This window comes from Chelon labrosus (assembly GCF_963514085.1).
Source record: "Chelon labrosus genome assembly, chromosome: 22".
In the NCBI taxonomy this organism is placed as follows: domain Eukaryota; kingdom Metazoa; phylum Chordata; class Actinopteri; order Mugiliformes; family Mugilidae; genus Chelon; species Chelon labrosus.
The window spans coordinates 8,195,877-8,260,412 of NC_140355.1; the positions used below are offsets into that span (position 1 = coordinate 8,195,877).

The following is a 64,536-nucleotide window of genomic DNA, read 5'->3' on the forward strand; positions in this document are numbered from 1 at the left end:
TGGTTAGATTCTTCTTAATTCTTGTTAAACCTTGCTCTCAGCCTCACATGCAAGATTGGTCTGAGTTTCCCCTGAAGGTCAGGTCTTCTACCAGAGACCGGAGAGTTTGTGCAGTCTATGACAGAATCCTCAGGGTGGAATCTTCTGTTGCCTCTATCCCAGTTGGGGAATTACAGCCCTTATGTTCCTATTAGCTCTGGAACCACCAAGGAGTTCACCTTCTAAATCTGTCCCAGTTCTTCATTCAGCCACATTCTCTTCTCAGTTTCTCTCTCTCTCTCACGACTGACCCTTTCAGCTCCTCGTCAAGCACCGCTGTGTCTGGGTGGTCAGCCAGCAGCTGTTTGTCAGAACTTGAAGTTCCACAAGATCTCAACGACTTTCAGTTGTGGACATGTGGACACTTAACCCGCACCCAGCAGAGATCCTGTACGCTGGTCGTCTTAGTTTACGTTATACCAGTTTGCATCTCACAGTGGCATCTTTCCTCAGCCTGCATCTCAGGTCCTCTTGGCTGTGGTTGACCCCTGTATCTTTGAATTTGGTGTTTAGGACGCGTTCTTGTGCTGCCATGATAAGAGTCTGTCTGATCTGAGGCGGCTTTTTCTCACTACTGTTTGGATTCTTTTGCGCACGCTATGCTGTTAATTAGTCAAATGTTTAAAATGACCCTAACCTATGTTTACATCCTTAAATACACATAATTTGCCACTCTACTTATTAGTCAGCGCTGCTCTCTGTTGTTGTGTAGTGTCTTTTTTGTAAGTGCATCATCAAGTCTTTTGTACTGCGTGTATTGTACTGTTTGTCTTTGCACTGTCTCTCGTCTTTGCACTGTTGGCTCTGTCTGTCTGCACCGTTTGCACTGTTTTGTACTGTTTTGTGTTGTCTGCATAAGCTTGCACACACGCACTATATGCCACGGTCCCTTGTATGGACTTAGTCCTATGTCCTCATGTAGCTCCGTGGTCCTGAAGGAACATCCTCTCACCTCACTATGTACCTGCTATATATGGTTGAAATGGCAATGAAAACCTATTTGACCTTTGACCTTTCACTGATGGCAGTCACTTCCTCTACTGTATCTGTCAATGATACATCCCATAGAAGAGCTTTTCAGGATGTTTTTGCTTCCTCCTCATCATCCTTTGTTTCCTACTGCCTAAACCAGGGGTGTCAAACATACGGGCCAGGGGCCAAAACTGACCCGCCTGAGAGTCCAATCTGGCCCGAGTGATGAGTTTGCAAAGTTAAAAAATGACATCAAAGACATTAACTGACATTTAACGTAGACATTTTTTTTAACAAAGGTAACCCCCCTCAACCTCCTAATTACTCCACTAGGGGTCACACTGCTTGATTTGATTTTCATAGTGTACTTGTTGTCATTTTTTATATAGGTTATTATGCTATTATGCTACCCCTAGAGATCAGATGGGCTGTATGTGGCCCCTGAACTAAAACGAGTTTGACATCCCTGGACTAAACAGTTCTCTTAGGGCCCCTCCCGCTGACTGTGATACTCACAAATCTTTGGGGGAGGGCAAAGCATCTGGAGTCTATACCAATGTCTTGTTCACTCCTGGTCTATAAATGTCATCTATGTATAGGAGGGGGCTGCTGGTCTCTTAATATTTGCGACGATCAGACTCTTGGGCTTCTTTGAGTTTATGTGAAATATTCATTCATTCATTCATTCATCTTCTGTAACCGCTTGTCCTGTTAAGGGTCACAGGGGGGCTGGAGCCTATCCCAGCCGTAATCGGGCGAGAGGCCGGGTACACCCTGGACAGGTCGCCAGTCGATTGCAGGGCTTTATGTGAAATATTACCTTCTTTAAATCTCTTAACCCATCTCCGTGTTTGAGTAATAAATATCAGCCATCTGTGCTCCTCCTAGAACACAGAAGTACTGTAGCCAGAATCAGCTTCAACCTCCTGCGTTGTCACCTTCATAGATCCCCTCCCTTGGCAGTGCTACCGATGGGTTGACACCTGCGTATCTTCAGGCCACGATCCAGCCGTTAGCCCAAATACCTCCCTGCTATAATCTAGCAAACCCAACAGCTGTTTGTCCTTATCAGACAGGTTCGACCCTGCTCCATGCTGACGTGCCAGTGCCGTACTGTCCATCCCACTTTTGTCAAAACTTTTTTTCCAAAACACAGCTGATAATAAATGAGGTAATTTTAAAGATTACATTAAAACAAACCACACAAGTGGTTAATTATATTTTAAGATCTCGTTGCATTTAGCGTTCAGTATGCTTGGACAATTTATTGTGCTGGCTCACACCCTGTCTCTCTCTAGAGCGACCCTCTGACATGACAAGTAATCCATCATCTTCCACAGACAACATAATCTCTGGGGTTCACCATGCCTGATACGCCCTACTGTAATTCCCCTCTCCATACACGTATATTTTGCAAAGTAAATATTATTTGTAGGATATGTCTTTTTTATTTTTTCACTGCATCACAAATGATTTCCAGCACTGCCTCACCATATAGAATATATATTCAATACAGGAATTCTCCAAGTTTTTACACATCGGTAAATGTGCAACTTTTTCTTTTCTTGGCAGCTGTCCAACATAGCAAAGACAGAGTCTGGAAATGGAGGAGAATGCAGCGGCTTCTACAATAGCTGCTTTTGAAAAGATGGTGTCGCTCTTTGACACAACTTATGACACTGTTAAGATATTTGACACTGAATTATTGGTTGCGTAAACCTTCATTGTGAGTGTCATCAACACATTAATAGCGAGAGGAATATTTAGCCCCCACAATATAAGGCTACAGAAAAGGTCTACAGCAAGTCTGTATTGTGTATTGTAGAGTATTATTACGAGATGAAGGTTTTGCCGAAAAGTTGTCTCTGAGTAAAGTGGGTAAATGTGATTTTTTTTTTGCTTCTTTTGAGTCTTAAAATGCTTGGTTTTGTCACTGCTGCAACTCTTTTTGGAACATTTTTATACTTTCCACTAAGGGGGTCATCCTTAGTGTTGGCTCTCTCATAACAAACACAAAAAGTCACCACATGATTTCTTAAGAGTAGCCCAGCCCAAATATTCTCATTACCATGTTGGCCTTCAGATTTGCCTCCGCTAGCATTCCCAAATAAAGAGCTTTTCCTCTTTTATAATGCACCGTGGCACATTAGCACGAAGCTAACTTCGGAATGAGGTTAGTGTCGTCGCAGGGACGGCGGTTTCTGGTCCGTGTCAGTATTGGCATTCTCTGGTTTCTGCAGTGTCATCCGCAGGATAAATGAAAATGCGCGTGGAAGTGCTGCTGGAACGAGCGTCTCACCGAGATGAGTGAGAGGTATTGATCAAGTATCGCCGATGTTTGCAGAAGTAATTACCTAACACAGTATGGATCACAACGGGACGTTTGGGAAGAGTTGGCAGATATGAAACGCCGTATTCGGAGCGAGTAAAAAAGATTTTCAAGTTATTTGTTGAATGGCAGCTTTACTATGAGAGAGGGACACTTAGAGAGGACAGGAAACAACATTTGTCTTCTTCCTTCTTTTGGATCTGTGTACAAATAGCCGATACTTAAGCCATACATGTCCTAATATTAAACACACTGATACAAACCAAAAAGGAGACCTGTAAGAGGCTGTGCTAAAGGTGGAAGTTTAGTCTTCAGGGTTTATTCTCTTTATTGGTTTAGTTTTTGAAGCTTTCTTTTCTTCAATTTCTACACAATTACCAAAACTCAATATAAAATATTGAAATCACTCTTGTTTTATGTTTTGGTATTGAAGTGAATAATACAAATACTAATCGGATGTTTTTCGTTTCATGTGCATAATGTCTTTGCATGAACCACTAGAAGGGGCAACACTGAGGACGAGAAGAGATGGCCCACTGAAAAATGCCCTGTCTGGACTTGACTCCACGTTAAGAGATATTCTTTGTCTCCATTCAGACGCTCCCCTGCAGTGTAAATGGAAGCAAGGAAATGAATCACTGGGCTCATTTTCTCCTCATCCCCCCACCCCACCCACTGCTGCTCCTCCGCACCAGTCAGAGATATATAAAGTGCCGCTTATCATCTTCAAATCAAAGAGCCTGAAACCACTTCCTACAGCCTTTTAACTTCCCTCAAATCTCTGCCTCCTAAAAGAAAACGCTAATGGGTCTGATAATGCACTGAAAATGCCACAGTTTATGTCTGACATTATTATTTTAAACTTCTTATCATATCTTGGAAAATCTGTAATTTTCCGAGATATGATAAGAAGTTTGAAATCATGTATTTTCTGTAATTATGTACACACAAGTATAAGATAACGAAGTATATTAAGTAGAAATACAGACTTACAGTTCATACTATGTGTATTTAGACTTTTTGTAATGTATTCTTCTTTAGGTAAGATATGCTCAAGTCAGTTTTTATTCTCAGAACATCAAGCGCTCCTTTTGATTTTCATGTCAGAGCTGCTGGCGTCACAGAGATACACACAAAGCCTTCTATGCCAAAGAGCACATTTGCGAATTTGGGTTTGCAAATGACTCAGATGTAAACCTGACATGCTGTATTAGACGCCGTGACAACATGTGCCAAGTGTAATGTGCTACTCTCCTCACTGTTGGGTCTTTTTGTGACAGTTTTGGTGAATATATTGTCTGTATTAATGACAGGATGATCCTTTCCTAAACCTAACCAAAAATGTGCAAATTTCCTGTGACTTATTTGTCCTCTAAATCAACTTTTCTCCAATTACTTTTGTCGCTGCTTAAAAGTTAAAGCACTGGAGCATTTGATCTTGATGTCTGAAGTCGAAGGAGCCAGTGCCATATGACGCCTGGTACCTCTCTCTGCGACCCCTTCAATGAAATGGCAGTATCTGATGCCCTTGTAACATTACATATTCAGTCTGAGAACCACATTGACCTAAATATTTCCTGTTTCAGACAAAATTTTACATTGGTGCATTTACGTTCTTTACATGCTTTATAAGAATTTCAGAATGTGTTTCCGTCTGAGAGTATGTTCAGCTTCCAATACTGTATTCTTTATCTGCTTTGTGTATGTGTTTGCTCCCATAGTTCCTTGCTTTTGATTCATTTTACTAAGTGTCTTAGTTTCTGAAACACGCCTATGAAAACTGGAGGAGAGAAAAAGGTGGAAGCTCGACAAACTATAGGGGAAAGAGACGAAACTAAGGCAGAGCAGAGGAAACAGCGCGGCAGGACTCGGCCCTCCCCGCCCCCCTCGTCTGCGTGGCAGCGTGCTATCCTCGGGGTGGCCGACAGAAAACAACGGCATTGTTCTCCTCTGTTGAATCAGGGTTTTGAAATCTGGGGCGATGGTCCAAAGGGGGACCGACAGAGCGCGTCTGTCTGCGAGATAAAGGCAGTGGAGGATTGTTGCAGTTTAATGTTGAGTGGAAAGCAGCAAAAGAGGTGCGTCAGTGTATCTTTCATGTGTTTGCATTGTTTGTGTATTCTTCAACGGTTTTTGAATATTGGTGTGTTTTATTCTCTCTACAGTGTCAACACAAGCTGAGAGCATAAGGGCCAAACACTTCTCACTGAAAACTGGGTTTTAATCACCACAATCTGTGACTTTGTATGAAAGACTTTATATTTAGTCTTGTCCCTGATCTTCTTTTAATTCCACTTAAATCACCGCTTCTGAATAGAACTATTGATTCACTGCTGCGTTAAGCTGAATGTACATTCCAGGGTGCACAGTCAGAGAGGCAGAGCTCTGACCCACACTGGATCATTATGACCTTGCCATTTTCAGATAAAAGTCCTCTTTATATTGCAGCTTCTGTAAAGAGGCAACGTTGAGATCACTTTGAATGCAAAGGATGTAAATACTCTTATCATTTATTTTTTCTTTTGGTATGCATATGAAGCTGTGGGAAGTTCACCCACCTACATGGCAGCTTAAATTCAAGCTTTTATTTGTGAAAGGGGCTTTATGTGTGAAACACACCTGAGCACCTCTCCCTTTAGTGATGCTTGGAAAAGAACTTTAGTCTCTTTATCAATAAATGCTGCACGCTTACTGATAAGTCGGTGAGTTGGAGTTCTGGCGAGTAAGGAAAGCGGGGAGGAGGGGTGGTTCAGGGAAAATTTTGTGGTTTGAATACCTAATGTAAGCTGCTTTAAAATGCATGAAAATATTTGAATGACTGGACAGTAGAGCTCTAGTTAATGATGTGAATAGTTGCAAAGCAGTGCTGCGAATTGTTTTCAAAAGTGGTGTAGTGGATCGATTGGTTATTGGTTGGAGTTTTTCTTTCTTTTTTTTTTGATTATGAATTAAAACCTAAATCTGGCATTTATTATTTGCTTTGTAGGCTACTTAAGTAAATTCAAGTTCTACATCCGTATGCAATAGTTTAGCTTTAATTTGGGAACGGTTGTTTCAGTGTTGAAGCAACCGCAATTCTCTGAAACAGTCAGAGACTGCAATAAAACCATAAAAGATTCAAAGACTGAATGCATCCAGTCTCCGTGTTCCTCACCAGAATCTATCTCTGCACTGAAGGAAGCTGAAGACTTAAGTTTCCACAACACAGCACAGACAAGTATAGACAGAGCAACACATAGTTCCCAAGGTTCAAATGTGACTGGATACTCGGCTGCTGAAGATTTCTTTGGCCTCTTGGCAGCGTTTCTGTGTCAATTCAAGCAGAAGAAAATGTCGATCTGAGTTGCTTTCGAACTGAGTCTGTCATTGTTGAATACATTTATGTGTGAATACATTCCAGTTTTGATCCTTATTCTTGAAAAGACAGTACAGCTACAAAGCTGTTTACGTATCAAATGAATATTTCACTAATATTCGTGTTTAGCTGCTGAAAGATTTCTTCAAAGCTTTCAACAAGTGGCAAACTTGTTCTACTCCCTCTTTTGGAACGGGTTGCCGTTTTTTTTGCATGTATCCAAAAACCCGCTGATATCCAAATCCTTCTGAATGTTTAACATTAAATGTGTTTCTCGTCTGACCAAATATATGGCTTTCCTCTAGCGTGAATCACTAACCCAGCCTTGTATACCCCAGGCCACTATGTGCATGCCTTAATCGGAAAATGCAACATTGAGAAAAATGACCTCAAGTGAGAAAGTGGCCATGCAGGATATATGCATATGTGCTACGTTGTGAATAATCATTCAGATCAGAGATTTATTGACCTTAATCTCAAAGGATCTACCACAGGACATACTTTGCAAGAACATGGAGTTCAAGAACAAAGTTCTGTGAACTGATGAAACCAGAAAATGAAAAAAAAAAAAAAAAAAAACTCTATCAAAATGATGGAAAGTCTAAAGTGTTGAGAAAAAGAAGCAGCTCCTGAGCCAAAGCACCGCCTCATCTGTCAAACATGGTGGTGGTGCTGTTACGACATGGGCAACTTTGGTTGCCAGTGGGACTGGCACTCTGGTGTTTATTGATGATTTTGTTGCTTGCCAAAGCAACAGGATGAATCAGAGGTATACAGGAGTATTCAGCAAGGTGCATCAAAACTCACCGGACATCATTTCAGTGTTCAGCAGGACAATGGTCCGAAACATCAACCAAAGGACTTTCCCTCAAATGTTGGAATCTATCGCCTCGATCTGAGTCAGAGAGAGCTCACAACGAGGAAGAGCTAAAATAATCTGCAGTGAAGGCCCCAAAGAGCAACGCCAGGGAAGATACAAAGTCTAGTCACGTCTACGAGTTGAAGACTTCAGGCAGTTATTGATTTAAAAGGACTTTCAACAAACTATTAAATATAGAGATTTAGTTTTTGCCTTCTGTCCACTTACTTTTAAACTTCTAAACTTTGGGCTCTATGTAGCGGGATAAATTAAAGGATTATCTTATCTTATCTTGTCTTACCTCTCCCACAGTTATTTTTAAGTAATGAAAACATACTCCTCCAGTTAAGCACAGATGTAGGCCTTTGCCACACTTGAGTTCCTGCATGACCACGGCACATCCAGGGAAGAGGCTGCCTTGTGCCGCGCTGACTGAAACGGGCGTAGCATTGTTGCGTGTCGCTTATTTTGACTCAAAATTGGTAGAGAATTGGTTGAGAACTCTACAGGGGCTTGTTCAATTTTGCGTGAGATTTTTCAAATCTCCATCTGGCCCAGAGACGAGGACACTTATTGTATTTCAAAATGTCTCTCATCCATAGAGCTCAGTGTTGTTCATTTTGAAAGTTTGAGGTTTGCAGCTGTTCCTGACTTTGGGGAAGTTTATGCAGGTGAAAATTAAAAACATAACCCACGGCATAATTGGTTATGGCAATGCCACTTATTTTACTTGAGATTCAAAATGCACAGGGAAAGTGCAGAAATAATAAAAAAAATGAATAAAAATACAAGTGTAAGTGTGTTTTCTGCTGAATTACTCAATATGCATGACAATACACGGTTATGGATTTTTCCTTTTGTGCGTGTATACAACAAGACAGAAAAACTAAAAGTCCTGCAAACAAAGGCGGTGTTCAATAAAAATAAACTAACTTTAAGGGTTATAAGATCGGTATGAAGCTGTGACAGCAGACTCGGCAGTCTGATTAAATAATTAAAATGGAACATTTGCTCAAGCTGTCTCGACAGAAACAAGACTTCCACGCAAATACAGGCAGCACAAACGGTTATGTGACTCCAAGGGCAGATTGTTGCTCCACTGCACAAAAACACCTCAACTAGACATTGATAGGGACGTGTGCCTTGGTTTAGTTTTCTCAGAAAGCATAAAACGTGTTAGAGAGCATTTTAAAGTCATCCCATCCTTTAACACGCACAATTTTTCCCATGTTGTATTCCGCTGAATAACTTCAATAACATAAGAGTATCAGACACAACAGTAAGATTACGCAGACATTAAGACAGGAGAGTGAAAGAAGCCGAGTCACATGGTTAGAGGAGTGGGACACCATTCACGGACTGTGCGGTGGTGATGTTTGTGAGGAGCTGTCAGTTTGGGTATGAGATTGCAAAAATCCTCTTATAGCTCACTGACTATCTCATGGTAAACATCATACAAATTTAAAACAAGCTGGAACAAGCTAATACCATCAAACAGAAGCTTTTAATGGAGTGCCATCTTCGGGCTTATTCACGCTGTTCGCATTTTTGCACTTGTGCCCCAAAATCTGTGTCTTTTGTGAATTTGTCGTCAAATGGAAATAAGGAATTAAGTACACCAACATTCAGCGCGACATGTGTTTGGCCAATTTAGGATCCGCACGAGCATTTATTTATAATTACATATTTAGATTATGTGTGTCTGAACAAGAATGAGTTTGTAGTGACTGATCCGCTGATCATATGCTGCTTGTTGTGAAGTTAATGTAGGAAGCATGTTAATAAATAAGAAAAACATGCATCATTCAAAACAGTGTCTTTATTGCAAGGCGTTCTCTGTTCAAATATCATTTTTAAGTTTGCAAAAGTATCCATGTAGTAACACATATTTGTATTTATTCAATCAAATCAATGGACCTGTGTGCATGGAAGGATTTGTGTCTTTGATCTCCTAGCATGTTTGTGCATTGATCTTGTTTGTGTCTAAAAGGTGCTGTGTTCTCCGTGTGCGTGTGCTCAGGTTTCATCTGCAACTGCAGGGAGAACTGAAGCATGAAGGAGTTTGGCTGGCAGGTGTGAGGGGTGTAGAGCGAGAAGACTAACGGAGAGACAGGCAGGCAGGAAGACAGGCAGACGGGCAGGCAGGGAAGCCGAGCGACAGACAGCCAGACAGTTGTGCAATGATGCTGACAGAGGAAGAGGACACACAGGTGGGCAGATCAGCGGGAAAGCAGACAGGTGAAGGAAACGGTCAGCAAATCGGACAACCAAGGCAGACGCAGGAGCGCGGATGAATATTCGGTCGGACAGGGGGTCAAGCAGATTTTCAGACGGGGACAAAAGAGAGGGCAAACTTCTGGGCGTGCAGGCGGACGGGCATGTGGAAATCAAATGAGCTTGGAAGCGGAAAGGCAAGGAAGACCTCTGGCAGATAAACAAAAAGAGACAAAACGAGAGTTAGATAAAGAAATCGAAAGTGGACCAGCAGCCAGAGAGAACTGAAAAAGTTAGAGAGACAAAGGCAGTAGTGGGAAAACTCTGACAAGCATTTGGGCATTTCTTTTGTTACCATTATTTTTTTTATCTGAAATAATATTTAATAAGCACAGAGAGTTCCTGCGTGACATTGCTCAATCAGATCTGCGGGTGTTGTGTTTCAAACAAGTGGCCAATGCTGAACAATCAATATTGGAAGAACCAAAAATTGCAGTTCCACAAATGGCCACCAGAGGCTGACTGATTTCGAAAGGAGCTCATGAGATAATGGTTACGACATGGAAGGTTGTGTACACAAAATGTTTAGTGTTCAAGTGGTAAGATCAGCCGTGCGTCGCGGGTACAGTGCTGCTAGGCAACAGTTGGCGTCTAGAATCCAGTGAGGCTAAGAGATTAGCAAGCTAGCACATACATAGCATCAACATTTTGGGAAGAATTCCACTAATGAGGTTGTGAACATCTCAAGAGGCACGTTTACATGGTCTCATATGGTGAACATGGTAAACACAACTTTTTATGAAGAAACTTTGAGGTGGAGTAAAGGATGGTCAAGATGACGACACCCAGATGAGCCATGTTAAGCTTCAAAACCACCAGGAATCTTAGGCTTCATTTAACTTCAACAATCATTGGTTTCATATAGCTGATAATAAATTGTGATGAGGTGGGTGTAGCTCTGGATTGTCATCTGCATACGGTCAAACGCACTCTTACAACCTGTAGAGGACACAGAACAGCTGTAACGGATATATTGTAGTTATTTAATACAATGCCGGTACCCAAGCTAGTATCTAAACCGCAGCATACATTCTCATATGCTCTCTAAAGAGTGCAAAGCTCCAGTGGGCCAAGTGAGAAAGCCAGGCTATAATTTCAAAGTGCTCAAAATATCTTTTAAAAGTGGGAATTTCATCCTCTGAGATCAATCCAAATGGCAGAGGTAATCTTCGACGTTTGTGTGATTCAACTGTCTTTTCATCAGGCGCTGGAATTAGAATTAACACTCTGACTCTGAAGTCTTTGAAAGCCCCGCACGGCATATGGAGGCCTGATATCACAATCTAACACACAGTGCAAAATGCAACAGCAAAAAAAAAAAAAAGAAGGAAAAGTAAAGGAATTGCTTTTTTTGTGCAAGAGCAATGAGGACTCTTAAACACACTCTTCAGTTTCACCTTGAATCTGTCTGTCAATGTGGTTTTCTTTTCCTTTCACCTCCTATTTTTGTTTCATCTCCTTCAATAGAGCATTATGATTCTTTGAAGAGACATCTGAAGCAGTGTCTTGTCGCCGCTGTCATTTACTTGCTCTCCTCCTTCCTCTCCTCTGTCTTTAGTCCTCCACTCCTCTCCTCTTATCCACCTCTCCTCTTCCCACACCACAACCGCCCGCCCCCGCACACACATTGGAGCCCCTCATGGTCACCACCTCCTCCTCTCCTGTCAAAACCTCCCTTCCTTGACTCTCTTTTCTTTCCTGTCCCGTCCTTTGAGGTCAGCCTGTACCAGATCGATCCCGGGTCATCGATCTTCCAATATCCACACATGGGCGTGCCTCTCATTTCAAGCCCGACCATTAGCCAATCATTAATCTAGATCAGACCATTATCCAGTCATTAATCTGGGCCGCTATTTAAACTGAGGCTGCTGATTGGATGAGTGGTGACCTCTGACCTGCAGGTTACCACAGAGACACGAGCCACATCAGTTAAACTTTTAACTCCCTTCAAGGGCTGTTAATGATATTATTGGGTGTCCTTAGACGTGATTAAATAAAACAATCTGATTAAGAGCATGTAGCTGTTTTTTTTCCTACGGTTAGGTTTTGTCAAAAGAGCAGAACCTTTTGTTTATGGACGTAAAAATAGCAAGCATTTTTTTTTAATCATTTTTTATTTCGTTGTATCTTCGTTTTATTTATTTATTTATTTATTTATTGTGCTTTGCTCCGCGTCCTACCCCGTGGCTCTGACACTAGAAGAGGTGGTGGCTTGGGGGGGGGGGGTGAAGTACAGACGGGGTTAAACCTCCAGCGTGAGCAGGAAGACCGCGCTCAGGTCTCGCCATCACAAGTGTCAGTACTGAGGTTGACTCGAGCCAAGCAACGCGTGCGCCCTGGAAAGCTTCTACTGGGCTATTTTACGAGAGGAAAACATTTTCATTAAATCTCGAGTACCGTGAAGAAGTGTTGCGTTCTGTGGATGATAATGGGATGATTATTTTTTTCAAAGCCACTAAGACATCAGATTTTTTTATTTATTTATTTTTTTTCTCAGTGCTGGATTTCACTGTTTTGGAATGTGTTTGATGCGCATTAACCTTTTCTTTCCGACACATCTTCCTCTGGGCTTGCCTACACACTTGCTGCCACTGGATTATGTGGATTTTGTTTACCGCCTGATTCAACGACCTGTTTAGTAACCAAAAGGCTTGAATGATGAAAATCTTTTGAGATGAAAAGCAGCACTTTTGGGGATCCTTTTTTGCTTGTGCGCGGCTCGTGCCTAATCTCGCGCCTCGGCAGCCTGTTGTCCGTTCCCGAGCAGAAACGCACAACTTTACCGCGAGCTGGAGCGAGAGAGGGGGCTGCAGCTGGTCTGAGCGGCGCACGAGGGCCACAGGCGGGGGCCCAGGAGGGGAGAGAACGGAGCGGCCCCGGTGTTCGGTTGCTGCGCGGTTGGACGGGGCATTCGGCGCAGTTGTGGAGTGGAGATGATGAGGTCGGTGGTGAGGATGATGATGAATGGCCCGGCAGCTCGACCGGGCACCGGGGTCTCGCCACCAATGTGTTTACTGCTGTGCGCCCTCGTCGTTCTCCCGCCGTGCGCTCTCTCGCACCCGCAGCCGTGCCAGGTGCTCAAACGAATCGGCCACACGGTTCGCGTAGGGGCTCTGCACGTTCAGCCTCGCTTGCTTTCCGCCACTGCTGGCAGCGGTTCTGAGGACTGGGACACCGATGGAGCTCCTGCGGGAGAGCAGCAGCTGGAGTTGGATAAGCAGGTGAAAACAAGTGCCAGCGCGCCCGGATATGGAAGCCTCAGGACTAGAGTCGCAGTGAACAGCCAGCGGGGCGCGAACAGGAGTAAAAGCCAGGCGAGGCAAAGAGAGGAGAACACCTCGAAGGAGAATCGAGTGTTTGCGCCCCGAGACTCGGTCCTGCTCGCGGCCGAAGCTATTAACCGGGCCGGAGTGCTGCCCTACAATTTGTCCCTGGAGCTTGTCATGGCAGTTGGATCCGCACTGGGAGAGCTGCCCGCGTTCTCCTTCTCCTCTACGGGCGTCCCCGAGAACGAGGACCCGCTGTCCTTCGTGGAGAGCGTGTGTCACACGGTGGTCGTGCAGGGGGTCTCCGCCATGATCGCCTTTCCGCGTAACCGGGACGAGTTCGTCAAGTTGGAATTCGTCTCTATTGCGCTTAGGGTGCCGGTAGTCAGCGTTGTGCAGAGGGAGTTCTCCCGTCACAGTCAGGTAAAAAAAAAAAAATTAAATAAATAAAAAAGTTCTTTCCCAGCTACATCTGAACTGTTGTTAACTGTTGATTACTCCTGCATACAGATGCAGCGGACTGTGTCTGCACAGGTGTAACAGGTCTTATGGTAAAGGATAAACAGTACATCCACGCCATGAGTTTTCCATCATAACTCTGACAGCGACCACCATGAATACAAGCGCATCAATTTAAAAGAAACAGAGGGCCTAAGTGCCATGGGTGGCCAACATTATTGGCACTTTTACGCAGGCTGGAGGGGGTCATACTTCCTCCTGTCATAGTTGGGCTGTATCTCCTCTTTTTTCAAATAATCATCCCTTCAGACCTAGGACTTCCCTCATTCTCTTGTTCAGCATAAATTCCACCAGTCTGCGGCTTAGATTGAGCTTAAGTGGTGGCACAGTTTGCGGCACAGGCTGTCGTGTTGTCGATTTTGACATGAAACGTGAAGTGAAAAGCTGAGGAAAAGCCTCAGTTGCTTCAAACTGAGCCACAGACAACGGGGCATGGGGAGAAAACGAGCAGTCTCTGTCCATGGTGCTGAAATGAATTGAATTCACAGGGAGTCAGTGTAGGGGAAAAAAAAAAGAGAGATTTCATTTTTCTTTTCTGTCATAGACAAGATTAAAATGTTGATGTGCACCAAAACACCACACGGCCTATGTGGATGTCTGTACGCACAAACACATGCGTTATTGATATTCAGTAACCCACTGTGAGCTCAACAGTATGTTTGTACTGAAAACACATTAATTCATACACACAAAAACACAAGCTGACACCAAGTATTATAGACAAAGGGACATAAAGGACATTTTTGCCCTTTTTACAGCCACTAATATTTATCTGAAGCATATCTGATACTATATGAGGCTAGGGTGTGTGTCCGGATACTGTAAGTAACCCATGGGTGAGCACCACTGTCAATCTTACTTCTTTCTTGACTACAGTCTGGCATGTCTGAACCACAAAAAGCCCAATCACGCAGAACCACTGCAGTGTGAGCTGGATGACACTTCTGCCATTAGGCCAATTCCAGAGGCGACTGCACAGTAAACAATGCACAAAAAGAAAAAACAATAACGCCTTAACCATTTTCACTTTGCATTAATTCATTAAAGAATCGTCAATGCCATGGGCACAGTTCTCTTTCTGGATAGCACACAAGAAATATAACTATATCACTAACTATATTATAGTCTGCAGTGACATTATATATTTTCATTTATGAACACAATTCAATTAGAGCTAATCAACCTGTAAGCATCACTTTTGACCTTTTTTTAAAGGTGACTCTGTTGGATCCATTCAGTACTTCGCATGCTGCCTAGTTGCACACCCACTACTAATATAATGAGCGTCTGATTGACATTTGTTCCATCTTTAAGTTGACGCCCAAATGCGTTTCTACTGCAGTCATCAACTTATGTACGGAACCAAACTCGATATACTGTAAGTTGCCTTCAAAAGCATATACAGCAGCCATTCTGAAATGATGTAGCATCTTCGAGTCTACTATAGATTTACACCACAGGCAACTGCAGCTAATGTTATGGGATGAAAATCAACCATGACTTTCTGTAAGAGAGAAGATGAGCTTGGTCAATTTCATGAGCTGAAAAATCGACTCTTGTAGAAAATATAACAGTAAAATTAAGGGTAGAGTCTTCAGGAAGAGAACGAGAAAATGAGTTGTCTGTTGTCTTTGAGTGTAAATCACTGGCTAACCTGATGGTTGTGTGTGTGTCCAGGTCGCAGTCTCTCTCTCTCACACCCACACGTGAGCAGAAAATGATTCAGTGTAACTAACGGTACGGCGTGCATCCCTTTAATGGGGTGGCATGGGCAGGGCAGTTATTGCATATCAATGAGTGCAGATTAGCAGAATGTGTGTGTTTTCTGCACGCAACCGTCCTATGGGGGGGCAAAGAGCATCATTGTTTTTGTCCATCTCTGACGTATATAAGCACACACACACACACATCCATCCAAGCCCATTAGTTGGACTGAAGGGCTCTGGGACACTTGCCACCTACTGTGAGTGTGTGTGCTAATATCTAATTTCCTGCCCTGTGCACAAGGAAGCGTTTCTCTGTAAGGCGTCGGCAGGTGTTTAAAGTCAAAGCTGATTCTTAGAATTTAAACAACAGGTATAGATAAACAGACAAACCTACAGATAAAGAGTGATTGATTGACGGAAGGGTAGATAGATGGACAGGATGGAAGGATGAACCGGCAGCTGAGATAGACGGCATTATAGGGTGTGAGAGACTTTTAGAGGAGTGGCTTAAGTCCCCCCTGATTTAAATTAGTTTCACTAGAAATTCCCAACTGACGGCCAACATAAGTTTCCCCCCAAACCGGGTGTTTATTTTCTGACTTTATTTTGACCTTTGCCTGGTTTAATCCTTCAAGCTCACAGCCCAGGTTAGAAGTAGTTCACGGTGAAACTATCAGAAACCTTTGATAATGTGATCTGGTCACAGTTTGTTACGCAAGTTTTAAAATGATGAGAGTATAGAGCTTATGGAGCGAGGGATAGCGTGACCTCGGAGTAAAAGGAACCCGGTTGGGAGTTGGTGGTGAGGGGTTTTATTTGATAGCAGCACAGGGCTGAAAATTTAGCATATAAGAGATCAGGAACTGAGGAACTGTTGGAGAAAGGAAACTTTCTGGGAAAGACGAGGCATCTCTTATGTGAAGACTTATTTTTGAAGTGGAAATCTATCCCATGCCGGCCCACAAAACTCGAGCTTGTGGAAACTTAAAATACAGGATCGAATAGGTGCATCTGTACAATAATCAGTTTTTGCACCGTGGACTAGTTCAGTATTCATGTGAATGGGGCCTAACCCTATACATAATATACTGTACATATAAATACAGAGTTAGTTTATTAGCACTAACCATACACTGATCAGCCACAACATTAAAACCACTGTAAGGAGAAGTAAATAACATTGACCATCTTGTGACAATACAATGTTCTGCTGGGAAACTTTTGGACCTGGCATTCGTATGGGTGTTACTTAGACACGTAGCACCCACCTAGACCAGACCAGGCAATCCCTGGTCTGATGTCTGTGATCCATAGAGGCCCCTTCCCTCAACCCATAGGACCCAAAGGCCCCCACATTGTATTCTGTTGCCAGACACCACAGGACACCCTCAGAAGGTGCATGTCCATTCTCTGATGAGTCTGAACTCTTTTGGACACAATATTAGAAAGGTGGTCGTAATGTTATGCCTGATCGGTGTATTTTCCTATCATGAAAATATAAAATATAAAAACATGCAACTCAGCAGTATCACTGGACTTGTAAAAGTATAGTCAGCCTTGACTCTGATCCAAAATGTCTGCAGAGATATTATGTAAAACATACTTTTCAGCCAACTCTAATTTGCAAACTGAGTTGGTTTCTTTTGGCACTGTCATGGGCTGCTTGAGGGGTATATTCTCACTGGGTCAAGGATCCAGTCCTTAGGATTTTCTGGGTTATCTGCGTGCGGGGAGTTACAGTCAAAATCTGTCAACAGCAAAGACTGCGTGACTGCACACCAGCTGGTCAGAGTACAGTCCAGCCTCCGTCTCTCCGAAAATATCACCTAACGCTGGGAACACGTCAGACATGCACCTGTCCGCTTGCCATTCCACCGCTTCCAGTTTAAATGCCAAAACTGCAAACTTCGTGACGGCTGTCATTCAGTTCAATGAGCACACTGAAAATGTCACACAGGTAACAGAGTTTTTGTCATGCGCTCCTCTTAACTGAGGTGCCAGTGGTGGCTTTTTCCCCAAAAGAAATCTCTGTATCAGCTCATAAACCCTGGCTAGTGAGACCCTCCTTGTTTGGAAAGGTGTGACCCAGGCAGTATAATTACAGCACAACTAGATATGTTTATTATTTATTTATTTATTGTTGTTTATTTGTTTTTTGGCAAATCATCTTGTTTCTTCAGGGTCCGGTAGCAAATGCTTTGCAGCCAGGTGCCATTCCTTGGCCCAGTGGATTGGTACCCCTGATCTAATCAGACAAACCATGCAGTAAATCCTAGGAGTGCTTGTGCAATTCAGCTTTTATAGCCTGTATTGTGCAGGTATCGATTCAGTTTAATGCTACTTTCTAAGATAACTGGTGTAACTGTAGTGGAATGCATTGTTTGGTACGTGCGTAACTTACTACTTCATCAGAGTATCAGTGCAATGTGGCTGCTGGGACGTGTTTTTAGCAAGATACGAGGAAGCCATTTACTTGTAGAAATGAATCAAGGTATTGTAACTATATTATTGTAACTGTGAGCACGTTGTTAGAAAGTCAAACACTGCCTCACAGTGGGTCACTAAGAATAATCTTGTCAATGTTAGAATAAGTGCTTTATTGTGAGCTATAAATCACCAGCAACCCAGAGATCACAAAAGAAAAAAACAGACAATGTTAAAATGAGGTAAATGCTTGTCTAAATGGTCTTGTATTTATATTATTTTCTACCGATTAGTACTTAAAGCACTTTACAGTCTCAGTGACACATTTACCCATCAGCCACAACATTATGACCACTGACAGGAAAAGTAAATACCATTGACCATCTTGTGACAATTCAACGTTCTGCTGGGAAAACTTTGGACCTGGCATTCATGTGGATGTTACTTATACATGTACCACCCACCTAGACCAGACCAGGCACCCCCACCCCATAGCAATGACACTCCTTGATGGCAGCAGCCATCCCCAGCAGGATGCAGCCTGACACAGACACACACACACAAAAACAGTTTAGGAACAATTCAAAAAACATGAAATACAGCACAAGGTGTTGACCTGGCCTCCAAATTCACTAGATCCCAAACTGATCAAGTATCTGTGGGATGGTCCACAGAGGCCCCTCCCCACAACCCATAACACTCCCCACTAACAACTACCAGACACCACAGGACACCATCAGAAGGTCCATGTCCATTCTTTGATGAGTCACAACTGTTTTGGAGGCACAAGGGAGACCTACACAATATTAGGAGGGTGGTCTTAATGTTATGCCTGATCGGTATAACACCGTTTATACCGCGGCAACTTAATTTATTGTATTATTTTCTACGTACGGTGTTGGAGAGTATCAGCTGCTTCACATACTCTACCAGATCGAGGAGAGTGTGGTGTTTTCTTGAAAATACAAATAGCTTGCCCTGATTTTTGTTTGATTCCTCACACCTTTGGGCTAGAGACTTGAGTTATAATATAGCGCAAATGTTTTTTTGCAAATGGAATATATCCTGCACCGTGAAGAAAATGGAAAAAATAACCCACAATATGGTTGGACTGAGTTTATTGTTGTTTATGTATTTGGATACAGAAATAATTAGTTTGCAGATTACGTTGATTAAGATATTGGAGTAATTATGTCCTCAGGCTCCGGGAATCATAGATGAATGATGTGGCTTGGCTGACTCTGGATAACCTCAGTGGATTTCCCATTGTCCCTTTTATAAATAATGCTGGCACTGACACAAAGAGGTCAGTCGGATAAAAGGCTAAGAGCCAAAAGGTATGTTTCTATGGGCTTAGGGGCTCTGTAAGGATTTCCTGCTATAAAAGAAACAATTGTCTGCCCACACAGTGAAGACAATGTCTGCAACATGTGGTTCTGGGTAGTGCTCTGAAACTTCCATAATTCACTAAAATGAAAATACCATAAACTCCTAATCCGCTTTCACACCTTCGCCGTTATGAATCATCAAGGAAAATCAATAACCAAGTCATCACTCGTTTATTTGATTTGTCCACTGGCTCAGGATTCTGTCAAGCCCTGCAGTTTCACCATACAGCAAGGGTTGCAAGTTTCTTTGCACAACAAGTCACAGCAAATGCATTCTGGCTTTTGAAATCACAGGGGGAAATGATTTTTGAAGAGAGAGAGAGTGAGGAAAGGGAGCCTGGGGACGGCAGAGCTGGGATTTCCTGGTGCATCAAAAAGCGGCAGATCACTGTTTTATTTTTTTTGATGTAAGACAGCAGGCAGACGCACTTCAGAGAAAAACAATTTACCTGTTTATTTACATGAGGAACAAAGAGAGGGTTACAGATTTATGGAGATCACAGTGCAGGAAGTGCCGCGGTTGAGAATAAATCCTCCAATCCTCCCGGGGGATGAGAGGAGGTGAGATTCTGATGCCCTCTGGACGGCATTACCATTTTCTTCCCTGATACAGGACTCTAAACCTGAAACAAAACATCTGGTGTTGCTTTTGTTGGTGCTTTGGTTGCAGCACTAATCCATCCATGTGTAAGCAATAAGCAGCCGAATAATATCATATTTGCATGCCTTTTGGGGGGGAGTGATTAATGGGATAAATGAAATTAACCAACAGATTAATCTAATGGACTTTTCGCGCAAAGCCGGTGTAAAAGTTGTAAATTCAATTAAACTGAGTTGCTCAGGGCCTTTGAAGTGTGTGTGGTTCTGCGTGTGCGGCGGTGTGTCCATACAAATAAAATAAGTGATTGATTGCCTGGTACGGCTGGTGTGCTGTGTGCTGGGCACAGTGTGCCCGGGTACACCGAGGCAGATCTGGCAGCCCGATTTGGCTCATTTAATTTTATCAAAAGTATTACAGGGAGGACTGTGTCAACTTTGAAACGTATCTGCTCTGATCTTGTGGCTTACTATAATCCTGTAGGTGCAGTGCACCATATGTGCAGTTTGCACTTCTAAAGTGAGAGGAGTCAGTGGAGCAATTCAGAGGGTGCCCTGGTTTAGACAATTACCAACCAGACAATACTGGTTAACATCACTGCTAACTGGTTTTATAGCAACCAGTGTAAAGTCGTATCATCGTTATGCCACAGTATGGAAATAACTGCTGAGCACATCATTAACATGATCCCTCGGAAGCAGTATAAAACAAGCTATAAACATATACTAACTTACTGTATTTAGCTAATGGAACTGATGCCGTGAATTAGATTTTTTATTCTTTTGTGCTGTTTTTTGGACACCAGATAAATAATAACCACTTTCCTTTTAGCTGTGATCTGCTCCACTGAATGAAACTCCTGATGGGAATGTTTTCCTCTCTAGCATCTAAATGCTCCACTGCCAGCTATAATGCTCAGTGAGTTTATCGCTGTAAACTGTGAGCTATAAATCTAAAACAAAGAGCCTACAGACATTACAACAGCACCGTGGTGCTGGCGGGAACTATAGAGTGGGGTGTTGACTCATCCCTACAAGGAAAAGAAACCGTTCTCACATCATTCCATCCACCGTCAGTATACAAGCACTGATTATAGTTTCAATATTTCTACTGTGCCCTTGAAAAAGTTTGACTGGTGGTGCATTCAAAATAGCCACGCACATTTCGATGTGGCAATCAGACCTGGTTGATTTGGGGATTCCTTTAGTCTGGTGGTGACATCAAAAAGAACAAATCACAGAACTACACTATGTACGTTCCATCATTCTGTGAGAGGTGCACAGCCTGCAGCTCTTCAACTCACGGCTCACAGTGGCTGCTCTTTCTTATTCCCTTTCTCTATACAATATTTTAAACTCATCCATTCTAAAAAATATATATAATAAAAAATGTGAATAATAATAGTTGCCTTGTTTTGTACAGTAAAAGCATTTTGATGAGCACTAGAGGTATGATCACTGACAAAGTGCTGCTGATTTCCTGGCACTACTTCAGAATAAAGTCAATTTGTCTTTGCCAAGCTGCAGTGATCACAGAACCCATCTACAATCATCTGGTGATGATTTAACATTCTGTATTCATATCGTACTTATCTTACTTAATGCACCAGTTATTTTTTATGAAAGTCACAGACACCCAATTTATCATAATGAAAATATTGCAATCATATTATGAGTGGTCTTCAAACACAGTTATCACTGTGCTCCCTCATTCAGTAGAAAGTTTATAAGACATAGTTTTCAGTGTAAATCTTTGAGATTGACACTTTAAAGGGGAACTACTGTTTTTTACAACCTGGACCTTATTTCTGGCATAAAATATGATCGTTTAATCACCCATATAACTTTTGTGTCATTTGTAGTCAATCGGGAGATATTTAGATCTGCATACATCCATATAATGGGAGTGACTGGGGCACCGAAACGCAGCCTCTAAATAACGCATTATCTGCCGCGAAACTCATTCATTTCATCAATATTTTGTTATGATACGCTAGTGCTATTCCCCGTTGAGTCTGGAGTTACCTGTTATCATCATCCGGGGTCTGTAGATTGACCTACAGACCCCAGATGATGTCTTCTGACTTGGATGATGTCGTCTCTGAGTGCCACGCGCACCCTCAGCGGTCAGCTTGTTTACCTGTAATTTGCTACTGCTAGTTTTTTGCAACATTGCTGAATATTTTTCCGAGTCTGAGGTTGTGGACGAACCATAGCAGTAGGAAATTACAGGTAAACAAGCCGAACGTCACGGTGCGCGCGGCTCTCAGAGATAACATCATCCAGCTATATGGATATATGCAGATCTAAATATCTCCTGATTGACTACAAATGACACAAAAGTTATATGGGTGAGTAAACGATCATATTTTATTCCAGAAATAAGGTCCAGGTTGTAAAAAACGGTAGTTCCCCTTTAAGGTAAGTGTCAGTTGTTGAGTGTTCTGATGTTGTGACTTTTGATTCATACCTCAAAGGACACTCCCTAATAAAATACAAAGGAGGAACGTTTGACACTGGTCCTTGTTTTCAACCTTACACGAGGAGAACACCAAAATACTGCCTTTTTCATGTGGATTAGAAATCCCAAGCAAATTCAACAGCTCTATAAATTCATAGACATGAAATGAAGTCAAACCAACCGGGGCCCAGAAGGTAGGAAATCAATCTTAAAAGTCCCGTTTAGATAGGCAAACAGCCAAAAGCAGTATAAAGAATACAAATGACTGCCACCATATAGTCCTTTAATAGACTATATGGTTGTTTCCCTCTGAAGAAAGTACACCTCTTTTAAAACATGTGTCAGGAGGCCTGTTTCCCAATCTTCGAGGCAATTCCTTAGCAAACAATAAGTCAACACCCATTGCATGTAATCGCGCTTATTGATTCTGTTCGTTGAATGGCAACAATGTGCTGTATGCTCAGATCTAAAGAAACAATTGGAACATTTGTTCTGTGTACATCTGTGAAGACGGATTTGGACATTTTGAAATTATAAGTTTATAGCCAACTTGTGGATGGTTTTTATCAAAGCAAAAATCATTCAAGGCCAAAGTGGAAATCACTGATCTGTCCAGGCCTCATAAATCAACTGATGAATTTATGAATTGCAAGTCAGAAGTGTAAATTGAATTGGGTGGAACTGAATGTGTGAAGGACCATTATCGGATAGACCCTGTAGTTGTATCTCTTCAAGTTTATAAAATGACAACAAATAAAAACATAGCATATTTCTCATGATGTGAATAATGATATTCATGGGAGATGGTAAGCGGAGGTTGAAATCCATTAAATCCTGCTGACTGTGTTTGTTGTTAAGGAACAAATTGAATTCTAGGATAGAAAGTAATTCTACTGCTGAATTTATGAACCTTTCTTTCTTTTCCTTCTTTATTTCTTTTCTTCTCCAAAACTCCACTTACATCTCTGGTTACCCATGTTCTTATTCCTTTCCAACCCTCTGTCTTCTTCCATGCCACTGCACCCCTCCTCCACACTCTCCATTATGCTTATCTTGCTATTTCTCACAATGTCCTTTGTTCCAAAACCTCCTTTAATATTTTATCTCTCCTCCCATGTCTCTGGCAAATCTATCTCACCTTCACCAACTCTTTGTCCTCCCCATCACCACTTGTTCATCACTCCCATGGCAATTTTCATTCCCTCCACTTCCCACTGTTTACCTGTTCAACTATCCATCCTCTCTATCTTCTCTTCTCTAATTCCGTTCCCTGTGGCGTTTCCATCTGTGTTTCCAAATCCCTCAACTCTTTCTCACCCTTCTCAAACTCTGCACAGAATCCACTTCATTTGCAAATGGCGATGCGGACGGTGGAGGCCCCGCCATCGCATCTACTCTACTACCTGCTGATGATGAATGGCTGGTGGGACATCAGCGTTCTGCTCTGCCAGGAATGGAACATTAGCGACTTCCTTCTCCTCATCAAGAACAACACCCGCTTCCACCTGGGCACTCTTGTCAATTTGACAGCTCTCGCCTCAACCTCATCCCCGCCCTCATCTTCACTGTTATCTTCAGCTGCAGCATCAGGTATCCCAGTGGGAGCAGAGACCCCGTCATCCATGTCTTCCTTACCCTATTTATCCTCATCTTCGACTTCATCCACGTCCTCCTCTAAATCAGACCAGCAGCAGGCTCTCATACGGCAGCTGGAGGCCCTGAGAGAGCCATCAACCACAACAGGAGTGGTGACCTTTGGATGTAACATCCGTGAGGTACGCCGTTTATGGACGCTGGCCTCTCGAATGGTGCTCCCGGAGTTTCACTGGGTCTTGGGAGACAGTCAGAATGTGGCAGAGCTGAGAACAGAGGGGTTACCCCTAGGGCTTCTGGCCCATGGGGTCATGGGGTCGCCTTCTCTGGATCACTACGTCCACGACTCATTGGGGCTGGTGGCGCGTGCAGTAGGCAGTGCAGCCCGGGAGAATCCTGCTCTGGCACTCATACCTGGGACTACCAACTGTATGGATGTACAACAGAGCAATGGCAGCTCGGGGGAATATTTGGCAAGGTAGGGAATGCCACACTTGCAAATGTGATTACTCTCAAATTTTCATGCACTGGCCTCAAACTCTTGAGACTGCGTAATTTGAATAATGTGATTAAGCTTCTGCACCATAACAGGATTGTTTCGGCATCATGAAAACCCCATTAAGGTGAAGAATAGACGATAAAAACAGTTAGGGAAGGATGTATAAGTACTGGGGTAAGTTTAAAGGAGAGGCTAATCATGTCCCTTTTTATGTTGTCAGGCGTCTAGATTCTTGTGAAATTTGGAAAAACCCCAGATCTCTGAGGTCTGGAGCCCAAAAACATAGTGTTCCACTGTGTGCACGAGCTGCAGCCCAATACTTAAAAGAATTACTGGCAGCTATGGGGATATGACGTCTGACATTTTATGCACAAATATTCTTACAAAGTTGGCAAGAATATGGTAGGTAGCTAGCTTGCTACACTGACTGCTTGCGAGCTTTCAAAGCTCCTCAGACAGCTGCGTTTAACCTGTTATAGGTGATGATAGGCAGATGGTTCTTCCAGTAACCTGCCACGTAGTCTTTTTAAAATGCCGGCCCGTTTCCAAGCTGTTTCCCAGGATTACTGATGCATACCTTAGGCCACAGCTAGCCACTTTGTATGAATTTGAAATTCCAATGCAAACACAAATTCAAATGTGTTTTCTGTCTTTTAGGATTATTTTGTTTTGTAAAATTTAAGTTTAAAAATGCATCGGCACTTGAAAACTTGCATGGGTTTTGTATTCCATCACAGTAACATCAACTGTTCATTTATTTTTTGCCAGCCTTAAAACTTTGTTGTTTTTTCTTTAATTTCATTGAAACCACAGCTCTCTTTCACCACTCTCACTCAGCCATTGGAAGCTTCTCATTATAAATACAGTCACTGACAAACTCCACTAGAACCTCTGGGGTTATAGACCCTTCTCAAGGACACCGTTGGGATTTATGGTCGCTTTCACATTATTGAAATCTAAGACTGTATACCCATAGCAAAATACACAGATGACTTGCTACTAACACATCAATATAGAGTTTTATGTCTGGAAAAAAATCAAATTTATGAGATTTTATTGAGTTAAAAGAAAAAAAACTGAACCTCCCAACAGCTGCCATTCAGTGTTTTTTATCGCACATTTACTTTCAGCTGCGGTGTGCATACATCGACTTGTGCGTGCACATACATGAGGTGTATTAGTGAGCGCACAGTGTGCACACTGTAAAAATTATGATTTGTGGTGAATTGCATTCAGCAGCAGAGCTGTAGATCTGCAGCTGTGCCACTTTACTGCTGAGATGTACGCGATGAGTGGTGTGTGATCACACGCTGCTGCATCACAAGTAGAGATTGACCTTTCCGACTTCTCCTCAAAACACCGGAATCAGCAGGATAAACATCCCGGGAAGATAATTATTTGAGCGCGGTGAGCTTGAGGGAGCAGGAGGAGACTGTGTTTACATTTCTTCGGTTTATTTAAAAGCGTTGATTCATTTGTCAGTGTGTTACATACGGTAGAGCAAAGAACAGTTGCTAAACAGGACCTTTTGTCCCGTCCTTTAATTGACCCTGTTGGGCAGAAGTACAGGCTGATACAGTGGGGATTTTGAAAAGTCAGCCATATTCCTGGAGCAGGAAAATGTGAAGGAGCTGGATAACAATATGTAGCATCTGCAGAGACTAGAGAAAAAGCAAAGATAAAGAATGGAAGATCGACTCCTTTTTTTCCTTCTGTAATTCAGTTTTTGTAGCGCTGTGGAATTGTTTGTGTTGTCTGATCGTACTCACACTCAGGGATTTATTTATAGATGCTGACTTATTGTTCTGTTTCCAATCTCCACGTCTCTCAAGGTTACAGAGATCGGACAGAAATTGAGTCAGGGTCATCATCTGTTACCGCTGACTTTTGTTCCAGTCAGTGTGTAATATATTTACGTGTGCAGTCGAACAATATGTTTAGTTTCCTTTTGTTTTTGAAATAATCTTTAATCTGATTACGGGGACAAGATGGGTTAGTGGTCAGATAAACCAAGCTACCGCAATCTTTTTACTTGTGTCTCAGAGTATGTTCTGCGGATTTCAAATGCGGCACCGCCTGTGATTAGGTGCTTCATTTATTTATTTTGACTGCCTTAAGCGTTCCTTGTATTTTATGGGTTTGGCTGCCCGTGTGTTTGCCTGTACTTCCCGCCACTGCTGTGAATTCAACTTGACACAAGTCAAACTAATCAGATTTTAGTGGGCAAAGGTCACTATGATGCCACGTCCGTCTAATTCTGAGAATGTCAGGAACGCCTTGTAGCAGTGTAGTGCTGGGCGGTATACCGGTTCATACCGAATACCGGTGTTTTTTTTTTGTTATGATATGAATTTTTCATATACCCCAATACCGGTGAGTAGCGCACAAAACGTTGGGAACGCAGAGCGGCGGAACGTCGCGCCGCCGGACATTGTTTGAGAGGGGGCTGTTTTGCAGTTACACCAAACAAGCAGCATATGAGAGCACAGCCTGTGTCGAGAGGTGAACAAAATGGATCAACACGGTTCTGAAACTGAAGTTACAGAACGAGTACCGTATTTTCCGGACTATAAGGCGCACCCGAATATAAGCCGAACCCAGCTAAATATGGGGGAAACTACAGATTGTTCCATATATAAGCCGCACCCGACTACAAGCCGCACCCGTTTGTTTGTTTTTAAAAGTGCTTGCCTGTAACACGGCAGCAAAAGTGCAGTAACCCGGCTGCTCAACAAAATAACCAGCATCTTTTTCGAAAACAGCCAACACAGCAGTAAAGGTGCAGTAACACGGCCGTTTACTGTATCAAAATAACCAGCCTACTATACCAGAAAAGTCAGTTCTTAATCCTCGTGTCATCGTCTATGACATGATAGTGCGCCCCTGGTGACCGTTAGCTGTAAAAACCCATCCGCCGTTGTATAAACTGCAGGGTCTAAAGCAAGTGACAGAAGTAGCGGCTTATAGTCCGGAATGTACGGTAAATGAAACAGAAGAACTTGTACCGAAAAGAGGAGCCGTGTCTGTTGTTTGGAAGTTCTTCGGCTTTAAAAAATCTGACGTAGATCAAAAAACAATATTCTGCAAACGTTGTCGGGCTAAAGTTGTAGCCGCAGGCGGCAACACGAGCAATTTACTTCACCACCTCAGCCGCAAGCATGTCCTGGAATATCAGGAATGTACGAAACTACGATCTGCGTCATCCACGTCTGCAGGTAAAGGTAGCACTGCAGTCATGCAACAGTCAACAGTCATGCATTTTGATTCCTTCACTTCATTAATACTAGTGTGGACATTAATGTTTTTCTATAATATTCACTCCTCATGACAGTAAAATATGTCATTCCTAAGCCAATTTACTGCAGTAATTATTCTCTAAATTATTAGAAAATAAGGTTAACACCCAGTCGTGCTTGAAAAAAAAAAATACCGTCAAATACCGTGAAACCGATATAATTTTGAAAAATACCGTGATATAAATTTTTGGTCATACCGCCCAGCACTATAGCAGTGTCTTCAAATTTGGCTCAGATGTTGAATTGGACGTAACGATGAGCTACTTACAAATTGGTGGTCAGAGGTGGTGGTCAAAGGTCAAGGTGCCTTTCACCTCACAGAACATGCTTTTGGCTTTAACTTAGGATTTCATATTCTAGGCATTACATGCTATGCTAGGTATAACATTTCACACGTTTTTAATGTTATAGATTCTTTCTGTGGATTTTTAGATGCAGCAGGACATATATGTGTCTTATTTTTATTATTATACACAACTGACTTACAATTTGTCACCTTATGGCATCTTTCCTCATCACTCTGCTCCTTGATTATGGTTTTCTACTAAGCCCATGTAATTTGCCAACAAAGAATGCAGACATAGCACTCTTCATTCAGTCATAGTATTCCATTGTGACAGAGGGTTCTGGAGGTTGTAGACAGCCTGAGGGAGAGTGAGATATATGAATGAGCTGAGGGTGTAAAAGTCAGACTACGTTTCGGAAGCAGTACTGACTAATGCATGAGGGCAGTTGGACATTTAGACCCAGGTGAAGTGCATAGATTCTAGTTGTTTCAACTATACTGCAGCATAAAACCAAGTTACAGAAGTAAAACAGTTTTGACCAAAGACCAAGAAGCCATTGCTCTATAACAATTATCCTCAACTGTCCTTTATTTGGCCTCACAGCAGGAAGGTTCTGGGTTCGAAGCCAACTGGGGCCTTTCTGTGTGGCAGTGGCGGCCATGCATTTCCCACCTAGGCCTTCAGTGCCCTCCAACCTTATTCAAAACACGTCTTAATATGATTGTTATGATGTCACTGCTATAGAAACCATCAACATCATACGGATACACAATAAAACAGGACGTTGCATCATAGACAGGTATCTCATATAGCAAGATGAATGTCATTATTAAAGCAAGAAACTCACTTAGAACAATTCAAAAAGTCTCCTCTCACTCACTGCAGCTGCGCACCAGCGCCACATACATCAAATTCAGCAGAAGCATCAGTGTTGACAGTGCTGACAGCCAATGGTAGCACTCATATTTGCTGACGTGAAGGTGGTGGACACACCCTTTCCCCAGGGTCAGGTTAGCTGGCTCCGGGTTTGAAAGGGGACAAACTGATTGTGCAGCTCGTAACAGATGAACATGATTCGCTTGCTTGGCTTAAACGGAGCGGCTCTCTGGCCCTCCAATCAGAGGAAGCGAAAACACTGCGACAGAGAAGGCCTAAGAACTTGAAATGTCATTGGTTAAAGGAACAGCGTCATTACAAAGTATTTCAAGCTTCAGCCGTCTGCAGTTTTAATTGTGAAGGCCCTGGCAGATTTCTTTGACAGCAACACATGGTGGCTGAAATATGATTGGATAGACGGCCCTGACGGCCCACCACTGCTATGTGGAGTTTGCTTGTTCTCCCAGCGTCTGTGTGGGTTCTCTCCGGGTACTCCAGCTTCCTCCCACCATCCAAAGACATGCTTGTTAGGTCTCTCTGTGTTAGCCCTGTGATAGACTGGCAATCTGTCCAGGGTGTACCCCACCTCTAACCCAATAACAGCTGGGATAGGCTCCAGCCTCCCCACGGCCCTACAGAGGAAAAGCGGTTACAGAAAATTAATGAATGAATAAATGTCAGTATACTCAGGCGACGGCTCTAAGAATATCGTTATGGATTACAGTGTTCTTTCAATACAAAATGAAACCTTTGGTAAATTAAAAGAAATATCACTCAAAATATAATTTGCTGTCATAACATGCAAAATGACTTGGCATCATATACACAATCTCATGAGACGCAACTCCCAGTAGTGCAAAAGCAATGGTGGCAGCAGGGGCAGGTTGTAGTTTTTTGAGAACATTTTGTCACCGTTCCTTAGTGTTCTTTGTGGTGGATTTCTTGGTGACCCTGATGAAGGGCACAAGTCGCAATGCGTCTAATAAAGTTGTTCTGAAATATTATAAGTTATGCTGGAATCTTGATGTTTTCATATTTCTTTTCCTCCTTCATGCACCAGACTAGTAGGAGAGGTGTTGTCTGAAATATAATTTCTTCTACCATTCTCCACTGTGCCTGAGTGGAGTGAGTGAACCAATGGTTTTAAACCTGCACAGTGAGCTGTGCTCCAAATGTATTGATTAGACTGGTAAGATGGGCTTCAAGGAAAGGGAAACAGCTTTTTGGTTTTGTATAAGCTCCCTCCACAGCATCGAATCAAAACTTGTGTCTGTTCGTGCGGAGGAAATCCATCACACTCTCCAACCACTACACCCCTGTGACATCACCCTTAGGATTCCTGAAGAGCGGCTCTGAAGTTTAGTTTAGTTTAGACTTTAGTTATCGCTACGCCTGCGTGACTCCTGGTTAATTCAAAGTTGGGAAAAGACGTGCAGTGTGAGTGAAGCAGAGGTGGGTGATGCAAAAAGTTATTGGCCTGTGATGGCACCCACCTGCCACTCAAAGCTGCCATGTCTAATTATGCGTAACTTTGACTTTACTTTTAATTATTAATCAAATGCTGCCTGCATCTGCAGGAGGGAGGGTATTATTTGAGTGATCTGCCATACATTCTTTGTTCAGCAGTGTTATCAGCCCTACATTGCCTGTTTCGGATGAGGCAAGGGGAGAACAACCAGTGTCTGGAGGGATAATTTTAAAGTGGTGGTTACTGAGGAACGTTGACACAGACTTTCATGGAAGTTTCCAAAAGTGTCAGTCTGAATGGAGGTAGTAAAAGCTCTTCAGGACTGAGATCTGATTTTCCAGGACTCCTTCTCAATATCCCATGTACCCTCTGCCAACTGCTGAAGTCCACCCTAAGGTCCACGCACCCACAGTTTGTAATCCATGTTGTTAAACTCCAGTGAAATCAAACTCTCGCATTGGTTAAAAAGGCCGCACGGTACAGTGTTGCTGAAACAATGAAAAACAGTGAACTTAATTTAACGTTGCAATTCCAAAATCAGTCAAGCAACAATTACACTAAATTTACACTTTTGCAGGTCTCGATAACACCATTACTTTACAAGATGAATCTATAAGACATATAAGCTATATTGTGCATGATACTGAGCAGTGTCCTTTTATGACTTTAGTAGATGAGAAAATGAAAATACTGAAAACAAGATTAACACCACGGTGCCATTAAGATTTAAATGAGAAATATGGCCTCTAGGAAAAGGATCCACTGTGTGTCTGCTTCTAGGTTAATAAAACACAGTTATTGGCCCCTGAAAACATATTGTTACGTGCCATGAGTGTTCTGCGCATTTGTTGTGTGTGTTTGGCCTTGTCTTCTTTCTCCTGTGCGGTTTCAGGGGCACCACCCTTCCCCAGTTCTGCAGTAGGTGGTTGAGTGCACCTGTTTTCACTCGCTCATCAGGGGGAAAAGAGCATAGATGGTGTGAGGAAGCAGTGGTCAGGGCAGAGTGAGGGGATTTGACAGCATTTGTGCTGCGTGTTAGTTATTCACATAAATCAATGTCTTTTTTACGACTTTTTTTCACAGGTGGCATGCATCTATGAGTTACGGCCAGTTCTGTAGATGGAAAAATATAATACGTAGATTTCCTTATTGTGGAGGGTCACTCGATCCATGTTAGGAACACTTCTTTTAAACCTTTTTTGTTTTAAATCTGTTGTAATTTTTTCCAAATTTCCGATGTAGTGAGGACTTAGCAGGTTCATGATATCAGGTCCTCTGTAGATGAATTGACCTGGAGGGAGCACTTGTCACCACAGTTATGTCGAAGCCAGAAACCATGTGACAGATGGGCAACGGAGCGGATGAAACTGTTCTCAGGCTGGACACTGAAACCCTTCAGGGAATCTGTTGCATGATTATTGTGGACTTAAGGTTGCGGCAGAATTGCCGGCCAAGCCGCCCTCCTGTCACAAGGGGGGCAAAAGGCTGATGACATGTAGAGGTGTTTGTCATGAGACAACAGTAGTGTCGGTGGGGATTATGGCATGTGAGCACTGTAGACCGCACCAGCTAAATGCCAGTGCATGTGCCCTGGCAAGAGATGATGCAGATGTCAGTAGTAGCGTTTATTTTATGTGAATCACATTAAAATGCAACTGTAAACAGGTGAATAAAAAGCTTAAGGACATGGAACTATTTCAAAATGCAGATTTATGCAGATAAGAAATTAAAAAAAAAAAAATCTCGTCAACCAATTGAGCAGATTAAAACGTGCATTTAAAAAACAAACAAGAATAAAGATCAAGGCCTAACTAAGCTGTACAACAAAAATCCACATCAGAGCCGGATTAAGAAGGATCCCGAGTTAAGGAGCAAAATGTGATTACAGTAGCATTTAGCCAGATGTTCTCCTCCAGGCTGTGTAATAAAACTGGAGAACAGGTGTCAGATGTGAGGTTTCCAACAGCGACTGTGAATAATGAATGCAATGGATGAGGCAGTGACTCAGGAGCTGCAAACAGAAAGTGATTGTTGCTTAAAAAAAGAAAACAAGTCACTCATCAAGAAGTCCTGGAATGCATCTTGTGGGATGCCTAATTCAGAGTTTGATTGCCATACTTGTCTGAATTGTATTTTGTACTGCTTATGGTGCCTGGTGGGGAGTGAAGGGAACTATTCAGAAACCACTGGCCATCTCCTCTACAAAATCTTGGTGATCAGCCACAACATTAAAACCACTGACAGGAGAGAGTGAATAACATTCACCATCTTATGACAATTCAATGTTCTGCTGGGCCTTTTGCACCTGGCACCTTAGACATGTACCACCCAGCAGCCATCCCCAGCAGGATGCAGCCTGACACAGACACACACACAGAAACGGTTTAGGAACAACTCAAAAAACTTGAAGAACAGCACAAGGTGCTGACCTGACCTCCAAATTCACAAGATCCCAAACTGATCAAGTATCTGTGGGATGATCCACAGAGGCCCCTCCCCTCAACCAATAGGACCCAAAGGCCCCCCACTAACAACATCCTGTTGCCAGACACCACAGGACACCCTCAGAAGGCCCATGTCCATTCTCTGATTAGTCATTCTCTGTTTTGGAGGCACAAGGGAGACTTACACAATATTAGGAAGGTGGTCATAATGTTATGTCTGGTCGGCGCATGTTCAATATTGTGTGTAATAACAACAATTGTTTAACTGTTTAAACGGTTGAAATAGCATAAGTGCAGTCTGCTGTGTGCTTATATTTATGCAAGGAGGCTGGGACCTATTCAATGAAATAGCTCCAGGGAAAGAAAACTAATCAGACAGTCTTGCAGTAATGTGTGCCTGGTGTGTAAAACCCTCACTGTATGGAAGTTGGATTTATTCAGCTCCCAAATGAAAATGGTTCTCAGGGAATCTCTTACCGCCGAGGCAAATTTAAATGTCTCAAACTCAAAGCTATTCTGCATGTTTAGAATATTTATACACTGAATAAACTGACATACATAATGGATGCATAAAAATGAATCAAAAAATAATCTAATAATGTAGAATGATTCACATTACGTTATGAGATGATTAATTATTCTTTATTTCAAATAGGGGTAATCAGTTACTGCTTGATATTCTGCTTGGCTGTATAGCTGATTTATTCATTATTACTTTAATTCCCATCTCGCTCTCTCTCTCGCTCTCCATTTGCTTTCTAAACCTTTGAACCGAGAAAGATCAGGCTGCGTATGAACTCTGCGAATGAACTCTGCGTCCTCGCGGCCTCCTTCCAGAACTTCTTTTCTTCTATTAACAACTGCTTTCCATTTGCTCGGCGCTCTAGGAACTGCGCTTTTTCTGTGATTCATTTACTTTGTCCTGTGGGAAAATTCTTTCAAGGCACATCACTTAGCATTGTGGGGAGCTAGCAGCCCATAAGGGACGCTGGTGTATTATACTCTACGTAGTGCGGCACAGCCATGGTATTATGGTGCAGGAACGTGTGCTACTGCATGCGCAAATTTGTGCTTTGAAATTATCAGGCAAAACCCAGAAGAAATACCAAATTCCATTTTAGGATGGTTGGTAGTTGGAATACCTAAGACCTTATAGTTCATATCCATATGTATCTATATGTATAACATTACTCACCAGAAGAAAAATGACTAGTTTATGTGGAGAGCTTATGATACTCTGGCTCGGGTTTGCAGGAGTGTAGGCTTCCTCATATCCAGTAGAGAATTAAAAGACCACTAACGGTACCTACTTTTGTGTTAACTGCTGAATAAGAAAGTAAGATAGATATTAAAGGTAGCTGCAGGGCATGTGAGAACATATCCGTTTATAACTTTTCTCTATCCTGCAGCGGCCGAGGCATGGGGCAGATAATATCAATCTCGAGTCTCTGTCTGTCCTTTTGAAGTTTTATATGTTCTCTCATATCATTTTTTACAAAAAAATAAAAAAGAGTGGCCGCTTTCTGGATAACCAGTACAAGTGAACATTGTTCCATTTGTCCGTTGTCCACATTTGCTGGTGTATTTGTTTTTTTTAGGTGGAACATTGTCCCACCCTGACATTTTGCGGGTTGGCAGGTTGAGGTGACACATGGGTTGAAAAGGTATGCGGTGTGTATGTGTGTAGGTGAGCTTCATACATGGCCTGGCAGTTCGGATAACTTACTTATTATGAACAGTATATTGATGAGTCATAATTCCATTTTAGGGCTATGTATCCTGCCAGAGTTTCCAGGGATATATGTCAAAACCACCAGGAGATGACCTTAAAATATGGGCGATACCTGTGAAGAACAGGTATGCTATTCCTGTGTGTAGAGAAGGCAAAAGTCAGACCTGCCTTACCGAAACCTGAAATTCCCCCACCTACATTTTAGTGGGGGAAGGGTTCTCTGGAGTTGCTCCGTTAGGAATTCATCATGCCTGGGGAAGATCTGTGGACTCTGTGCGGAGAAGGACAGAAGAGTAACAGCAACGTAGTCATATGTAGTCATCTGAGCACCATTGAGTTGATTTTGTTTACAACAAAATGTCTCTGATTGGTTGTAGGGCTATCAAATTGCATGCAGAAGTGTTTTTTCTCTCTCCCCCTGTATCTGTTTGAGCACACCCTTTAATGAAACCCAAATGGTGTTTAACCAGATTCTCATAGGAACTGAGCCTAGTTAAGCCGGGCAAGCCTTGCCAAGTTACAGTTGCTAAACTAAAATTGGAAGCACAGATTTAGTTTTTATTCAAGTGATTTCCTGCCTTGATTTAAAGTGATTAATTAGATTTCCTCTGTGTGTGTTCTTATTTTTAACTTCACAGGATAAGCACGTTCTTTAGAGCAAAGCTGTGTAATGTGGCAAACATTCAAAGCAGCCATCCCCAGCGGGATGCAGCCTGACACAGGCACACACACAAAAATGGTTTAGGAACAACTCAAAAAAACATGAAGAACAGCACAAGGTGTTGACCTGGCCTCCAATTTCACTACATCCCAAACTGATAAAGTATCTGTGGGATGATCCACAGAGGCCCCTCCCCTCAACCCATAGGACCCAAAGCCCCCCACTAACAACATTCTGTTGCCAGACACCACAGGGCACCCTCATGTCCATTCTCTGATGAGTCACAACTGCTTTAGAGGCACAAGGGAGACCTACACAATATTAGAAATGCGGTCATAATGTGACATGTCCTGAGCGCACAATATATATGTATGCTTCTCACAAAAGACAGAATATCAAAGCAGGACAGGAGAACAGGTTATAGATAAAAAAGAAAGACGATATAAAAATAAATCAGTTTTATTTTTAACTTTAGGTGGCTTAAGTCCATGTGAACGGATAAGATAAGACAAATTTCACTAGGATAAAAATCATTTAAGGTGATGCATGCCCATCAAAGAGAAAAAGATATTACCCCGATGTGGCTGCCAGATAAGCTATAAAAGATAGAAAAGGTTATATGATAAATGTCCCCTCTGAGCCTTGTATTCCCTCAACCGATGTAAGTAAAACACTTTCTACTTGCTTCAGGCAGGGATTGGTTTAACAAGGAGGAGTACTCTTGGCAGGCACTTTTATGTTGCTAAAAAGGCAGCGACATTTGGTTTTAGGGAACAAGATGGTTTGATACTTAAAAAAAAACATGCAGTGATGAATCTTTTGCCAGCAACAAGATGAAAGTGCATCCCTTTACATTCAGGGTGCTCTCGCAGCGACGTGAACATAAACACAGGCGGACGAGACGTTGAGTTAGTTTCGCTGTCAAAAGATGTGATTCACCCAGACGCCATTCTTCAGCTTAAAAAAACATAAAGATTCCATGAGATGGAAATGAATCATACTGCGGAGCTGCAGATGTAGGGGAAGTCAGGGTCTTGTTTGACAGTCGGTGACCCTGACTAGTCTTCAGTATGCTGGACAAAAGTGTTTTGTAATACCTCCAAACTGATCTCAACCTATACATTCAAAGAAGTAAAAACTGTGAAAATTCAACTTGATTCATTCTTTGGGATTAGTTGATTACATTAACTGTAGGGGTAAGTTTATTTCAAAGAGCAATTGGATATTAAAACTAGATTAAGGCAGCAAAAACTAAATTAACTTAAAGATCAAGATATGTATTTGACTGAAGTCGTTTTCATGTGTCCAGTTTGCTTTTACACATGTCAAAACTATGGAATTACTAAACCAATGGTCAACCCAACGGACACACACAGAATCATCAACAGGTCTTTTACGTTGACACATTTCAAAGCTCTATTATTATTTCCAGTTTTAACCAGATGTCGCACCCCCACGCTGTAACATATAAGCCCTGTGCTAACATGTTAAATATGTATTACAATTGCAACAATTTAGGACAGCTGTGATGGAATTTCTTGGCACAAATGCCCACATGGACTGAAGTAGAGTTGTGACGTTTGCGAACGAACAGAATTTATCGACCGGCTCTTTAAAATGAACGATGAGAACCGAGTCACAGTTCTAACACAATCACAGTGCTTATTTCCAGGAAAGAAATAAGTTACACCCAGGCTGGCATCTTAAATAATTATTAAAATGGGCCAGTCTTTTGAACAGCTATTTGAAAAGAGCAGATCCACAAGATCTGATTCCCTTCAAAGAGCCATAAATCCCATCTCTAGACTGAAACATGAACTCATTAGAATTTGGTGGTCAAAGGTCATTGCTTCAAATACATTTTGTCTGGCCCGAACTTTACTTTAATTTCTTCAAATTTAGCACAAATACCTGGCCCAAAGACTAACTGATTAAAATTTGGTGTTCAAAGGTCAACAAAGTCTAACAAGATATGACGATGAAGAGATTGCATTTCATATTCAAAATGTCAAAGGTCAGCTCCACTGACAAATCATAATGTTTTGCAAAAACATTTATTCAAAGTCTTCCCCTCGTATATTATACGAGACTGGACAGGCACAAAAAGACAAGTGGACCTGGAGTACCTGGAATAGGTAATTCTGGTAAAACTGATTCACTGATTTCTGAACAAGCCACAGCATTTCTATCACAATTATATTTAATGAGTTATAAAAGTTCATTGTCTGTTATCTTCACATTCAAATTGCTGTTTATCTCTCTGTGTTGTAAGAGAGGCTGATGTATAAAATAAAAAATGTAATACTCTAAGTACATATATCTCAGTCCATAACGGAGAAAATATGCCATGTACTTATCTTTCACCACAGGAAATACACAGCAGGAAATCCTCAGTGTCTGCCAGATGCAATACAAACCCATGTTGTGTTTTTTTTTTTTTTTTTTTTTTTTTTGACCACTCCTGAGTTCAAAGGCGTCCAAAGTCAGCACAGACAGAGCCACCCACTGTGGGTGTGTCAGTTTAACCACTGGTCTGATTAGACAAACTCAATAGTCCATTAATGAGTGGAGACAATCAGAATCAAGCCCAGCTGTAATGAGTATCCTTGGAGTTCTCATTATGTGATTAGAGTAGCATTAGAGGCGATTCTAGAGTCTGTTGGGACGCCAGGCAAACATTTCCACTAGGCTTGGTCACGGAGTTGGACACAATGCTCTGCTAGCCACGTTAACGAATGTTTCAAAGAAAGAACAAACAAAATAATGTAATGCTGGTGGAATTTATTTTATTCAAATGTCCCTCATAGTTATGTCTAGACTTGTGGCATTCAGTTAGCCGTTTAGCATTACTATTACTATTAACAATACCCACTGACAATAACTCCTCTTTATTTTAAATTGGGCATGTTTTCATACTTAACTCCTTTAAAGAGTCACACAATGTGGAACAGAATTTAACATTCAGAGCTGTCAAGGAGGCGATCCTTTTGGGAGGTCTCCCGATGCCATTGAAATCTTCACTGTGGTTCAAAGTTTGTCACGGTTTGGAATTGAATATGACGCATCAGTTTAAATGATATTAAGGATAAAAGTTTTTCATAATTAATGGCTGTTTTGAGCGACAGCAGAGCGGCGAGTTTCATCCGGCTTCATACGCCCACCCGCATCGCTCATGCTCCCCCCCTTTGCTAATTTTAAGCTAGACTTGGCCAGAGCGAGTCTCTGGGAAGATCCCGACAGCCATAGTCGCCACAATGAGCTTCAAAAGCGCTCATTGGCAGTTTTGGATGGTCGGTGTGGGATGAACACTGATCGCTTAATCTTCAACTCAGAAATCTGTATCCATATGTCCGTACTTTGCTGCTTCCTTGATACAACGGCGCTCTGACATACTGTATTCATAAATCAACAATCAGTCACACATTACGTATGTCTTGACTGCACCCATTAACTACTGTAATACCTTTCACTAAAATGTGACATTTCACTATTAAACTACAGCACTTTCTGTACTGTCAGGAGAGTGCACCAGCTTGTCACTTCCATTGTGTGCAGTCAGGAGAAAGACACTACGCAGGTAGTTAAACATCTACAAGCTACAGTGGAGACACTGACCTTCAGACGGATAAGTTGAGCTGTCGGGCCGACTTCAAACCTGTTAAAGATGCAGGAAAGTTGACATGGTGGTAGTGGGAAGGAAAAGTTTCCAGTGAGCAAGGTGACACGATAAAGATATTTTGGGAAAGGTCACATCAGTTACATCATTACCTCCTGGAGGCATATCGAAGCGGCGTGTATCCGTGCGTTTTTTCTTAAATCCAAACATATTCACTTTGATGTGCGTGTGTGTTTATGCGGTGTGTGTGTGCTCTAGTGCCTGACACTCTCAGACATCCAGTAGCGTAGCTCAGTGAGAGAGAGATGGTGGGATCGGTGGAGCGTGGCCTGCCTTACGCAGTCACACACACACACACACACATACACACTATAGACATCCACTGAGGCAAAAAAGATAATACACCTCTCTGGTGCCAGTCTTCAACCATTAATTTGGGATTTTGTATGAACTAGCCAAAAGTAAAACATAATCTTACATTTAAAGCCTGCAAATCCCAACTACAGAGATCTTACAGTGTCTGGATAAAAGTAATAATGAACACAAAAAAAAAGCAGGCCAGCAGAAAACTTCTCTACCAGCTGTGCGTCTTGCCGTTAACTTTATTGTACAGTTTGCAATTTGAGTTCCCTGCACTCTTACTAAATTTGTTTCACACAACACTGTAGATATAAAGACAAAGAACTTTTTGATCAGTAATTGTCAATATTTGTCAAGCACTGTGTATTTGGTCCTCACAATCCTGGTAGCTTCAACTCAACCTGAATAAAATGCAGCACAGTTCATTTCTTCAAATGCCTAAAACAACCTTATTTACTCAAACCACCTGAATCTTTGTTCTTCAGCCGTTCACAAAACAATGTAAAATCAAGGTCCACTTATTCCTTGTTAGGGATATTATGATCACATCACCCCCCTTGCCTGTTGCACATACCATGGAATTGAATGATATGTCCCAAGTTGAGCGTAAGAGATCATGCTCAACCTTTAAAGTCAACAAAGATAACAGGTGCTCAGTTAGAATCCTGGGAATCTGAACTTCTATAGCTGCTTAAATAAGACATTTGGTGTTGCTTATTGGCACCTCAAGAAGCATTGAACATAATAAGGTATCAGTTCACTTTCAGCTTTTAGACACGACTCATAAAACGGTGGTCTATGAGGCATGTCTGGAGTTATATTTGGTAGTTTGTATAAACTACAAAGGTCTTTCAAACTTAGCTTAAAACAAACTACTGTGGAAACCAAAATGACACAAGAGTCTCTGCTTTTAAGAACTTTTAATCATAAATGTATTGAATCAGTGAATCATAAGCCTCTTTAATGGTCAACCATTTCACAGTACATGAGTTTTCAGGCAGGGAGAAATAATTCTTGGCTCTTTGTCCCAAGGCATTATTATACTCAGTGGACAACAGACTTGCTGTAATGATATTAAACTATGTACTATAAACCATGACTTAAGATTGTTGCATTGGATTATAACAGTTTGGAATCCAAAATTAGCCAGTTTTCAATTTTAGACATTCCTGGAGCCTTCAATTAATGTTCAGTTAACGCTCAAGAAAGTGTTTTCAGCTTAAAAAGCCTCTTCCCCCACTTTTCTTCTCTTGTCCCTACCATACCTTTTTTTGCCTGACTGTTCTTGTTGTCTCTCTCCCTCATTCTCCTTAGATTTCTGTCCAACACATCATTCGAGGGCCAGAGCGGCTTTATATCCAGAGAAAGTCACAGCCAGAATGTCATCTCAGAAGCCCATCACTACATCTGGTCCCTCCAGCTGGACCCCCTAGGCCAGCCAACCTGGACCCGCCTGGGACGCTGGCGCAGGGGGAGGGTGATGATGGACCAGGGGGCCTGGCCAAGCCATCCGGGTCCTGGAGGCGGAGGCGACTGGCGCCGACCCGCGCGGTTGCACATGCGGGTGGTGACGCTGGTGGAGCACCCGTTTGTATTTACCCGTGAGGTAGATGGAGACGGGCTGTGTCCTGCAGGCCAGTTGTGCCTGGACCCACTCACCAATGAATCCTCAGTTTTGAAAGGACTTTTCCAGAACCTCGCAGGACCCAACGGATCTGTTTCCACAGACCTGAAGAAATGTTGTTACGGTTACTGCATTGACCTCTTGGAGAAGCTGGCAGAGGACATGGGCTTCACTTATGACCTCTATATTGTTGGAGACGGGAAGTATGGGGGCTTTAAGAACGGTCGCTGGACAGGATTGGTGGGCGATCTGCTCAGTGGTGCCGCCCACCTGGCTGTAACCTCTTTCAGCATCAATTCAGCCAGAAGCCAAGTCATTGACTTCACCTCACCTTTCTTCTCCACCAGTCTGGGGATCCTGGTCAGTACTGCTCCTCTTTTGCTGACTTCTTTTTTCTTCATTAGATTTTTCTCTCCACCTCTTACTCCTCATTTCTGTTACTCTTTGCCCCTTTTCTCTCTGCGTTGTGTCATTGACCTCACCTCAACTCTCTCCGCTTGGTATGCTGGCGGTCGGTATCAATATGGCAGAGTTTTATTACTGTGAGCCTTTCGATATTGGAGTCTAATGCAATTCCCCGTGAGGGGTTGGATTGGTGAATGTACAGCTTTGTGGGGAGAACTTATTATTACAATTACTATAGCCATTCTCACCGGCTGACAGGCATAGTGATGGTGGTGATCACGCTGTCCTCTCTTCCTCTTAACGTAGGGGTAGAAGTTCTGCTTTATTTAAAGCTTTTTCTATTGTGTATCTTTTCCTGTGGTTTTCCCATTTCATAGTGTGTCTCTTGCAAAATACTGCTTCACAAAGCAGTTTTCACATTAGATTTGCATTGAAATAAATTTTGTCCGATAATGGCAAGGGTACTGTAATTTTCAGCTTCCCTGTGGGACTTGTTTTTATTTATTGTCATGTAGAAATGACAATAAATAAATGACAGTCAAAGGTTCTTCCCATCTTGCCCTGTTCCACTTTACTTCTTCCCAAACCATAACATTTGATAATGACAATGCTTTCTTTCTTCTCCATGTTTCGTAATATCAATATAAGGTTTCTTTTCCCATTCCGTGTCCCTTCCTGCCCAGGTTCGTACTCGCGACACAGCCGCACCCATTGGCGCCTTCATGTGGCCTCTCCACTGGTCCATGTGGCTTGGCATCTTTGTCTCCCTCCATGTCACCGCCGTCTTCCTCACCCTGTATGAGTGGCACAGCCCGTTTGGCATGACGCCGCGTGGACGCAACCGCGAACGAGTGTTCTCTTTCTCCTCAGCGCTCAACGTGTGCTACGCTATTCTCTTTGGGAGAACGGTGGCCATCAAGCCCCCGAAGTGCTGGACCGGGCGTCTGCTGATGAACCTTTGGGCCATCTTCTGTCTGTTCTGTCTGTCCACCTACACCGCTAACCTGGCTGCTGTCATGGTCGGGGAGAAGACCTATGAACAACTGTCAGGGATTCATGATCCGAAGGTATTAAAGTATCAAAAGTCTTCAAAGACATGTTTATTAAAGGCACTGGCACACCAGGTCTGTAGTTGTGTTATATGGGGTCCATCTGAACAAAATTAAATTAAATAAGCACTGGTGCCATGGAGAAAAAGAAAAATGTGGGGTCATAAAGGGACGGCAGATTTATCCAGATTCTTTTCCAGGTGTATTGCAGGATGCAATGGTGTAGTTTCATACAACATTAGAAAGAAGACCACTTATTGCCTGTCTTTCAGAAGTCAGATTGGATGATGCTTGCTCTGAGTGGTCAAAAAGGGTTTTGACTGAGGCAAACAGAAAGTAGAAGATGAAATATGTCCCTTGTAAAGACAGATAAAGGCATTTATTTTTGAACATGCAACAGTTAAATACAGGGATAAATACAAACCTGGTGTCCTTTATTTTGAAATGAAACGTGTTATCAGGGGCTTTAATTTCAATAGAATATACGTTTCCTTATTATCCTTGAGAGCAGACTAAAATGGCAGAAGTTTAAAATGTTCACAAACTTTCTTAATCTGTTCATCTATTTCTGGTACGCTGTCTGCTGTTTTTTTTTTATTTTTTTTTATTTATTAAACTCTCTAATTAAACTCTTTAATTAAACCACCTTTGTGAGGGTAATTGTGCAAAGGTCCTTAATTCTATTTGCCAACGCGCCAAATTCGCTGAAGCTAAAGAGTGCAGCGTATTGGGTCAGTATTTTTGAGAAAAGAAACTAATTTAAATGGAAAATATCAATATTTAATGTTTTTTAAAGGCCTTGTAAAGGTGAGAACTCGGTTAATTGCCTTTCTTCTTGCAGCTGCACCATCCCTCTCAGGGTTTCCGATTTGCGACAGTGAGAGAAAGCAGCGCAGAGGACTACCTCAAGAAGAGTTTCCCTGAGATGCACGAGTACATGAGGAGATTCAACGTCCCGGCAACACCAGATGGCATACATAATCTCAAGTAAGACAATACAGGCCACATACAGCACAGCACAAAGGCAAACATAACTGTTCAGGTACACGCGGGGTGACTGGATGTGCATCCGTGAGGAAAGTCAAAACTTGAAGAAAAAGTTGGAAAGAAAATTGCATCCCTGCTGCTGTCATTCCCCACCACAAGCCTGTCTGTTCGCATTCAGATCTCGCCCTCCTCTTTACTCTGCCACTGCTGTCATCCTAAGCTGCTTCAGCATTCAACAGGCGTCCCCACGGAGCGTAGCAGAAATATGGTGAGAAAAGGCAGCTGGAATGCAGTCCCAGGCTGCGTAGGACACAGTTCGAATGGATGAAACAAGTTGTTTCTTTGTTATTTTCCACTGAGCTTGTAGGTGCTGATTAGCGGGTTGAAGTAAAATGTCATCCTTTAGAAAATGAGCACGTGGTAACAGGACAGTAAAGACGTGTGCTGCAGTACAGCCCTTTACACCAGGGAACAGGTCCGTTCCACGTGCCTACGAGGAAAGCCCGAGGCAGGGAGAGCAGCAGCAAAGACCCCAAGATACATAACAGAGCAGGCAACAGTGACACAGAAATGATATTTATTTAGAACAAAACAGCATAAAAGCATGAGCTGGGTTGGAGGTCTGTTGCAGAGTAGGTTTGCAGAGTGGTTTGTAGAGGAAACAGCAAAGGTAGACGGACCAAAGCAGTATCAGTAAGGAGCTCTGAATGAGATTTGCCAATAGACGCTTCGGCTGAGCTCTCAGCTGAGTTATCTGCTGATGCGGGTCGGTCATAGATTAATCATCAGCTAATGTAGCTGGGCTTGTTAGCTGAGTTTTACTACGTGGCTTACCTGAACTAACGCTACGGTCAATTTACATAATGTCACAGCATATTGCACGTGTTGGACATTTTATACTAGTTATAGTGTAACACTAATGTATGCCGCACTGACAGGGCAGCACCATTTGGAGATTAAATTCAGCATTCATGAATGGTAGACACATACTATGCTGTGGTTGGTGATTTGCTTCACAGAACAATCACCTAAAGTGCTGTTTAGGTTATTACACGGCTTGAAGAAAGCAAAGCCTGTGGTGTTTTCGTTTAGACAACAGTGTCTTTTAACAAGTCAGACATCACCATACATTTGAAGCTAAAAATCAAAGTTTAGTGTCATCAAGAGGGATGAGACCTTTGTAATTCACTCCATTTGCAAGCTGCAAAGCAGTGAAATGTAATCTTGCCAAATTCAGTGTTCATTTGAGGGGTAATTAGAATCAGTCTCGAGGTTTTGTCTGGTGAGTGGAGGATTTAAATCTGTGAAGAGAAGCGATAAGTTGAGGAAGCATTTGGAGGAGACCTTTATAAATGAAAGGCTGTAGTTTCCTATTTGTTAAGAAGATCCGGCCTAATTTTTCAAAGGAACATTCTTCATGAAGTACCATAAGTGCATGCAAAAGAGATAGGGGCTACTTCTAATAAAACATTTCGTTCTGTTAGCCTTAAGCATACATGCTTAATAAATCTCTGAATGTAAGTGGCCATGAACAGTGGCAAACAAGACTCTCATCTGCACAGAAATTGTTTTATAATATCTCTACTACTTTACTATTATTGGCCGATAAGTAAGAAAATGACTGAGCTTTTGTCATTACTTTCTATTGTAATGTTCTTTGTTCTGGCCTGGGTTTATTCCAAATAGCGATCTCCAGGACTTAAAAATGACACCAACACTGAGGTGCCAAAAAGAACTTGTATAACTCACTTTTTATATTATATTTAAGGTCTAATTTGGAGCATAATTAAGGATGTGGTCCCTAAAATGAACGTAGAAAGGAGAGACTCCTTTCAAGACTCAGGACCTGGTTTTCAGTGACATCAGTCGCCTACAGCATGGTCCACATGATTTCACTCCAAATAACAGTAACACACTTCCCGTGATCCTCAATGGACCTCCTTTGAGACTCCCAGGTTAACAATAGATATATGCAAAATTAAAACTGCAAAGACCTTTGTCTCTATCAAAAACCGTTCTGCGTTGTTAGCACCTACTACAAGCAGGAGATAGGCTCAGATATCTGAAGTACAGGAGGCCGTGAACACATAGAAAATGATTATATAATATGTCAGCCTCCAAACTATTATTGGCTGATAAATAAGAAAATGACTGAGCTGTTGTCATTACTAATTATTGTTGCAATAATGGGGAAAAATATGTTCTTTGTTCTGATCTGGGTCTATCCCAAGAAGCAACCTCAAGGGCTTAAAAATGAAGCCAACACCGAGGTGCCAAAAAGAACTTATATGACTCACTCTTTTTATACGTAAGGCCTAATTTGGATCATAATTAACAATTCGGTCGCTTTTTGGGACATGTGCGGTTTTGCAGCTCAGCGAAGCAAGGACACAAGCAAGACTTGACACCTTGCTTTGAGTGGCCCATAGCACAAGATTTCACTTCAAATTAGCTTACTGTAGCACACTTCCTGTGATCCTTGATGGATCGCTTTGTGACTCAGCAGAGACCCTCGTGGTATCCTCTTAATTATTATGTGTTTTTTTAGACATTTTTCTATATATTGATTGCCATAACATATGGATTCTGGAAATTTTCAGTAATTTAGAGGCATGTTTGCACTTATCTTGGTTCTCATAGTTGCACACTATGCACACATTACACTAAGTGTTTAATTAGGGCTGTTTTTACCATAATGTTTCAACTTAAGTGCAACTGAAACTAACAATACCTACTAACTGTAGCTTTTCTGCTGCATAATTAGAGCATCTGAAGTAAGTTCACTGACTAGGGCATAATTGGCCATGAGACAACTGTCTTGTTCTATTCAGGCTAGCCTATTAGGGTGGCAGATATATAGGAAGTTCTCCTCACATCTAACAGACTAAACTGTTTATTATGAATGACTTGTAACTCATATTAGGAAGTTTTCTCCGTCTGTTAGACCTCTGATACTCAAAATGAATTAAACCTCTTCCACCACACATCATTCGGTGGTTTCCATTTGTGCCATCCAGATACAAACAGATTTGCGCATGCATTATTTAAGGATGATGCAGAAAAGAATGCGCCATGTTTTAATCATGCTGGCGCTCCGATCACACAACACATAGGCCGTGTCGGGAAGACCAAGGGCATCAGCTGCAACCTAATTCAGCCTGTAATAATGAACAGCCGGCTAGTGAGAGATTTCAAATGCCGTCCTTGATAACAAGCGAAGAACACGGTATATCTTGAAAAGCTTTTGTAGCATCCCAGTAGGCTCTAGCTGTCAGCGAAGACATTTTAGAGTTGTTTTGTAAAAGCCTCACTGAGAGTGTTGTGACTTAATATATCACCTCTGTATGACAGACCTGTAAGGAATATGAATAGACTGGCAAAACTGGCAGACAGGCAGGTGGCCAGGGAAAGTATTTGGAAAAAAATACAGACATGGACCAGCCTGAGCCATGTGGAGTTCGGACGATGCAACGGGGTAGAGGGAATTTGTTGAATGGTTTGCATCCCACTCCAGTGATTGTGGTAAACTGCTTTTTCAAAGGTTTTTTACAATGCCTAAAAGCACAAAGAGAAATGTTTATGCCTGTATGCCTTTAGTCTCTTATTGATCGCTCTGAGTTAAAAAATTTTCACCTCTTGTTGTTGTATTATGTCCACAGTACGTGTTGGTGCTTTAACACATTGTTTACTGCTGTTTTTTGATTCTCACTGAAGCACAAAGCCAACCATGTTTTCAAATTTACAATAATCATCAATTTAACCTTGTATGTGCCGAGGAGCCATATTTGCTAACTTCCACACACATTTTAAATTGTGTCCCCGCTCCTCTCATTGAGGTTGAGAAGGTTGTGGTTTTCACCCAGATGATCAGAGAAGATCAAGGACACATTCTCAGGTCAAATGTGGTCTGCAGAGTCCACTTAGCGTAACGGCTTTGTTAGGTACTACGAAGAAGTGGCCTAATGTTGTGATAATGTGTATGTTGACAAGAGGCTGAATCAGCACTTACGTTCTAATGGTCTAAATACAGGTTTACATTTGTTTACCACCATATATGGTAACTTTGAACTTTTTTCACAAAAGTAAAAACGTCTTCTCATGCCCTACAGTAACACTGTAGGGATGACATTTAGTATTTCCAAGTATTTCAGTGTGCCCTGTGAAGGCTTAAGTAGAAGAATAAAAAAGTTGACATCCAAGACCTATCAAAACAGACTAAACTGTAAACTCATGGGGTAGTGAAAGTAAATTTTCTTGTCAAATTCTGAGGCTTGCTTGATTTTCACTGGTCATGGCCGGAGATGGAAGTACCCAGATCTTTTACTTAAAGCTACAGTGTGGAATTTTTGTCTCCCCCCTCTGGCAGTAAGCGTAATTACACAAACACTGGCGCGTGCATATGATGTATACCTACAGCCTACAGTCCATCAATCTCTCTGGTCGCCAATTATCGCTTTCATTTTTTGACTAACCCTTCCTCTCAATTCCTGAGGCATCAGGAACTTTAATGGACCCTGCTGGTTTTCTTGGTTCTCTTTCATTCTTCCTGACTACCAGACACGGTGAATTCATTGCAGCTTATATATAAACTTTAAAGGCGTCATTCAGACCAGAGCTTTGTTCCAGTATTACCATGTTTAGCTGAATATTATGCACACAGTATGAACCGCCACACATTTGATTATGTTTTTTCAGACTTATGCCATTAAGTATTTATTTGTTCCTGTGTAGCCTAAGGAGTTCTTGCAAATCTTGTGCAATGTTTAATGAGTAAACATTAATACTGGGAGCCGTACAGATGAGTTCTCACCATCTCGGCGAAGAACCCGTGATTGCACTTCAGCACAACACAAACGTTTTAAGTGTTTTATGGTGGAGCAGTGTGCACTTATATGATGTCCTTTTGTCGTACATTTGCAGGGCTGACCCTCAGAAACTGGACGCATTCATCATGGACAAAGCTCTGCTGGACTATGAGGTTTCCATAGATGCAGACTGTAAAACGCTGACAGTCGGAAAACCCTTTGCAATAGAAGGTAACACATGGCAGCTTATCATACCACGAGTCACTTGCATATTTAGGACACAAATTATCCTGAATATATATCACAGACTTCATGATCTTAGTGGATATACTGTCCAATCAGTTAGGGTATTGATTAAGAACATTTTTAATTAAACTGAATAATTCATTCCCTTGCAACCAAGATGTATTTTGTTTTTTTAATTATGATGCATGACCGCAGACCAACTGATCATTTTTTAGAACAAGCCTAAATCTAACAATATCAATCACTCAGCATGACACCGTAGTTAATCTTTTGGCTTTCAAAAGCTTACAATCTCCACTGTCCACTGTTAATCTCCGGTCCATTTAGCAAGCCTCTTCCTCCCACTGTGAAAATGTTCCCGTGGAGGTTGCCTCCATTACAGGCCACTGTAGTCCCAGATTCCAGTGCTGCTGTTAATTACTTAATGCACCCGTAAGCCTCCTGGATACAATACAAATCAATCAGCGTACTTCCCATGAAGGCAAGGTACTTTTGCAATTGGCTGTTGCGGAATTTGTCACACTCCGCTGGCATGCTAAGGCATCCGGATATACGTATTGACAAGTACCTGCTTTGTTTTAGAAAATCTATGACGCTTTTAAAAATAGAAATGGCAAAGCTGCCAAGACCCCATATGTTTCGGAGCTGTCCCACAGTTATAAACCAGGGAAAGAATATAACTGGAGCATGTAGGTGAAGTGGAAAAAGGTGAAAACACTTCTGCTGTTGTGACAGATGAGTAATCGTTAAGGAGCTTCTGTTCTGTTTTTGTGTGTGTGTGTGTGTGTTTGTGTCCACTGGCAGGCTACGGCATTGGCCTCCCTCAGAACTCTCCTCTCACCTCCAACTTCTCAGAGCTTGTTAGCCAGTACAAGTCAGATGGCTTCATGGACATGCTGCATGACAAATGGTACAAGGTGGTGCCCTGCGGAAAGCGCAGCTTTGCTGTGACTGAGGTAAGAACTGAGTGGAGCGAGGTAGAAGTGGATGGAGAGTTGATTTAATGTTACCGTTTATGGTGTGTGTATATATAAAAATGAATAGTTTATTTATATTGCACATGTATACATTCCTCTCTAGTTATTCAAATACATTACTGACAACGATATAGGGTGTACAGGTAGCTTGTTCACAGAGCTTGATAAAAGTATTTTTTCTTCTTGTTGCACTATTTTCTGTGAAAATGTTTCCCCCGCTCTCCACAGCTCTCATGTGCAGTAATTGCTCCTTGGTAATTCAGAGCCCAGCCCTCTGACCCTCCAGCTGCTAAACAAGCTGTGTCCCCATAACTTGCCTTCTAAGGCGTCCCGGCCCCGTGGTCCATTCAGCCCTGCTATTAGGGAGCACTTAGCTCTCTTAGCGGCCTGGCCGTCTCTCCGCCCATCTGTGACTTTGGAATTCCCAAAAGTGGCTCCAAGCTCAGGACAGACTGCAAACTCTGTATTCTGTCCCAGCTTCTTGGTGCATTAGTATTTTTATGTTTTTTTATTATTATTATTTATTTATTTTCTTAGCTACTTTGTGGCAGGCAATGTAATCTCTGTTGCTTACAATGAAGTCAGATTGATAAAGCACTCGTAGACTTTGACTGACATCAGTCGATTTATTATGTAAATTACCATCAAGCCAGCAATGTTGGAAAGGAATATATAAGTAATGTATGTAAAATACTGCATTTAGTTACAGTTACAATTTAATCAGAATATAGTTACATTCTTATTCATTCATTTTATTCATATTGTCTCATACGACTTGTGATGCCTTTTAATTTCAGCCAATTCCTATACGCCTTTGATTTAAAGCTATGGATATCTACATTAGCAGTAGTCATTGCACACAGATGTCACTAAAGAGGACCATTTTAGTGTGCAGCAGCTAGACCAGCTGAAGATGCTATCTCCAGCGGCAGAGGCAGACGTTTCAATTGCTCCAGCCTAAAGATATGGCAGAGAAAGCTATCTGCGCATCACAGAATTTTAGCTGTACCAGGCAGGCGCCTCGCAGAAACCACAGTATTATGACTGTGTGCATCACTTTATAATGTATAGCTTAACCTAAATTGATGCTTCATGTTGTTTGCCTGCTGTCAAAGGGAACACTGGACAACATCAGCAGGAAACTCATGTGAAATAAGTAACAGGAATTACTGACAAGGCTGGCCAGCTTTAGCCCTGCTCAGCATTTTTATTTATTTTTTTAGCCATCTTTTATTCTGATGAATGACTACTACACCACCAGCAGCAGCAGCAGCAGCAGCTGCAGGCCTGGGGATTCTGAAAAGATGAAAAATTTGATGGAGTGAAGCAGTTGAGGCAGTCAGACTCTTTGGCTTTCAGCCAGCTCCCTGTCACCCAGCCTAAAAGAGGCTGATCCCGTTTCAAGTAATAAAATCAATACCAATAAATGACACGTTGTGCAGTTATCTGACATTAAGACGGCTGAACTTAACGCTGCTGAGAAATAAATTGTGAAAAAGGGGGGAAGATTATGAGCATCATGAGCTTCATTGAAGTTATTCATGCATTTTTTTTTATTTTGTTTTGTTTTGCTATAATGTAGGCAGTCAAGTTGTGAAAAGTAATGTTCCATATGGTTAAATATAGGAGTGTAAGAGAGTGTGTGTTGCCAAAAATTGGCAGCATACAGTAAGGAAAGTTGTTTTTCATGCACTGGAGCTGCCTGCTGCAGCATTAGATCAGATTATTGTCAAATATCTTCAGTAATATGGCCTTGACTGTTATAGGATAATACCACCTGAGTTTTATTTGATTTACCCGTCCCACTGAACTCCCACAAAGTTTTAGTCAGGAGCTACTGCCACCCAACTTCGCACGAGTCACTCTCCAAAATTTCCTCACAGCCAGCTTGCCAAGTTGCAGCGTTGCAGCGACGAATTTAATCCATCATGTATTCTTTTCCGACATGACTTTATAATGCAATCATTGCAGCTGCTCCTGTTCCGCGAGCTGTTCATACTCACCATTCCTTGGACGACAGTAGAGCTTGGGAATTGGCAACAAGTGGTCGGTTAAGGAGGGAATGACGTCACGTATGTAGATGACTTGCAGACTGAGAGAGTGCTAGTGTTCTTCTCTACTGACACGTTAAAAATAAAGTGTGAGGGAATCGCAGTCTTATCGAGAAGTCTGACGTCACAGAAGGAGGCGATGCTGAGGCGTATTCTCACAACTCGGGAGAATCCTGAATCGAAATTGGTAGTGATTGTTAAATTTCCATCAACATAAGTTTAGAGTGAAGTCTTCCTCAAAGACTAGTTCTGTCTGTTTTTGGTCTCAGGAAGCTTGGCAGGACTTAAAGTGTGAAACACTAAGGCAACGTAAAAACTCAATTACAAGAAGAAACCTTGAGTGGAACTGAGATCATTGTCATTGCAAGGTTATCGTTTTGAGGCCGGCCCGGTAGCGGCGGGAAAAAAGGAGGAGACAGAAAAAAAGGAGTATTTGGCCGCCAGACAGGAGAGTAAATATATTTTCAGTCTGTCAATTTCAGACTTATCTCAGTGCCATGTCATCAAAAACAAACACATTTTCCCAAACGGTCAAATATCAAACAGAAATTCCCATAAATTCAAAATTGTACGTTTCTGGAAAGAAAGAAACTTACAAAAAAAGCTGCAGGATGTTTTGCGGACAACATTTGAAAGCAAAATTATGCATCTTGTATAGTGAGGCTTTAGTACAAAGTGTAATTTAGTTTTTTCTCGCTTTAACAGCACATACCACAAACAAAGGGGCTTTAAATCATTGTATTTGCTGGATAGAGTTTTAAGACAAAGCTCCATAAGAAGCAATGGCTACACACACTTGTCTTCCTCTTCCTCTTCCTCTTCCTGTCTTTCCCCCCTCTTACTTTGCTCTGTCACCACTCACTCTGTCTCCTTCTCTCTGTCCAGACTCTGCAGATGGGTATAAAGCATTTCTCGGGCCTGTTTGTGATGCTGTGCGTGGGCGTGGCCTTATCTCTGCTGACCACGATAGCGGAACACATTGTGTACAAGCTGGTGATCCCAAGGGTCAAGGAGCCGCGCTTCAGATACTGGCTGCACACAAGCCAGGTACTGACTGAACTTTCCACACACGTACACAGTGACCCACACTTTCATTCAGGATGTGTTACAGGTGACAGTGGTCATGAGGTGGTTTAAAATAATACAGTATTTTTTTGGTTATTTTCGTTGCTGCTGATGTTGAACCTGTGTTTCTGTCCCTTTTCCAGAGATTACACCGGGCCCTCAACTCAGTCTTCACTGACGACAAACTAACGACTGTTACCAAGCCCGAAAAGAGGTACCGTCCTCATCTTTAAAAGGCTGGGCTCAGTCCGCTCTCAGTTCAATCAAGTACATCACATTAAATAAATAAATAATATATTTATTTCAAGATTTCAAACAGAGGAAAATCCAGCTCCTAAGTGAATGAACTGACTGCGACCTGAGGCCAGATGTGTTATTATTATTTATGATTCATTTGGTGCATTATGTTTTGACGTGGGAATTAAACTCATTAAAACTTTTGTCATGAAAGCATGCATCAGAAACAGCTTTGCCACTCACTTTAGGTGGCTATGAAATATAAGTGACAGGTTTGAAGGCTCTGTGATGAACGGTGATGCACTTTGATGACCAAAGAGAAACAGAGTGGTATTTTCCCACCGTATCTACGCCGATAATAAGTAACATTGACCATCTTGTGACAATTCAGTATTCTGCTGGGAAACTTGGCATTCATGTGGATGTTACTTAGACATGTACCACCCACCTAGACCAGACCAGACACCCCCACCCCATAGCAATGACACTCCTTGATGGCAGCATCCATCCCCAGCAGGATGCAGCCTGACACAGACACGCGCACAAAAAAGGTTTAGGAACAACTCAAAAAACATGAAGAACAGCACAAGGTGTTGACCTGGCCTCCAATTCACTAGATCCCAATCTTATCAAGAATCTGTGGGATGATCAACAGAGGCCCCTCACCCACAGGACCCAGAGGACAACAAGATTTTGTTGCCAGACACCACAGGACACCCTCAGAAGGTCCATGTCCATTCTCTGATGAGTCACAACTGTTTTGGAGGCACAAGGGAGATCTACACAATATTAGAAAGTTGGTCATAATGTTAGGCCTGATCAGTGTAAAAGTCAGTTTATGGAAGGTGTCCCTCAGAATTCTGAACATCACCCCATATGGCTCCATTTTTTTAGACCTTTGCTGACACTCAAAATGCACGGAGGCTGTTCCATCGGGTAGACAATTTTCCAAACTTGAATGGCCCACTGGCCAAATTATCAGCTTGAGAATAAGTGACATCAATTAACATCCAAGTGTCAGTTAAGGGACCCATTTATAATCAAAAACTAAATAGAGTGGAAGTCAATTATCAGCGAGGGAAATTGAGGAAATAATCTCACGGCGACGTCTCGGCGCGTAGTTGGGAACAGTGAGTTCTTTCGGGTCAGTTTTGGCGCGTTCTCAGAAGTTGCGCGGGCACCCTCAATCCAGATTAGTTACATAAAGCATCACAGTCAATCTGTGTGTGTGTCTGAGTGTGTAACTCCTATTCACATTTAGCTCCTGCTCGTGCTTTTTTTTTTTCTCTCCCCCCTCCCCATACTTCTGAGGGGAGATCAAAACAAACCTAAAGCATATGCTGAGCAAACGAGTCCCGTTTTCTTGCACTCTGCACGAAAAACTTCTGCTGCACTCTACTTGACGTCTATCCCTGCTTAGCGGCGCGCGCTGAGGGGACACTCAGGTGGAGCGCTGAAAGAGGGGATTAAATACATGTAATAATTACGGAGCCAAGGCCATGTGAGGGATGCCTGTGGTAATGAGGATAGATTGCCTACTCTTGTATAATTACGCTCATTCAATCAAGCTCTCCTGCATCGTGCCTGCGCGCTGTCTAAGAGTCGGAAATTATTACCGCCTCATTGTCAGTGTCAGAAACCTCTTGTCAGAAGACTACTGGGAGAATGTTTTGCGGACAGATGAGACCAGAGTAGAATTACACGGCTTAAATGAAAGGTGTCATGTTGGGAGACGAAATAGAAAAACGTTCCACAGTCCCGCCTGGGAGACATGGGAGGGGTGATGTCCTTGTTTGGGCCTGTTTTGCATGCGCCGTGCTGAAATAGGAGGATCATCCCATTTATATTTGCAAGGTTTTACTCTGTAATTGCCTCCAGCTGGGGATCTGTAACAAAACGGTCCATTAAATACTATCAATATCAGTCCCACCATCACAGTACAGTCGCTAAAAGGTGTGCACTGTGGGGTACTGAAAGCATTATGTGACCAAATGGAGCACATAATGCTTTCGACTGCTGCTTGGGATCCGGCCGTCGCATATTTCATTCCCTGACTGTCTTAACAAGGACGGAGAAACAACTAAAAGACATCAGAGAGCTGTCTGCCGGAGAGGATTAGGAGCAGTGTCGTTAATACCCTGAAACATTCTGGGATGGCCGATTAAGATGGCGTGATTTGGAGTATGAGTGCGGCGTTGAGGTCGCGGAAAGGCAGACGTCATGGATAAAATAAGATTATGTGTCGCTTCTTGTAGATCGGCACTGTGTCTGTTTGATGGAGGAATGACCGTAGATGGTAGAAAAAAAATTCACCCTACTGTTTTGTACTTGAGTTTAAATATTTTTCTGTCCGTGGAGTGTTTGGGCAGGGGTTGTGTCTCCCTATGTCAGTCAGGCTGCATAATTGAAACACTAGTACACCATCACCATACGCCTGACAGAAGTAGACTCACATTTTGAATTAAAAAGAGATCAAGAGATTATTCGCTGATCTGGCGGGGTTCACTTTCCTTCTTCAAGTCCACTTGATCAGGGCGCAACTTGTGCCTCGCTTACTGAAGCACAGCCTCGCTCCCGACTGCGCTACATGCTGAGCTCATGTAATGTTGTGACTGCTGATAGCAGCATCTGCACTGACAGATGGCTGGGGAATGGCGGTTATTGGTGAAATATTGCTAATTCTGTTTAAAGGCCGTCGCTTAAAGAACTGCTGCAGGTGAACGTGAAAGCTTTTTTCCCGCCTCGCGAGCTGCACTTCTTTGATATGGCGTGGAACGGTAACTGGAGTTACAGAGTACAGAGTTTTAGCAGTGTTCAGTTCTGTGTTCGGTGTGTCTAGCAAATTTGGATGTACACCAGGTTGCAAGGACATGCGCAAAATCACGGCATGTGGAGGAAATCAATATTTATTAAAATGTAAATGAAGGATTGGGCATATCTAAATGGGAGGAATCTAGTGACCCTGCAAATTGGAGAGGGGGAGGGGAGGTGGGACATGGGGGGAGGAGGGGTCAGATATCTCTGGAAATTATAATAGAGGAATCTGACAGCTGTAATTGGCAGAGTGAGGTGGGATGCGGTTTCCCTGAAGAAAAGGAGCAGGGTAGCTAACCCACGGCGCTTGTGAAAACTAAATTATCTCTGTGTAAATGAAGAAGAGGAAAAACAGGCTGACTTGCATTTGTGGGTATAAACTCCTGGAGCCCTGTTTGTTTTTAGAAACCCGCTGATATCGGTGGGAGGAACGCAGTAATGAGATTTTGGACGTCTGTGCTCCCCGGTTCACATAATCCGTCACACATCGCGATACACGCAATACCTTGCTGAAGCAGGACAGATATTTTAAAGTGAAAAAATAACCTGACCTTGCAAAATCATGCAGATTTGTAGTGAATAACTTTCCGATGCTATTGAATTTGTATTTAAGAATTTATCTGCTCGACGCATTTGGCAAGATTATTTCTTTTTCTGACCTGTATCATATTTTCCACGTGGGTAAATATCATAAGCAGGGCATCATAATCTCTACCAGACAACAACAGCAACAAAAAGTTAGGGTTATATATTCAGAGGAGTGATGTAAACAGATGTAAATCATCTTTCTTCTTTGTCATGACAGCTAACACCTCCTAAAATAACATCTCAATCAACACAGTTTGCTTCGAGGCTGCCTCGAAAAAACGACAGATGAGTGCGTCTTTTTATGTGGATGGCTTGAGTACTCATGAAAACAATCCTCTTCATTTGCATGACACTTTTGAGAGCAGCCACAAAGTGCTTTGGAAGAGAATGAATAAAGAAGAAAAGGGAATTCGTCATGAAAGGAAAAAGGGATGAAAAGAAAGATAACATGTGAAGTCAGGAGCAGCCAAGATGAAAGCATAAAAGCATATGGTAAAAAAAAAAAAAAAAGTTTTTGGTTGTCATTAAAAAAATAGCATTAGTATTAATTAATAAATGAAACAAGTGCCAAGTAGAATGCCTAGTGTAGTTAAATTTGACTAATTAAATTAAGCTATTCATTTTTATTTCATTTTCTTTCTTTCTGCATTTATTTATTTACACATATTTCATTTTTCATCCCCCTCAAAAAGCCTGACTTATGCAATAGTGATTTCTGACAGAATAAAAGCTTCAAATTTCAATTCTTTTACAATTTACATGTTGTACCACACCTACCATAGACCTACCTGAGATCAGCTTGCTCCTGTAATGTAGCGGTTGTGCCAATCAGAGCAAGCGCTTATGGGCACAACTTGTAAATACGCTAAGACGCCAGTGCCTGACTCAAAGCTGGAGAGATCTGGTAGCGTTAACCACACTTCAAAATCTTTCACCGGAGCCGCGGCATGGGCGCAGGTGCCCTCCCTTCAAAAGGTGCTCGAATCCTTTTATGAAACTCTTTTTATGTCCTTATATTCAGATGTGTCATCTTTCTGCTTAAGATCTCGTTTGATGTCAGGAGTATCTCGTTAGATTCTTCTTGTCACTTTTTTTTTCATCACCAGTGAAAACACCTTTGATTTTGAGAGCTCTTGAGTTAGGCTTCACTTCATATGATGTGAATCGCTCTTCTTTTCGCCTTCAATGCAATCGTGGTTATTTTTCGGCCTGCAGATCTGATCCAATATTTTCAAAAAGTTTGAGGAAAGAAAACAAATTATATTCTTTGATACGTCTCTGGCAAGGCAGACCTGTCCTATGGATAACTACAGGAAACATTAGAGTTGACAGGGAGACAGTACTGTATCTGTGCTCTATGCACTTTTCTCCCTGTTGCTGAAAATTAAAACAATCAGAGAGAGATATGTAAACAATGCGGAAAGATGTATCCATAAATATGTTTGTTCAAATATATATGTATACCGATCAGGCATAACATTATGACCACCTTCCTAATATTGTGTAGGTGTCCTTGTACCCTCAAAACAGTTGTGACCTGTCAGAGAATGGACATGGGCCTTCTGAGGGTGTCCTGTGGTGTCTGGCAACAGAATGTTGTTAGTGGGGGTCCTATGGGTTAAGGAGAGGGGCCTCTGTGAATCATCCCATAGATGCTTGATCAGTTTGAGATCTAGTGAATTTGGAGGCCAGGTCAACACCTTGTGCAGTTTTTCATGTTTTTTGAGTTGTTCCTAAACCGTTTTTGTGTGTGTGCCTGTGTCAGGCTGCATCCTGCTGGGGATGGCTGCTGCCATTGCTATGGGGAGTGTCATTGCTATGGGGTGGGGGTGCCTGGTCTGGTCTAGGTGGGTGGTACATGTCTACATAACATTTACATGAATGCCAGGTTCATGGTCAATGTTATTTACTTCTCCTGCGAGTGGTTTTAATGTTGTGGCTGATAGATGAATCTGCAGTACAGACTATTAGTGCTGCTGAAAAGTTTTTCAGAATTTTCAACATTTCAGCATAAAAATGACAAAATCAAAGACACCGCTCTCCGAAAGAACATTTCTAAAACAAATGTGGACTACAAAATTCCTATGAAGCTGATAATCTACTAACCACACTAAATGCTGCAGTGATAGCTAAATACTCATACTCAATTATCTGGACAAGGTCTACACCTTTCCATGGTTGGTGAAGCATATAAGCGAGGACACTCACTGGTATTTTCTCCAAACCCAAGATGACGGCAGCCTCATGTACAGTAACTTCCATTCCTGTATGGCAGATGCCACTTTCCTCCCATCATATGCGGACGCTAAATAAAAAGGGAGACAAGTTGCACAAGGGGCACAGATCCTGAGGGTTTATATAGTTTTTCTATGGTCTGCGCAATCTAAGAAATTGATATGTCACCAAGGAGAACCACAGCCCCGTGATTCTTTTCAAGGCTTCAGAGCTCCATTGAAATTGCTTTGAATTGATATTTTTCCTCTATGGTTTGTATCCACATCATGTGAATCATGATTATTAAGAAAAAAGTAGTTAGAAAGGGCGAAACGCTATTAAATAGACACTGATTGAGGATCACTCTGCTCTGCAACTCTCTCCGGAGAAAAAAAGAGACAGGGAGGGAAAGGGAAAGCAGATCATACATGTTTAAGCCATATGACAGGTTTGATGGTTTGTTGGGATCATTTCTGGTCAGAGGAAATTAATTAATTAGATGTGAATTTGATTTCTACAGTGGGCTCTGACAGTCCAGGTCTCGAAAAACCTGCATGCGGTGCAGGCCTGTTCATTAAAAACTAAATTAATATCCTCGTTATTTGCGTTATATCAACAATGACATGACCTGGTTAAAAATTAATCCAGGGCCTCTGTTGATTAATTCATGGCGAGGAGCTGCTGTTACTGTGGCATCACAATCCTCAACACCATGCCAGGCTCTAAATAAAAACAGGCTCATGATATGACATTAGGCCATGTATTCAGACGTTGAAGTACCACTTTCTTGACATAAAAATACTCAAAATTACTCTGGAGACCAAGACATTGAAATGAAAGGGCTTGGTCCATAATGCCATAATAATAATGCCTATGGCTAACAGCTCTATGAGGTTATATATGCCACATGCGTGACTTAAAATAATCATCATGTTTGCTTGCCAACTAAGTGTGAATATGTTGTTAGTGCATTAGTAATATGAATTTCCTACTTAGCCCAGAGGACTACTGAGATTCAGTTAGCATTTTCCTAGGTATTTTGGCACAGCATAGGACAAATAAAATATTGACTTGATGATGTAACTTGGTTGAGAGTGAAGAGATTGCTCAAGTTTTTATAACTGTCCCTAGTACAAGAGGAGTGTCTCTTGTTAGAGTAAAGATGAAGGGAATACGAAAGTCAGTAGGCTTTATCTTTCGGGAGCATTTCCGTCTGTGCAAAATTTCATGGCAATCCTTCCAAAGGGTTCTTGTGATATTTCCACGCTGTGGTATTTACGATGTGAACCTTGCGGCCGCGAATCCCTACAGCCAGTCCAATAAAAATTATGACACAATAAATATCAGAAGAATAAACTCAGGGACACAAGAAAATGTGTATATATCACACACACATATATACAGGGATATTTGAGGAGAACACTATTTATCTTTAGGCATTCACATTAGTATTCCTCTAATCATCCCAACGTAATCCTCTCAGTGATAATGTCCAGCACTTACCCATACAGGAGTTTAAGGAAACTGTTCATCACTTTGCTGTCTTGTTCAAAGTCCATTTGTGTGAAAATTGCCATTTATTACGAAGGCTTTATTGAATTGTATATAAAGCAACGACTCCTATTACAGTTATTACTTCATCTGTGTGTCTGCACAATAATCGGGGGACAAATATACCGTCTGAGAACTGGTTTTATGTAGGACTCAGACCAAAAAAGGTATTCAGATGATACTCAGTTCTCCTATCATAGCATTCAGAATGTCTGTCTTACATTTCTATCTGTCTTATCTCTAGGTGCAACGAGGGAAACAACCAGTCAGCCTCTTGGAATCCTACAGAATCCTCCCACAGCAACAGGCGAAGGGTCCTTCCACAAGAAATGCAAAATGACCTGGAACGCCCATCCTCCCAGGATTTTCCACCTCCACCTCCCCCATCCCCTCTCCCTCATCCCCATTCTTTTCCCCTGCTGGAGAAACACCCGCCCATAGTGACCACGTCCAATGGTCGTTCTGACTTGTTAGCGAAGGCCTTGAGCCAAGGAGTGGGGCCAGGGCAAGGGGTTTCCGGGCAGGCCTTAACACAGTGTCGGGGTTTGGGAGTGGGCGACTGCGGTCCGGGCCTGGGCGTCGGACGGAACCCGTTGGTTCAGGAACTGTCGGAACTGGAGGGTCAAATCCTTGCAATCAAGCAGCAGCTGCAGTCAGCCATGAGAAGGAAGAGAGAGCTAGAACAGTACCAATCAGAAAACCAGCAAGCAAAACAGACTGCACCCAGTCAGCCCACTACGCACCAGTCTAACCAGTTTGCTCAGTATGCCCAGTCCCACCAGCAGACTAACCAACACACAAACACACTCCCAGAGTTCTGAACCTCGTCTCCTCTGTTTTGTCCAGAGAAACCTGGTTAGACATAGGACTAGTTTCCAACATGTCCTCTGGGTCCTGGAAAAGGATCCTTGCCTGAGTTCTGGAGTTTACCCCTCACAGAGTAGAAGGATCCTCCTTTAGGCTCAGGAGCTGCCCTGAACGCTGGCCTGTCATGTTCTCCAGGGATCAGATCCTGCTCTGTACCTCCAAGTAGGACACTCTCTGTCTTCTGGAACGTGAGATTTGATCAGACGAGAGCCACTGGATAAGGATGAACCAGGGACCTTAAACCAAATCTGTTTTGAGACTTTCTCTAGCTTGTCACTGAAGAGATGTGCAAACTCCTTCTTCTCAACCTTGCCTCTGCCATTTTCTGTTTTATTTTATTTTATTTTTTTCATTCCTTTTCTGCTTACTGCCTCCTTTTGTCCCTCTCATATCTTCCTTCTAAGCCTCATCTTTTCAAGGGTACAGATTTGCTTGCCGCAATGATAAGCTTGATCATAGAAATGGGGACTCTTTGGTATTTAAGCTTAATGGACTAATTCACCTGAGTGTGTTAAGACTCATTGAGAGAGGAAATGACCTGAGGTTGAACCCAGCCAGTTAAGTCTTGATGTCCTCGTGTCTTGCAGAAACCTTGTATCTCTCAGACATACAGCGGAAAGAAAAAAAAAAAAACACATACCACTGCTGGTGATTGTTTGATATTACCACTGATGTTTCTGGCCTTTGACAGTGCTTTTACTTCGGCTAAGGGCATTTTTTTCTTATACGTCTTTTGAGAGTTGTTGAAGCTGCTGTTACACGAAATGAAAAAAAAAAAAAAAAGATAAAGCTTTCGCAAGACACCTTTACATTCACAGAGAACACCTGGTTGGCATCGAGTGGTGGATTAGAGGACAATACACAGTCTTGTGATTCACCGTGTCATGATGTCCTGCACTTCACTGATGCACTCCTAGTTTCTTAAAGAAAGTCGCACCTTCAAGTCATCATTTAACTTGTCAGAGTTTGAGTTACGGTCTGTTATGTTTCTTTTCACGCATCAACACTCAAGTTGAAGAAGTTTAATCCAAGAGTTGTGAGTTTTTTCAGGCAGGGACCCAATATTGGACTTTTTTTATTTTATTTTTTTGCCCAGCCTCTTGGTGCTCTTGTAGTATTGGGATACAACAAACACAGAAATACCAAACAGTTCTTACAAGGTCATTGTTAAAAAGTAAACACGAACACAGACCACCGGTCTAACTCTGACATGTTATTTAATGTGATGCACATTCACATGCACCAAAAATGGTTCCCCTGTGGTTCCCTGTTATCTTGGATCTTTTCCATTTGCGTTTGGATATGTTCTGTTATTAAAATGTACCTCACTACTTTAGTTGAAACTTTTTTTTTTCTTACAGTCTATATTCATTCATCTTCTGTAACCGCTTATTCCTGAGTAGGGTCGCGGGGTCTGCTGGAGCCTATCCCAGCTGTCATCGGGCGAGATGCGGGGTACACCCTGGACAGGTCGCCAGTCTATATCAGGGCTAACACAGAGAGACAGACAACCATTCACACTCACATGCACACCTACAGCCAATTTAGAATCACCAATCAACCTAATGAGCATGTCTTTGGACGGTGGGAGGAAGCCGGAGTACCTGGAGAGAACCCACACAGACACAGGGGGAACATGCAAACTCCACACAGAAAGGCCCAGTCGGCCCATGGATTCGAACCTCACTACCCGGGATACTAACCACCTCGCCCCAGTGCCGCCCAATGAATTCCTGCACAAGTTAGAAAGCAGAGTGTGGCATAGTTCTGGAGCATTGTGCGTAGTCGAACCTCAGCTCAGTTTTTAATTAATTCAGCTCCTGAACCTTGATGCAGTTAGTTCACGAAGCATCACTTCTCAAACAGAAATTTCCTTTTGCCAAGTTCCCAGCTCTTCTAAGAGAAACAACAATGAGTCAATAACACCCGAAGAACAATGGCTGACATCCAAGGGCACACCAATCTAAATGTGTGTTCAGGGTTTATTTGTTGGCCATTGAGATTCACCTGCAGTTACTTATCTTAATAGATTCCATTACGAAACACCCTGCAGCGACATAAATAACCAAACCACTCAGAGCTTTGCTGTCTACCTTGAAACGATATTTGGTTTGTCGCGCTATTCTTCACTCATACTGCTAGGGGACAGCGATTTGGACAGCGAGGCGTAATCAGAACAGCCAACGATGACATTTTATGAACACATGGCATGGTCAAATACTGCTACACAAACACACACACACACACACACACACCACGTACACAACACAAACAGCTCCTATCTATTTAGCCAGTGTGTCTGCAGGGTAAGCGCAGGCTGTCACAGCTGAAATGAATACCTGACGGAGCAAAAGAGCGAGTGCACTGGCTGAGCCGTCAGCTTTCTTTGTGTCTCTGCGCCCGCGCGCCTTTGCTTAGCGGCGACACAGACGTCAGTGAAGTCGACGCGGTCCTAACAGGATGAATCAACAGAAGAATTGAACAAGGACCTGGCTTTAGCATATGTCTGCTCGGTCTGATCAAAGAATAAAGTCTTCCTGGGGAGCCTGTTTAAATGTAGCTTGAAAACGAAGCATTCATTTAATCAATTCAAACTGCACTCTTTAAAATTTAGTCCAAGTTAAAGTGTGTTTGAACAAATCTGATGGTGCACTGGACCTTACACGACTTTTCCTGCATTTTACACTTACAATTGTCCTTTAGTAACCTCACTTGATTAACTTTAATTCAAGCATCCGACTTGAATAATAAAGTTTACTTATCAGGTAAAGTGTTCAAATGTTTGCTCAATCTTTACAATGCAGGTGTACGTAACATTAATCTACTGTGTGCACACCCTGTTTTAGTACATTACAGTAGACTAAGTCTAATACCTCTAAAAGTGTGGGGTCCCTCATATCAGTATTTATTTACCACTCAGAATATTGCCATCACATCCTTTTTGTTAAAGGGCTGAATGCAGGGAAACTGTGTTTAATGGAGGGATAAAGTGAGCACACCTTCAGGCTGCAGATGAGCCGGCAAAGAAGGCAGGATTTATATGCAGCACAAGTGATACGGCAAGGTTTACCTCAAGGAAAAAAAAAGGAAGGAAGTAATGAAAACAAATCTTTGGATGTTGAAACAAACACAAGGACAGGCACATCTCCCACTTCTTCCATCAAGGTAACTCGCGAACGCCGACTGCCGTGATGGATCATCCTCGTCTCTGGTCACATTTTTTTTTTTTTTTTTTGCGCATTCTGATACATAATGAAAAAGACAAGAGAGCACGTTTTTTGCTACTGACTATTTAATCTGTGGACAAACCAAGAAAAAAAATATATATGCAGCATTTGAAATGAAATGCTTTTTTTTTGCACTTAAAGTAAAAGACAGTTATAATCACAATGGTAATAATAATGAGTAATATCTATAAAACATCTTGACTTCTCTCTTCATGCTTGGGCATACAGTAGCTTCCAATAGGAAATGGAATCACAACATTGCATCACAATCCACTGGTGATTCGGGGTTGAGGGAGGGGTGCCTCTAGGAGGAAAAGTGAAGCAGGAGTCATCAGTTTGGATTTCTTTTTTCTGAAAGGGCTAGCCAGGCCTCCAGTCAGACAATCAGTTTACACTCCAAAGAGCATATTTTTCTCCGTTTTCATTGATTTAACAGGGATGTCTTCCATTGGAATTACGGGTTAAATGTACCAGAGAAATCTTCAGGTAGACCTGAGACAGGCTAGCCCCACTGAACCTCTCAGTGGAGATTGATATCACAGTGAATCAGGAACCTGGTGCTCCCAGAGAGCACTTCAACCAATCACATTTTAATGTATTGTAGCTGATAACACAACACTACCGCAGGTGCCAAACCCGGTTTTCTGACTGGGAGGATTGACTCTTCCTTGCCATTTCCTCCAAAGGGGAGAGGAGCTGTTCCCCAAAACACCTAAACTGATACCAAAACATATCCAGGTTTACAGCAGGCAAACAGGTCCAAATGGATCATAATATTCATACAGATTAACAAAAATCCTTAAAAAAT

At 42.2% G+C, this 64,536-nt stretch overlaps 1 protein-coding gene across 1 annotated transcript; it reads left to right on the forward strand.

Annotated features, from left to right (window-relative positions):
• Positions 1-12,761: 12,761 nt before the first annotated feature.
• Positions 12,762-60,455, forward strand: grin3a (glutamate receptor, ionotropic, N-methyl-D-aspartate 3A; the record flags this gene model as incomplete). The annotated part of the gene is made up of 10 exons (XM_084571851.1): positions 12,762-13,517; positions 23,527-24,260; positions 40,336-41,005; positions 41,734-42,117; positions 42,941-43,086; positions 48,007-48,122; positions 48,942-49,093; positions 52,051-52,212; positions 52,374-52,444; positions 59,879-60,455. 10 exons carry the CDS (start codon positions 12,762-12,764, stop codon positions 60,453-60,455), a joined length of 3,768 nt encoding a protein of 1,255 aa, XP_084427977.1.
• Between the last annotated feature and the right edge of the window lie 4,081 nt (positions 60,456-64,536).